At 37.6% G+C, this 60,948-nt stretch overlaps 2 protein-coding genes and 1 pseudogene across 2 annotated transcripts; all 3 read right to left on the bottom strand.

Annotated features, from left to right (window-relative positions):
* Nucleotides 1–9,606: 9,606 nt before the first annotated feature.
* Nucleotides 9,607–27,356, bottom strand: LOC111024272 (UDP-glycosyltransferase 73C6-like; annotated as a pseudogene).
* LOC148210034 (uncharacterized) lies at nt 16,123–18,819 on the bottom strand. The gene has a single exon (XM_088126567.1). The coding sequence runs from the start codon at nt 18,817–18,819 to the stop codon at nt 16,123–16,125; it is 2,697 nt and encodes an 898-aa protein (XP_087982693.1).
* Nucleotides 27,357–32,399: 5,043 nt separating the features above from the next.
* On the bottom strand, nt 32,400–32,795 carry LOC148210033 (uncharacterized). The gene has a single exon (XM_088126231.1). The coding sequence runs from the start codon at nt 32,793–32,795 to the stop codon at nt 32,400–32,402; it is 396 nt and encodes a 131-aa protein (XP_087982357.1).
* Between the last annotated feature and the right edge of the window lie 28,153 nt (nt 32,796–60,948).

Here is a 60,948-nt window from a genome sequence, read left to right as displayed (position 1 = left end):
AGAAATTATAGAAGTCGAATCCCAATCCTTTTAGGATTTACATAATTTGAATCCTAGTGTGCTCAGGAGATCTAAACTCCTGGGCCCATGTATTTCATCGTGGGCCTAATGTCGAATCGAGGGTCAAGACAAGATAGGTTCGGGTTGAGTGGCACAGAGGTCGATAGAGAACTGCTAGGGTTCTCGGAGTCAAGAAGGTCTCACCGCCGAGGTCAGTCGATGCCAAGTAGAGCTTGGTGCTGAGCCTAGGTCGGCCAAGTCGACTCGGACTACTGGGTTCGGACTTACTTGGTTCGTGCATCTGATCTTCCAGTTTGATCTCTACTTTTGTCGCTTCATCCGTTCTTCTTTTATCTTCCCATAACAATGGTCTCCACTCTCAAAATAGAAAGCAAAATGCATGTTAAGGTTTCTATATTGAGAGTACTTGTTGCTCGGTGTCGATGAGTATTTTTGTGGAATAGCCCTCTTACGTTTTTGTCGTTGTTGGTTGTCATCTTTATGGACTGGCTTTCCTAGCCTCCATTCTCTTTTGTTGTAGTTGGCTGCAATAGAGTCTCTTGGGCTCTACTATACAGTTAGTTTTAACTGTTAGATTTTGGCATGAGGATTTAACTTTTAGCAGGGCCAGTGGTACTAACTTTGGGTTTCTAACCTATTTGGATTTTTTTATATCCTAGGGATTACTCTTGGGTTTCTAACCTATTTGGCTTTTGCCAATGATTTTATACCTCGAGCTTAATTAGTCGGCATCCTTGAGTTTCTAACCTTATTGGTTTTGCCGATTTTTTACCCTAAGTTTAATCAACTCCCTTGGGTTTCTAACCTATTTTGGCTTTTGCCAAATAGTTTAATACCCTGGGTTTCATTGATTGGTTTGACTTGCCTACTTTTTGTTTTAACCTTGCTGGGTCTGTACGCTTTTTTCAGCACCTTTTGTGATTCTCTTCCGCGGTTTCACTGACTGGCTCTAGCTTATCAGCTTACTTCTAGGTCTGTTCCCAGTTCAAGTTCCTTGACCAGCTTATCGGCCTACTTACCTATGCCCCAACTTCAGGAGTTTTCATTTACAATAAAAGATAAATGCTCAAGTGATAAAGAACTAATTAAATCTCAGGTGCTAGAAGCTTAATCATGAACAAATAAGTATCTTCGGAAACATAATATTTGACTTAATCAACATGAAGTTATCAAAAAATCAGTCCTAAATTATGCGATCTACCAAATATGAACCTAAACTTTCGTAATCATAAATAACTAGAATTACACAGTAAACTTACCATCATCCGAAGTAGAAACTCTAGATTTAGTTGCTTTTCAAGGTAGTATAGTAGCATTCTCATGATACTCGTCATTCTTTTTCGATTCTCGCTTTTCTCTTTCTACTAGATTCCCATCATGCATGTCCTCTTAATATTATTCTTATCTTCCTCATGGGAGACTTTGTCATTGGAATCTTCAACAAATTCTTTGAGGTGACCCTTGTGGATGAGATCTTTCACCTTTTATTTGAGATCATGATATTCTTGTGTTAGGTGGCTTTGACCCCGATTGAAGAGGCAATATCTTTCTTTAGTTTTTTATGAGATGACACCTTCATATTTCTGAGCCACCTGGGCAGCTCCTTGTCTTTTATCAAGATCTGCTCGAGCGGGATTGTCGTTGGGGTATACGTCTCCAGAGGTTCTTGTTGAAGCGAGCCACATATTCTTTGAGGCTCTCCATTGATTTATGTTTTATGGTAAGCAAGTAGGCCACATGTTGACTTTTATTCCTTCCTCCAAATGCCCTAGCCCATTCTTTAAAGAAGAAAATTGACTTCCTCCTCAATTGTCGAAACCAGACGTGGGTCGTGCTGGTTAATGTTAATGAAAGTACCTTGCCCTTAATAACCTCTGTCACTCCGTAGATGTCCATCCATTCTCTGTATGCGTCCAGGTGGTCGATAGGATCTATTAAGTCGTCATACTGTATGATAGCAGAGAATTTTAAACTTCAGAGGGATTATCTCTTCCATGAGTGGTGAATCTGCCTGGTCCATTATCTTTTCAGGATCATATCGTCTACCTTTTCATTTTTCACTAAGCTTCTGTGCTTTCTCTGTCTACTCGTGTCGGCTAAGTGGCTTCCCCTCGTCGAGCATGATTTCTCGAGACCTGGTCAGCTTTCCAAGTAGCTCACACTACTGTGGCTGTCACGCAGTTATCAGGTCTAGTCGGCGGAAGAGACTTAGTTGGTAGAAGATGCCTAATCGACGGAAGAGGTCTAGTCGGCTGAAGAGACCTAGTCAGTAGAAGAGACCTGGTCGGTAGAAAATACCTGGTCAATAGAAGAGACTTGATCGGCGAAAGACACTTGGTTGGTATAAGAGATCTAGTTGGCAGAGACTTGCTCGAGCGAGATGTGGCCATGCCTTGGACCTAGTCACGCCTTGGATCCGGTCATGCCTTGGATCCGGTCATGCCCTGGATTGGGTCATGACCAGTTATGTAGTTCACTTGTCAGGTCTTTGCAGTAGCTTTGTCCTTCCGTGGACCTCAGACGAGCGTAGGTTGTCTTTTCTTTTTGTTGTTCGAGTTTTTTTTTAAAAAAAAGGGTTGTGATCTGATACATTTCTTTAACTTTTCACAGTAGCCAGTTTGTCTTATAGATGCCTTGGAAATTCATCGAGTTGCTTTCTCCATTATGGGATTTGTTGATAATTTCTCCCAGAGCTTGTTTTGGAATTCATCGATTTATCTCATCCAGGATCTGTTCTGGAACTTGTTGATTTATTTTTTCTAGGTCCTGCTTTAGAACCTGTAGACTTGCTTTGCCCCGGAACTCCTCGGGTCTGAGCAGTTCTTCGGCTCATCTTCTTCTTCGGACGGGCCGACTTATCTTACCTAAGATCTGTCCTGGAGTTTGTCGATTCATTTGTTCTGGGTTCTGGGCCCATGCGTTTCGTCATGAGCCTAATGTCGAATCGAGGGTTGAGACAAGGTAGGTTCGGGTCGGGTGGCACAGAGGTCGAGAAAGAACCGCTAGAGTTCTCCGTCGGTGGCCGAGAACTTCTCAACGCTAAGGTCTGGTCGGTCGTGGTCGACTTGGGCTGCTGGGTTTGGACTTACCTAGTTTGTGCGTCTGATCTTCCGGTTTGATCTCCACTTCTATCGCTTGGTCCGTTCTTCTTTTATCTTCCCATAACAGTTCCAAAGTCTACTATAATATTAGTGGATATTTTCTCAAAAAATACGTTTTAAAAAGTCTCGAAAATGTCAAAGGTAATATTAAAATTTTAGAAAGAATTGATGTATGTTAAAACGTATAGGAAAGACAATAAAACAACGATAAAATCCCTGAAAAAGAAGAAGCATCTACGACTAAACTATGGGTTATCATATTTTCTCCTCCTCTCATGTGAAGAAATTGATTAACAGAAACTTTAAAAAATGTTATATTTGTAATTATTTTTTAAAAAGGTTTTATATTTATATTTCTTAATATATTTATGGAAATACATTCTCATAAATATTTAAGAAAGCCAAGCTATCTTCCAAATTATCCTAACATTATTTTTTAGTAAGAATAAAAAAGTATTGATGTGTTTCCTAAAAGTAGAAACTCGAGTTAAACATTGACAATGGAAATAAATGATAATGATTTTTTGTTTTGCTTTTTAAGTTTACTTCCTCCCTATTATACTATGCTAATATATTACATCTTATCACTTCTTTCTTATTTATTTTCACTCTTGAGAAGAACTTGTAATCTAAATAAGTATTCAAAGAAAAATATAAAAGATAATAGATTGAAATTTTTTTAGTACAAGAAAGATGAAGATGTAGATTTGAAAACCTTAAACCTCAATGGAATGAGTTGATGTTTTAATCGTTGAGATAAAAATAGATTACAAATAACTACTTAATAATAGCTTTACATGTTGGCTTTGTAAGATGAATGCAAACAAAGTTCCACAGAGTGATCCATAGTATATAGATGAAGACAATTATCTCCATGACCTTTTGGGTATAACCAAAATCAAAGTCGTGAGGGTTATACCCAAAGCGGACATAACATACTAATTGTGGAGATACTTGGGGTACCATAGCTAGAGCTTCCATTCTAATTACAACCTCCTCCATGGTTGTAAACAATATCATCTTCAATTAGTCAATCTACAGCTCTATTCGCCATTTGAGCCAACTTTTTGCATTTCTATCTCCTCTATTTTGCTTCGTTATTATTCTTCACCATTCTCATGCCTTCCCTAACTCTCTCTCTCTCTTCACAACCACTCCCTCCCCCCCCTCCCACGGTATAATCGTCTCTTCTCCCACACTCAACTTAACTCTCAAAATCTCCCACCAGATTATCGTTAGACACTTGATTAGCAAAAAAAGAGTCATGTGACTAACAGCACACCTGCTGATATCCCCTCGATCGTCGAGTTCCCAACCACAGTGCGTAAGAAAGCATCTGATTGACGGTGGGTTAATATCACAACTTGTGCAGCCCAACCCCGAATCACAAGCCTTCTCCCTTTAGTCCTCTCCTCAAAGCTACAGTCCACCAACTACATTTCATTCAAGAACGAATAAAGTCGACCTTGACGGGGATGTCAAGAAGCTTAACTGGTAGAGGTTTGTTAGGATCTCAATCATGAGAATGTGACATGGCTCATCAAGCCTTACACGAGCCAATCTCAGAGTATTAACCAACGACACACTCAATGACGGAAACAAGGTAGTGTAGCAATAGGTGCAAGCTAGCACATATGCGCTATTGGGTGGCTGGTGTCACCATACATGTGGGTGGCAAGCTAGCATGTGATCAAGAAGACATGGCCAAGTGTAGGTGCGTGTAGCTGGGTGCGTACGATTGCATGACACGCAAGTGGGTACGTTAGTGTGTAGCACAATAGGCGACAGTAACGCGTAGGTGGGCGTCGTGTAGGCACATGCAATGGACCCAGCGTAGGCACATGCAATGGACCCAGTGCAAGAACATGCAAGAGGAACGTGGGTGATAAGGTGCACAGGCAGCGTGTGGTAGTTTGCAAGGGCAACACATACGTGGACATTTGAAGGCGTTCGGGCATGCTGGGTGCAGCATCCACGCTAGAACATTGGTGGAATTCTTATAAGGTTCACAAGGCGGGAGAATCGGTCCAAACATGAATGGGTCTTCCATTATAATAGTTCCAAATTCTTAAAATGGTGGATAGTGGACTTAATGGGAGAGTGCTCCCTAGAATGGAGGAGAACATGACTTAGTGGCTAAATTTAGTAACACCTTAATCTAGCCAGCACTATCTTTTAGGGAATTTAGTAGGGTAGTAGCTGCATATTTTCTCCACTCTCCAAGCCTTGGGGTGGACTCCAAGTAAGGCTAAATTTAGTATGTCTAAATTTTGGATCCCCTTTGCTTATTAAATTGGAGATATTGAAGAATGTTCAAGTATCCAATCTAATTGGATCAGTTCTATTCCAATTCATAAGGGGTCATTTGGTTCAAGGTTTCAAAAAAGATGCTACTTGGAAATAAAATCCCTCAGAAACAAAGATAACTATGTTTGGTTGTATATATGTCTGGAATTAAGATGCCTGTGATTAAGATGTCTAAAAATAAATTATATATATGTTTATTTTGTGTGATTATGCATTTCATCTCATTGTAAACATTGATTAATGACCAATCAAATTTAAATAAAAAAATAAATAATATAAAATAAATTATTTTATATTAGCATTCTAAATTTTAAATTAACAATTTAGCTTTATTGACCATTTAGCACAATAATCAATCGATTAATTAATATTAAATGTTATTTAACTAAAATCCAATATATACATATTTAGCAAAATGATATATTTGTATAAAGTTTTAAAATCAATAAAAATTAACTCCCAATAATTAATTTACATTAATTAATTTATCTTTATTAAGTTAAAATAATTATTATTTTTAAGTAATTATGTTTTAATTTAAGTTTCACTTTTAATAAATATATTATAAATAAGATATCTAAATTTATGTTGTTGATTTTATTTAGCAATAAATCTTAATAATTATCATTTTATGTGTTTAACAAAATTAATCATTTTCATCTCAATTAATTAAATTTTTTATAAAAAAAATTAAGTATACACTTTAATAAATTAATTTATTACGATAGAATAATTAATTTAGTACATTATTGGTAAAATTTTAATGTTGTTTTATTAATGATAAATTTAATATAAATATTTGAACTAATTTTAATTAATTAATTTGAATAAAATAAAGTAAATAAAATTATTTAAAAGAAAGAGATAAGAGTCTGGTACAAAACCCATGCACAAACCCATGAATGGGAAAAGAAAACCCTTTTCCATGGGAGGTGTCGCTACGGGTTTGCGACGTAGAGCGGTCGACTTTTTTTTCGAGATGAGAAAAATGGAGTCTTTATTTATAGGGTGTAACTGGGCATCCACATGCATGGATAAGTTGATATGTACAAAAGATTTAGGTTTAAGAGTCTTTTGTGTAGGGGAAGGTATTAGCACCTCACAACACTCGTTCAATGAACGATAATTTATGTTTTTTTGTATTATTTTCAAGAAAAATGGCCTTCAATGAAAAAATTATTTTATTTTTATTTTTAAATGCCTCGAAGGAAACCTCAAGCTCATATTGGGCATGGGTTGAGAACAGGAATTGAATTCTATGAGACCTAATTTCCCATTGTTCCTCAGTAGTTCAGTGGTAGAGCCATCGGCTGTTAATCGATTGGTCGAAACAAATAATTATGGGTGTTATGGGTGGCTTAAAGCCATTAAGAAAATTTTAATTATTTGAATTCACCACCTCAAAAATATTAGGAAATCGACCTTTCGAATTCGCCGAAGTTCCGTCATAGGAATTTTTAGGAAAAAATATTAGAGCAAAGATTTGATTTGTTAACTTTTATAAATATGACGAAGGAAATACCTTTATGAAAATGTTCATTTTTTAAAATTTAAATGTTTTTTTCACAACAAAATTTTCCTTATAAAGAAAAGTTTTACACGAAACAACGAAAGCATATTTTTTTTTCATTTTTTAAAGAAACATACATTTTATTTACTTAAAAATAATTAAGAAAAGAACGAGAACAATTTGCATTTAGTGAATTATTTTATTTAGAAAAAACACATAGATAAAAATAAAATTTATTTAAAAAAAAACGTTTCTATAGGGAAATATATTAAAAATCAAATCTTGACCTCCCGAGATATTGATCTTTAGCCTCAAGAATCCAAGAACATCGGTCTCCCGAACATTTCGAGCTTCTATCGTCGGGAAAATTTCCTTTAAAAAAAATAAATGTGTACTATTTTTTTTTAAAAAAAATCCTTTTCAAACAAATTTGTGCCCCAAATAATCTACACAATCTTCATGAAAACACAATTGAACAAATACAAAATGATCAAACATGCAAATATCATTGATACTAAACACTAACCAAATACCATGCTACCATTTAGAAGTATACTAACTATCAAACAAACCAAGAATAATAAATCAAAGAAATCAATGTAGAATAGGCACGGACCAAGGAATTGGAAAGGAAAAGACAAGAATAAAAAAAACAAAACTAATATACATGTTCATGATTTAAAACTAACAATGCACTTCATGACAAATAAAATTCAATGCTATAAATTCAAATCCACCATATTTAACCAAAAGGTCCAAAACTCTCAAACAAATATTGAAGGTCAGTACCCAGTAATACTCCCAACAATTGCTAACCCCATAAACAGTCATAGGAATTTAACAAACATGCTTGCCCACATGATTTAAACTAGATATTCATTTGGCATAATAATAAGATAGTACACGCATTTTTTAGAGAAACTAATTTTTTTTTCAATTTCAATATCCTTACCTTGTCAAGTTAGTGGTATTGTTGTGAATCCAAGTTTGCTGAAACAAGTTTTCTACTTCTACTCGACGAATGTGTAGTCCGCAAGAGAAGGTTACGAATCTATTGTGGAAGAAATTCTTAGCCACCAAAGGAAGAATACACCATTGTTGCTTCGAGGATGAATACACGTTTTTAAAAGAAAGAAAGAGTGTCTAGGATGCTATGAGACGTGAGATGGCTTCCCCCTCCTCGATTTTTCCCTCGAATTTATAGCCATTAGACCCAAATTGGTTGAGGAAAACAAAATCAAGCCAAATCAAATAAAGTTACCTTTTATTTTTAAAGCTTTCCTAATAAAAAATTTTCATTTAAAAAAATATCACTTATTAAAACTTGATTTTTTTTTTACTACTTTGGATAAATAAATAAAAAGGTTGTTTTCAAAAAAGGATTTTTATTTTATTTTCCCTAAAACATTTTTTTTTAAGAAAATGAGGGAATATTTTTTATTTATAAAAAATCAGAAAAAGAAAATATTTGTCCTAAGGAAAAATAAAAGTTATAGATAGAAAAATATTAAAATAAAATACAAACAAATATAAAAAAAAAACAAATAATGAAATTGAATGTCAGACAAATTTAGGGGTCTAGATGAGGGAATAAGGAGTGTCGGGGAATAAGCTATTCCAAGGAAAAGATTTGAAATCTTTGTAACAAAAAGGCTTTACTTGCCCATGCCCATTCTCACCCAGAAAACTCCCCAACCAGACGGCCCCTAAGTGTCCATTTGTAGTCTAAGTGGCATCAGAGAGTGTAGGCTCCCTTGGGGGAAGTGTTAGTCCACAGGGAGAGAGTTGAGTTCCTTATGTTAGGTGTCTATCCATATCCATATTGATGAAAGACTTCAACAAGGGTGTTGGAGTTGGAGTCGGATCTCTTGTGAGTATAGTGAAGCCTATAGCAAAGTCTTGTTATTCGAAGGTCGGTGCCTTAGGTTGGGTTCGTGAGAGAGTGACATGCATGCGTTATAACATTTATCCTTTGTACGAGATTGTATTTAAAGGTTGGTTAAGAGGTTCCTGTATGGTTGGCTTCGTGTGTATATGTGTTGTGTTGCGTTAATACTCGACCAATGAGAGTTCAGAGAGTCGAGGTGATGTGTGTTTACACACTAAATTTACGATAGAACTATAGGTGTGAGGTGAATGATGTAGTAAGGAGGTATCTTTAGGTCGCACGAAGTGTGGAAAATATTACTCCAAAGATTATGAAAAATATTACTCCAAAGATTAGTCATGTGACACAAAACACCACACCAATGCTGAGTTTGGTTTTGTAGGTTACACATAGGATGAAGAAGACGACAACATTAGCATTAGCCAGCCACATCAGCAAACTAGATTTCTACATCAACATTATTTTTCAAAACTACCAAAGTTTTATTAGTGATCACATTATGCAGGTGTTGAATGATATGAGTATTAATTCCTTTATCAATTATTATTGTTTTTTAGTGCATAAACATGTGTGGAGGTAGATTGGAACCCATTACGTTTTAGTTATATATATACATACATGCATTAACTAGTCGAATTATCTTAAGTTGAGATAGTATTATTAACCTTAACTAGCTAGAAGAAACATTTATGACCAAAATTCCACGTTTTTCCCAAACTAAAATCATGATTGTAGCAACTAACTAGAGCTTCCATCCTGTTCACAACCTTTTTTGTGGCCTAAACAATATTATCTGCAATTAGTAGATGAAGGTTTATGTGGGAGGAGCCTCCTTCTTCTACATTCGCTATTTGAGAGCCAACTTTTTGCATCTTTCTCTCCTTTCTTTCGGTTCATTTCCATTATTCATAACCATTTCTATGGCTTCCCTTACTCTCTCTCCCTTCACAACCACCTCCTTCTCCTCTTCCTCCCCCCACTATATAATCGTCCCCTCTCCCACACTCACCCCAACTCTTAGATTCTCTGCCGCCAGTTTATCGTTAAACACTTGATCAGCAAAAAGAGACCACATGACTAACGACACGCTTGCCTGTTGGGTTTGTAAGGTAATTGCAAAAAAAGTCCCACATTGGCTAGGGAAGGGAATGATCATGGGTATATAAGAGAGGACAATTCTTTCCATTGGTATGAGGCCTTTTAGGTGAAACCAAAAGCAAAGTCGTGAGGGCTATGCCCAAAGCGGACAATATCATACCATTGTGGAGATACGTGGGGTACTCGGGGTACCGTTGTCCTTAACAAGTGGTATCAGAGCCCAAGGTTAAAGAACGATGACTGGAGAAGATAAATTGGTTATTTTTGATGGAACTGATTTTTCGTACTGGAAGGATCAGATAGTAGATTATCTACATTCCAAGGAATTGGAATTGCCATTAGACAAGAAGCCGGATGACATGGAAGAAGCCAAATGGAAAAAGTTGGACAGGAAGGTGTTGGGTACGATTCGCCTAACATTAACAAAAAATGTGCAGAGCAGCGTAGCTAAGGAGACTACCACAATGGGGCTGATGAGTGCATTGTCCAACATATATGAGAAGCCCTCGGTAAATAATAAGGTGTATCTCGCAACTAAATTTTTTAATTTGAAGATGGATGAAGGTACATCTGTAGCTGCCCATATAAATGAATTTGATACGTTGATTAACAAACTGGTTGCTGTGGATTTAACATTTACGGATGAATTAAATGCTATCTTGTTGTTGAGATCCTTACCTGACAGTTGGGAGCCTATGAAGGCAGCTATTTCAAATTCTTGTGGAAAAGAGAAATTGAAATTCACAGATGTCAGAGATGCAGTTCTTGGAGAGGAGATTCGCAGAAAGGATTATGGTACTGCGTCTACTTCTGGTACAACATTGAATGTGGACAGAGGAAGAAATAATAACAGAGACCACGTAAAACGTGGAAAGTCAAGAAACAACAGAAGCAAGTCCAGAAACAGCATACTAGAATGTTGGAATTGTGGTAAGACAGGACATCTGAGGAGGAACTGCAAAGCTCCAAAGAAAGCTGAGGGGAAAGAAGCTGGTGAAAATGTTGTTGCTGATGAAATACATGATGCTCTAGTTCTTGCAGTTGAGGGCGCTCCTAACACATGGGTGGTGGATTCAGGTGTGTCTTTTCATACAACAGGACAACGTGACATTCTTGAGAATTATGTTGCAGGAAATCATGGAAAGGTGTATCTTGCTGATGGAGAGCCTTTGGACATCATTGGGATTGGTGACGTTAATTTAAAAATGGCGAACGGTTCAGTCTGGATGATTTGCAAGGTACGTCACGTTCATAATATGATGAAGAACCTGATTTCTGTGGGGCAGTTGGATAATGAAGGATGTGAAATATCCTTCGGTCAAGGAAACTGGAAAGTTACAAAGGGTTCGATGGTGATCGCTCGAGGAAGAAAGTTAGGAACTTTGTATGTCAATGACAACGACAAAGATATGATAGCTGTTGTAGATCATTCAAGTCAGACCCAATTATGGCACAGTAGGCTGGGACATATGAGTGAAAAAGGTATGAAGATTCTCCACTCTACAGGGAAGCTAGAAGGACTTAAGGCAGTGGAACACAAGTTATGCGAAGGATGCATATTTGGGAAACAGAGTCGTGTCAGTTTCTCAAAGACAGGTTCAACGCCAAAGTCTACAAAATTGGAGTTGGTTCACACCGATGTGTGAGGGCCATCTGAAGTTTCTTCCATTGGAGGTTCCAGATACTATGTAACTTTCATAGACGACTCAAGTAAGAAGGTATGGACTTATTTTATTAAACATAAGTCTGATGTGTTTTCTGTTTTCAAAACATGGAAGGCTATGGTAGAGAATGAGACAATCCTGAAAATCAAAAGCTTGAGGTCAGATAATGGTGGTGAGTATGTTAGTAGGGAATTCAAGAAATATTGTGAAGACAGTGGAATTGTGATGGTAAAGACTCTTCCAGGGACACCGCAGCAGAACGATGTGGCAGAGAGAATGAACAAGACGCTGAATGAGTGTGCTAGGAGAATGAGAATACATGCAGAATTGCCTAAGATGTTTTGGGCAGAGGCAATTAATTGTGCGACCTATCTGATCAATAGGAGCCCGACCACATCACTAGACTTCAAATTGCCTGAAGAAGTCTGGACTGGTAAACAGGTAAACCTTTCCCATCTAAAGGTTTTTGGCTGTGTATCTTACCTTCACATTGATGCTGCAGACAGGAGTAAATTGGATGACAAATCCAAGAAATGTTTCTTTATTGGGTATGGTGGAGCTGAGATAGGTTACAGATTTTGGGATGACCAAAACAAGAAGATTATCAAAAGCAAGAACGTGATCTTCAATGAGAAAGTCTTATACAAAGACAGAAATAAAGTTGATTCAGGAAAGACAGAGTTAGATGGAAGCACCGAGAATACTCAGTATATAAGTCCTCCTGAGGTTGAGATTAAAACAACAGATATTGAAGATCAGAATACAATTACTCCTGAAGAAACAGTTGTGGGATCTGATGAACAAGTTGATGAACCTGATAAACCAGTTGTGAAAACTGATCAGGTTCAGAGAACACCACCACCAACAGTTAGAAGATCTAGCAGAACAATCAGACCACCACAGAGGTATTCCCCTACATTGAATTACATTTTACTGACTGACAGAGGTGAACCTGAATGTTATGAAGAGGCGGTTCAGCTGGAAGACTCTGTTAAGTGGGAGTTAGCCATGAAAGATGAAATGAATTCTCTAATGATCAATCATACATGGCAACTTGCTGAGTTACCAAGAGGTAAGAAAGCTTTGCAGAATAAATGGGTATATAGAATCAAACAGGAACCCGACGACAGCAAAAGGTACAAAGCAGATATCCCTTCAATCGTCGAGTTCCAACCGCAGTGCTTAAGAAAGCATCCGATCGACGGGTGGGATAATATCACAACTTGTGGGGCCCACGCTCGAATCAAAAGCCCTCTCCCTTTAGTCCTCTCCTCAAAACCATAATCCACCAACCATTTCTCCAAGTCGTGGGTCAACTTTCCTTCTCTTATAACCCAAATGAAGGGCCTATTTGAGTCCTCCAAACCAAACCCCAGCTCTATGATTTGCGCCGTCCCCATGTTACATAGGCTTCCCATTGACACATAGACCACAGAAGATGCACCTTAGGTGTCGAGCCACGTGACACACATGTGCTTGCCAATGGAGGGAGTGTTCCCTCTCTCCGCCTTGTCCACTTCGTTGTAGCTACTGTACAGAGATACCGGGCCCACGCACCACACTTTGTACTCGTGTAGCTCTTCTAGCTTTCTACTGTACGCGGGCTCCATCTCGTCAAACGTGTTGAAAACGAAGCCGTCCGATTGTGCATCCGCCACCACCATTTCGTAACCGAACTTGGAAATTTCCTCGTGGGTTTTAGGTAGGTGCGTCTTTCGAAACCGAACCGGACCGTCGAGAAAGTCTGAGAGCGTCATGAACCGGTCCGAATCAGGAACATTCAAACTTACGTTCATCAAACCACGTATGCAAAGAAGAAAGAAACAGCTGTATGTGTGGAAGACGAGCCTAGGGAAGTGATGTTTTTTAGAGAGGCGTAAGGTCCACGGGAGGTTCATGTCAGAGACGACACAGGTGGGAATGGGCCTGAGTCGGTCCAGAAGTTGATCTGACAAGTCGTAAAGGAGGGTTGTGGCTCGGAAGAAGGTGGATGCAGAGTGTCACAATCGCACTTTAACGGGACTGGGAAGCGATTGTGCGGCACTTGCTTTCACCCTCTAGCAAGTCAGCCAATGCGGAAATGAATAGCCGGTGGCACAAAGGCTATATGTCGCAGCCTCCACCCCCGTTTTCGGGAAAACGGTTTTGGAAAACGGGGTTAGAGAAAAAGGTTTTGGAAAACGTTTGTAAGCATTTTGGAAGTTGTTGTAAGCTTGAATGCAAGAGAATAGATTAGTGTCAAGACAAGAATATAACGCAATGTAGGGAGGAGACTAGGTGTACCCCCCTAAGGTAGATTATAAAGCATTTTGCCCTTGGCAGGCGTGAACATGCAAAGTGGCGAGGAGTCACTCGCCACCAAAAGTACAAGGAAAACTAAATACATGGCATGAAAGCATGTGGAAAGAGGTTATTATGGGCATGCGGCCACGGGCAACAGGCCCTGGACAAGCATGACCATGACATTCTCCACCACTTAAATGGTTGACGTCCCCGTCAACTGTCGCTGCTCGAACTCTTCAATTGCTGCTGCAGCTGTCTTCAGATCTTCAGTACGCTCCCAACTTATCTCTTCATCTGGGAGCCCTTTCCACTTTACTAGGAATTCCTGGACGTCCCTTCGTGGTCTTCCTACTCGGCGTGTTCTTTCGGCGAGGATTGACTCAACTTCTTTGTCAACCTTGTTTGTCAACGTGACTGCTGGACGAGTTACCTCATTTCGTGTAGGGTCGACAGTGTCGGGATGGTAAGACTTCAAGTTGCTCACGTGGATTACTGGATGGACTTTCATCCACAGGGGTAGTTGAACCCTATAGGATGTCTTGCCCACCTTCTGAAGGACGTTGACGGGTCCTTTATATTTTCGCACAAGGCGTTGGTCTTTGTTACCTCGAAACCGAAGCTGTTCAGGTCTCAGCTTCACAAGGACTTGATCTTCTGCCTGGAATTCTAATGGTCTTCGCTTTTTGTCTGCCCACTTTTTCATGTGTTTAGACGCCTTCTCTAGGTATGCTCGGGCGACTTCGGTGGATTGACGCCATTCCTTCGTGAAATTGTAGGCTTGAGGGCTCTTGCCCACATAAGGATGGTCGACAACATGCGGTAACACCGGTTGTTGCCCGCACACGATTTCGAAAGCGGTTCTTCCCGTGGTGGTGCTCTTTTGGCAATTGAAACAGAATTGGGCTACATCGAGCATCTGGATCCAGTTCTTTTGTCGAGCATCAATAAAGTGGCGGAGGTACTCTTCTAGCATACTGTTGAAGCGTTTCGTCTGTCCGTCGGTCTGTGGGTGATAACTCGAAGAGATGTTCAAATTGGATCCCAGTAGGCGGAAAAGTTCTGTCCAGAATGTCCCTGTGAAGCGTCCGTCTCTGTCGCTCACGATGCTCTCAGGAACACCCCATAATTTAACCACATTCCTGAAAAATAACTATGCAGTCATTTCGGCCGAACACATCTTCGAAGTTGGAATAAAGGTAGCATACTTATAGAACCGATCAACTATCACGAGGATCTCTCCGACTTTAGGTAGGTGGCTGATGAAGTCGAGAGACACACTCTCCCACGGTCGTGATGGGATTGGCAAGGGTTCCAGTAAACCTGCAATTTTGTTTCGCTCGACCTTGTCTTGTTGGCAGATGAGACACGTTTTGGTATACTACATCACGTCGTCTCTCAAACTCAGCCAGTAGTAGCCTTTCTTTAACAGGGCATAAGTTCTCTGCCATCCAGCATGGCCTGCCCACATCGTGTCGTGACATTCTCCAAGTAGGAGCTTTCTTAAGTTCCCAGAACAGGGAATATACAAACGGTTACCTTTGGTGAAGAGGAGGTCATTCTCCACCCAAAACTGTCTAGTCTTCCCTTCGTTGGCTAACTGAATTATCGCTTGGGCAGCTGGGTCATTCTGTAAGTTCTCTCTGATGGCTTCACGAATGGATCCAGTGAGCTTGCTCGCTTTTAGGTGAGCTAACATGCACAGTGCCGCATGTTCGCTCTTTCTGCTAAGGGCATCTGCCGCCTGATTTGCTCGACCGGGCTTATGTTCAAACTGAAAATCGAACTCGGTGAGGTACTCTTGCCACCTAGCTTGCTAGGACGACAACTTCGATTGGTTGAAGAAGTGACAGACTGAGCTGTTGTGGGTCTTGACAACGAACTTGGCCCCTAGGAGATATTGCCTCCAGGCCCTCAAGCAGTGGACTACTGCTAACATCTCTTTCTCGGAGGCGGCATACCTCCTTTCAGCATCATTCAACTTCCGACCCTCGTATGCAATGGGGTGACTGTCTTGGAGAAGCACTCCTCCTAGTGCGAAGTCTGACGCATCGGTTTCGACTTCGAACGGTTGTGTGACGTCTGCAATTCCCAACACGGCCCCTCCATCATTGCCTTTTTCAAACTCTCAAATGCGGCGTGACATTCTGGGGTCCAGTTCCACCTCTGGTTCTTCTTTAGTAAATCCGTTAAGGGCCCGATCCGTTTCGAGAATCCTTCCACGAATCGCCTATAGTAATTGGCTAATCCGAATTATGAACGTAGTTCTGTGATGCACGTCGGAAATTTCCACTCTTGAATGGCTTTGACCTTTCCATCCTTCATGCCTATTCGACCACATTCTATCACATGACCCAAGAAACTGATGCGTTCTTGGGCAAACGAGCACTTTTCCCGTTTAACATACAACTGGTTCTGTTTGAGCTTCTCGAAAACAAGCTGTAAATGTACCTGGTGTTCTTCCATGGTTGGACTGTAGACGACTATATCATCTAGATAAACCACCACAAATTTGTCGAGGTATTCGTGAAACACCTGGTTCATTAAGGTACAGAAGGTGGCGGGAGCATTTGTAAGGCCGAAGGGCATGACAAGAAATTCAAAGGCTCCATACCGAGTGACGCAGGTCGTCTTCGGTTCATCTCCTTCTGCGATGCGCACCTGATAGTATCCAGATCGCAGGTCCAGCTTAGAGAAGTACTTTTCCCCATGAAGCTGATCGAACAGGTCTGTGATGATGGGCAAAGGGTACTTGTTGCGGACTGTGAGTTTGTTTAATGCTCGATAGTCGATGCATAGATGGAGACTTCCGTCTTTCTTCTTCTGAAAAAGGACTGGGGCTCCATAGGGAGCCTTAGCTGGGCGGATGAATCCAGCATTTAGTAGTTCATCAAGTTGTTTCCTCGGTTCGGCTAGCTCGAGAGGAGCCATCCGATAAGCGTTCTTGGCGGGCGGTTTTGCCCCCGGTAACAATTCAATCTCATGGTCTATCCCCCGTCTTGGAGGTAGATTTTTGGGCAGGTTGTCTGGCATTACATCGGCATACGCCTCCAAGACTCGCTGGATTTCTCTGGGAACTGGCTCTTCAGAATTTCTGCCTTCCGCAACAGGAATGGCCATGAACGTCGGCTCGTCACGGGCGAGACCTTTCTTTAGCTGTAGTGCTGATATCATCTTCACTCCGCTTGGTTGTTTGATGCTTGTCTGAACAACTGTGGGATCGAAACCCGTTACAACTAGGCACTTAGCAAAGGGCATGGGGATGACTTTGTGTTCCAGCAGAAATTCCATCCCCAATACTATGTCGAAGTCGTCCATCCGCACTATCATAAAGTCGACCAGTCCACTCCATGTCCCTAGCTTTACTGAGACTCTTTTTGCAACTCCCATGATGGGGAGAGCAGCCGAGTTGACCGCTTTCATCTTTCCTGGGTCTTTATCCCATCGCAAGTTCAGCCGACGTGCCTCGGTTTCTGTCATGAAATTGTGGGTGGCACCAGAATCTACCATAGTGATTTTTGCGGCTTTCTGATTGACCCATGCTTCCACATAGATCAGACCACGTTTCAGGGGTTCCTTCACTTCCTCGGCTTTCTTCTGAAGCGCCGATAAGAATTTGAGTGCTCCCATACGAGGGTGGTCATCGGCGTCTTCGGGAGGAGTATCTGTTTCGGGGCCTTCCGGTTCGATCGCTCGGTCGTTCGTCAGTGTGGCTTGGAAGGCCCGGAGAGCAGCTCGATTCGGACACTCGTATACTCTGTGCGGTCCCTTACAAATGAAGCAGGATGGTCCTGTTCGATTGTTATTGTTTGGTGGGTTCGGCCCTCTCCACGTATTTCCCCCTCTCTGCTGGAAGGGTCTGCGGTCTCCTCCTCCATTTCTGTCAGCTCCCCCATTTTTAGGGGACCCCGATCTTGCGGGTCTGTTTCCACTACTGGAAGAAGCTTGGGTCTTCCTCTGCTTTTGTGACGTGTCGTTGCTAAGATCGAACAGCCGTTCGGCTGTTGCGTAAGCAGTAGGGATATCTTGTACATTCTGTTCATATAGTTTGGCTCGGGCACATGGTTTCAAGCCCTCCACGAAGGCGAAAACCTCGTCTTTCTCGGACATATCGCAGATATCCAACATCAACCCTGAAAACTGCTTTACGTAGTCTCGAATATTTCCTGTGTGTCGTAATTCACGCAGTTTAAGACGAGCAAGAATCTCTACATTCTCCGGGAAAAATTGGGATCTGAGTTCCTGCTTTAGTTTTTCCCACGTGTCGATGGTACATTTGCCCTCTTGTACATCTACGTATCTCGCTCTCCACCACAACTTCGCATCGTCAGCAAGATGCATTGTGGCTAGTGTGACTTTCGATTCCTCTGTCACCGTGCTTGTCGCCTTGAAGTACTGCTCAAGGTCGAAGATGAAGTTCTCAAGAGCTTTAGCATCTCGCGCCCCACAGAAGGGCTTGGGTTCGGGAACTTTCACCTTGTTGAACTGAATCGATCCCCCAACTGGGGCTTGGTTTCCCACCGCTCTCATGGTGAGATTTACTTTGGTGCCTAATTCGGCAATCTCCGCCCTCATTTCGTCGATGGTGGCTTTAAAGTCGTCGATCAGCTCACTGACCATCTGCACAATAGTCTTTTGGGAGATGTCTATTTCTTCGACACGCTCCTCCATGTGGGCGATTGAGCTCGATGAGCTTTCGCCACGCTCAAGGTTATCAGTACGCTTAACCTTGTCTTCAAGGGTCTCAACCCGAAGCATTAACTCACGTATAGCAAGCCCGTCTATGCGGGCATTCACGACGTCAATTCCGTCAGCTTTGGTGGAGATCTCATCCAGCCGAGATTCCACATATCTAAGGTTGTCAGGGATTTCCCTCAAGAACAACAGCTGTTCTTCGATCTCGACGAGTCTGTCGACTTGGGACTTGCCCAACTGCTTTGTCGCGAACATGGTTACTGTTTTCCAACTCGAGGAGCCAACTAGGCTCTGATACCAACTATCACAATCGCACTTTAACGGGACTAGGGAAGCGATTGTGCGGCACTTGCTTTCACCCTCTAGCAAGTCAGCCAATGCGGAAATGAATAGCCGGTGGCACAAAGGCTATATGTCGCAACCTCCACCCCTGTTTTCGGGAAAACGGTTTTGGAAAACAGGGTTAGAGAAAAAGGTTTTGGAAAACGTTTGTAAGCATTTTGGAAGTTGTTGTAAGCTTGAATGCGACAGAATAGATTAGCGGCAAGACAAGAATACAACGCAATGTAGGGAGGAGACTAGGTGTACCCCCTAAGGTAGATTATAAAGCATTTTGCCTTTGGCAGACGTGAACATGCAAAGTGGCGAGGAGTCACTCGCCACCAAAAGTACAAGGAAAACTAAATAACAAGCAAAACTAAATACATGGCATGAAAGCATGTGGAAAGAGGTTGTTATGGGCATGCGGCCACGGGCAACAGGCCTTGGACAAACATGACCATGACACAGAGCGGAGAGAAGGCAGTAAGTCCAGATTCTCGCATCCCTCTGGGAGTCCGGCTTGGCGCCATGGGAACGGGAGTTGAGCCACGTGGACGGGCAGCCCGGAGGCGGTGGCGCGGGACAGAATGGAGGCATTTCGAGCGACGTTGCAGGTCGTGGTGACGATGGTGATAATGCGCCTCGCTCGGCGAGAAGCTTGGCCAGCTCTATCATTGGGATTACGTGGCCTTGAGCCATGAAAGGGAAGAGAACCAAGTGAGGTTTGGCGCGGGAGGAAGCGATGGGAACAAAGAACAAGAAGAATCTGTGTTGTATTTAATGAACTCGTTTAATAACACATGTCAAATTGTAATGCATGCTTTCTTTATTATTTTTATTTTTACCAAATATAATGATTTATACCATTACATATATTAGTATTACTGTTAAGAAAAATATCAGCAAAATCACCCGAAACTATAATTCAGAGTCGATGGTATGTGCATTGTTCTCATACTCCTACATACACAACAGAATCACTTTTTGGTAGAGTTGCATTCAATATGGTTTGAATCTAAAATCTCAACGATATTTCTTGAAGTCTAAACCACCCAAACTATCTATTGAACAATTAAGATGAGTTAACGGTTGAGAAACTATACATCAAAATAGTTGAGGACAGCGGTATTGTCGTACCTTCGAGTATTTTCACATCTTGTAATCATCCGTTTGTCCACTTTTGGACTAGAAGGAGAGCATTTTGTTTTTGCATGTCGGCAAAATTCAAAATACCTGTAGCCCACAGAACTGCTTCAAACTGACAAATAATCTCTCTGAGCCAAAATTGTTGTCTCTTGAGTACGTGTGTGAATGCATGAAGAGATCTGGAAAGGGACAAAATGACAAAGGGGGGCTGAGGCAAAAGGGGATTGATTTATTTTGCCTCTCAGATTTCATTTGGAAAATTAATTCAATAAGTTTTTAATCTTTTCCACTTAATATTTAATAATAATAATGATGATGGAAAATGATTACCATCATATTCGTAAACTTTCAATTTGATCCATCATGTCTTAAGCTTAAAATTTTTTTATTACTAATGTTGTAAAACACACACAAACCACCATCCAACTACAAAGATGGTTTACAACCCTCAAATTGTTTTCTTATTCCATAAAATTTGAAAACTATAATACTAATTATCCAAGGAAAGTTCTAGCTTGTAGAACAAAATGTTGATGAGAAAATTTTGGATTTGATTGTAACGATCAGGGGGTGTGATTGTTACAAGTCTAAGTATTTATGGATTTAAGGTCCATTTGGTAACGTTCATGTTTCATGTTTCCCGTTTCCAATTTTATTAAAAAACTAAACATTTGACAACTATTTATGTTACTTATTTCTCTCATTATTTTAGAAACATTACGAAGATTCTACATGAAATTTTGGAAACGAAAAAAAAACAAGTTCTTTTTTTCTTATGCTCGTTTACAATTTGTTCCAAAACATAATAAGAATATTGTTTTACCATTCTTGAATCCATGAGGTTAGGACCATGCAACTCTATTTTTCTCTATTGAAACATGGACATTATTATCAAACAGGCCCACAACTGTTTGGTAACTATTTTTGTTTCCCCTCTCTTATTTTTAAGAAACATTTTTAAAATTGTGTAAAAATTTTGAAAACAACCAAAATCAAGTTTTTTGTTTTTTCTTATTTTTAATTGTTTTTAAAATGTAAATAAAAGGGTTATTTTTCACTAACTTACAAAATGCATAACGAAAATAAAAAAATAAACATATAACAAGACATTACAATATTTAAATTGACTATTAATTTTTATATAATTAAATTTTTTTTTCAATTTTAAGATTTTGAAAAACGAGAAACCATAAATGATGATTACCAAATATGTTTATAGAAAATGTTTTCAGGTGAAAAAAACAATTACCTAAGGTAATTCTATTTCTATTTATTAAAAAGTAGGAAATGAAACGGAAACATCACCAAAACATACTTTTAATTTTCTTGTTTTTAAAAAAGAATTTTTGATATATGTATTACAGTCAACTCACTATAATTCTTATTGGCTTTTCCGACGCATAAAATCTCGTCGAGACATGAGCTTTTTCCCAACCACCAGCTAAGCTATATTTTTGCATACTGCGCAATGTCGAGAGATAAGACTACGAACCAGAAAAAGGGAAGGGTAGTTAAGGAACCTCGGTTGATTGGGTCAAACCCGATCAAACCGACTATTATAAGAACCGAACCGAACTTTTACACCCGTATCTATTTTGGTACGTGGTACCTACTAAGGGCACATATCGATAATGCTACTAAATAACAATTTTATTAAAAATTGTTTAATACGTTCTTATAACTATTGGATGGATGAGAGATAATAACGATTGAAATATTTAATAATTAATTTAAGTAACTATCTTGTTAAATTACCGAGTTATTGTCTAAATTTGGTTAAATTCGTAATTTTGAGAATAAAAAATGTAAATAATATTAAATTAGCTATATATATTTTGTATAAACTATTCTTAACCCAATCGTTCAACACGATAACTTAGGATCGAATCAACTTTTTGAATAGATAAGATAAGTGCTAGTACATACACTCAAATAATTTCCAACAAAATTTAAAAGGTAAAAAAATTTAATACCAACAAAAATTTAATGCAATTAGTATGGATATATATATTATTAGGAAAAGATATGAATAACATATGAAACTTACAATAGAAAATTAAACAAATATGCTTTCTATGATCTAAATTTAATTATAAACGTCATGCAAGCCTAGTTCAACAATAAATACCATATTTAGATAATAAATTTCGAAAATCTAGGGGTGAACAAAATCCTATGGTAGTGTAACAAAATTTCTTTTTAACTATTAATTATATGTTAAAAATTCTATGCAAGTTGTTAGCTTGGCTCCACTTGTATCTCAGGCGACCGAGGCAGAAGGTATAGGTCGATTCATCTTTTAAATGGCTCATGACCGGCTTGTTTGGATTGGTTCGACCTCTCTGAGGCATAATTACTTCACCATATACACTTCTATGTTGACTCATCATGATCGTCTTATTAGGAGTTGACATGTGGCTGATGAGAAATCACCTTCAAAAAACACAGTGAAGTAACTCCAGTAGTTACAAAAGCCTTCTTGGCCTTGCAAAAAGGTAATCTATTTGTGGCTAGCCCTGAATCAGTTGTAGATCCCAACTGGTATGCGATAGCGGAGCATCAAATCATGTCACTGCATATTACAACAATGTGATTAATCCGTCTGAGTATGGTGGTAAGGACATGCTAGGTTTGTAAAGATGATAAACAAAGTCCCACATTTGCTATGGAAGAAAGATATCATCGGTATATAAGTGAGGGACAACATCTTCATTATTAAATCATTGGGAAGATATCCTTCCCCATCTTCGTTATTGGAGTTTTGGAAATAAATATTAATTAGAAAAAAGGTTCATGTTAAAAATTGATAAAACTGTGCTTTCTTTTAAAAATAAAGAACTTTCCTTTTCTAAAAAAAACTTCATTTTTAGATTCTATTTAAAACAAAATTTTCTTATTTAAAACTCAACTTTTAAACTTTGAAATTTAAATAAATTCATTTTAGGTTGAATTTACTCTTTTTTTTTCAAAAAGAAACTTAATTTTAAAAAAAATTTAGTTAAAATAACTTTTATTTTAAAAAATAAAACCTTTATTTATTTTGCCAAAAAAATATTAAAAATTAGAATAAAATATTTTCTTTTAAAGCTCACATTGATTTACGAAAAAGAACCTTCCTTTCTATTTTAAAACAAATTTGTTTGTCAAAATCTTTTAACAAATTTTAAAAGAAACTTATAAGAAAAAACTTTATTCTAAACAAATTCTTTTACAAACATTTTCTTTCAAAAAAAGATAAAACAATTTTTTTTCCTAAATTTTTTTCCGAAAAATAATGTTTCCTTATTTAAAAAAGGTTTATTTCCAAAAACCTTTTTTTTTTCAAGAAAACATTTGTCTTCTTTCCTTCTTAAAACCCACCTTTTCTCACATATATGGTTTTCGTGAAGGTTGCCAGAATTCGCAGGGTTGTAGGAGTCTTCTACTATTGGAGGAGGAAATCGTCGGAGGTCGCCAGAGTGGTGCCAGTTCGTGGATGCATCTCCGCCAATATGCTGCTCGTCGAAGTCGTGGTCGTTAGAACTTAGTGTCGTTGGATCTATTGTGGGCCTTATAAACCACTTCTACCGTTCGCCGCAATCGTTGGTCGTTGTTGAAAATTGTGGTTATGCTGCGGGAGCTGGCCGAGATGTTAGTGTCGTGGAGGTGAGTCACCAGAATCTAAAGTCGTGGTCGAATTTGCTGTTTGAGGTCTGCTGCTGCCGCCTCTTGTTGGTGGTTTCCATCTTAACCAGGACTAGTACTCCCCCAAAAAGGCTTTTTCACAATGTATGGTACTTCATAATTCGGGGTCCATCTGTCTCGATTGTCTTTTTGGAACAGGAGGATTCTTTATAGAACCAAATCTCTCTCTCTAAACCTTCTTGGGTGCATTTCTTGTCATACACTTTCATCATTCTCCTTTGATAAAATTGTCCTTTGCACAATGCCGTCAATCTTTGCTCTTCCAGTAAAATTAGTTGATTCTAGTGCCCTTGGATCCATTTGTCTCGTGTACCTTAGGTTTCATGAGAACTCTTAATGATGGAATTTCGACTTTAACAGGGAGAACAGATTCTATACTAAAGACTAGTGAAAACGGAGTTGCCCCAGTTGAAGTACAGACTGGGGTGCGATAACCGTATAGGGCAAACGGGAGCATTTCATGCCAATCCCTATAAGTTAGAGTCATATTTTTAATGATTTTTTTGTGTTTTTATTGTCGGCTTCCATGATAGCACACTTTGTGAGCTACATTGCGTTTTGTGAATAGTATAGTGCCATGGCGCTGTCGCGACGATTTTTTTTTATTAAAATAGGGTTGTGTAGCCGTCGAGAGAGAGGAGTTTGGAAGAGGTTTTTTGGCAGTTTGGATTTTTTGCCAATTTGGAGGGCACGACACCATTGGAGAGCTTAGCAAATTGATTTTCAAGGCTCGGGATAGTGGAGCTCACTTCGGGAACGGACGATTGACACGCGAAACATAGTTCCTTCTCCTTTCCCTTAATTTTTGTAGTTTTTTTATGGAATTCTCATTGTGAATTTATTGTTTTACATTGAATATGAGAAGTTAAACCTCTTATATATTGATTGTTTAGTTTTTTTAATTGAATGATTATAAATGTTCTATTTATGTTTTTCTATGCTTAATGCCTTTAATCTACTGGCCATAGATTTTAGACTTGAAATCTTACGCTTGGGAGAGGTGGTTGAGAGTTAGAACTGGGATGCATAACTAAAGAGGTTTTAAGATCAGGAGATTTAAAAGTTCTTTAGAGGTCATTAAAAGACTTATTCAATAAAGTCTTTACTCGTTAGAAACTAGATAAAGATATTGGTTTCTTAATTGGTAAGGAGAATTGGCTTGCATTCGAGAGAGGCAGTTGAGATTTGTGAGTTCTTGGCCTATAGAATTAATAATTTGTTCAATCTTGAGTAATTAATTACCTAAGACATTTCTCCAGATTGTTTTTATCTTTGTTATTGCATGTTTATTTGTTTTGATTATATTCTCCCATTTGGTTTTGATTCTCTAAATAAAATTGAGCGATTGTATATATGGTACTTCAGTGATCTAGAAACCCAATCCAGAGGACAATATCGGTATTGACTTACCACTTTATTAAAACTTGACTCGTATACTTGCAGTAAGCAATTTCTGCTACATTCCACTACACCATTCATCTTGGGTCGATAAGGGGTTGAGTTGACATGCTTGATCTTAAACTGCTCGCAGAGCTTTCTCATCTTCGTTCAAATTACTTGCATTATCAGAAACTATGGTTTCAGAAAGACCATAACGACAAAAATTTCTCTCTTCATGAATTTGACTACAACTTCTTTTGTCACATCTCAGTAAGAAGCTGCTTCTACCCACTTGGTAAAATAATCTATGGCCACAAAAATAAATCAGTGTCCATTTGATACTTTAAGTTCGACAAGACCTATTACGTCAATTCCCCACATAGAGAAGGGCCAAGGGGCTGTCAAAGTATGCAAATGAGAAGCAGAAGCACGGGCCTTGTCCGAATAAATTTGACATTTGTAACATTTTCTTGTATATTTGATGCAACCTGTCTCTATAGTCATCTAGTAAGAGCCAGCTCATAAAATTTGTCTTGCCATCATATGCCCATTTGCATGAGTGCCAGAAACTTCTTCATGGATTTCCTCCATAATCTTATTAGCATATCTTCCTTTGATGCATCTTATGAGAACTATGTCATGGGTTCTCTTGTATAGTATTTCTCAATTTAAGAAAAAACTTCATTACCAGCTTGCAGAGGGTACGCTTGTCATTTTCTGAAGCATTGAGTGGATATTCTTTGTTCATTATATACTGCTTGATATTATGAAACCACGACCTACAACTGAACTCTACTCATCGTAGAATATTTTGCGTCCACAGATTTTGACCATTTACAGTAAGTCAATCCTTCACGAGTGTTCGTAACTTCAGTTAGGTCAAATTATCGTTTTACCCTTGAGTTACCTCTTTCCACTTTAAGTACTACTGATCCTCTAATGAACAACTTGTGTATGGTTTGACCATTAAATAGAAGTCCCTCTCGGGCCAGTGAGAGTATGGGACCCCTTGTTCAAGTCCCAGAGTCAGCACTTAAGAGAACACTCATCTACTAACCCTAAATTTGGTAAGAGTGAATTCTATCTTATGTAGTTATGTAACTAGCTCCCCACTCGGTCTCGTCCCCAAAATGGTAGGAAAATTGAGTTGACGACGCGGACCACTCTCACCCATACAAATCAAAGGACGATCCTTTATAGGCAGGAGTCCATAACTCAGTCAAGATTGAGATTAAGTTACATGGTCTTCCTATGAAATAATAATCTATTAGTTATCAATGTTACAGCTAAAGATTAATTATTTCGTGGTCCGGTCTTATACAAACTCATTGTATAGGATATCCTATTCGCATGTATCCACATGAATGATTTGGATTAAGTTGTTTGTAACTATTACAAAGTACGCCGTATTCATAGTGTTACCAGAATAAGGTACCCAACCTTACCCATACACTATAAACCCTTTAGATTTTTACTGGGATATTATCCACCTGTATATTAAATGTGTTTTTGTATATTAAAAAAATATACTATATGTCAATATGTACCCTGTATATCAATATATACCTTGTATATCAATATATACATTGTATATTAAATATATACCATCGATCAATATATACCTTGTATATTAAATATATACTGTTCCCGGAACATGACATAACCTTAGATGTTAGTTTATTAGATTTGGGTTAATGCAATCTTAAAAGAAAATTTCAATAACAACTTTATTGAATAAACATTTGTTTTCTATCTACAAACCATTAGTTTAGGGCATAAAAGCAAATATTATCCCACTTGAACTAAATTCTAGTGAGGTGTACAGAATCTTAAAGTAGTGGGTGCTGTAAAATACTATAAAGTACAAATACAATAAACTAGGGCATACATTATACCTTTTACAAATCTCCCACTTGCCATAGACTATATTGTATATATCTCGTATGCCTAGACTATCTAGATGGCCATCAGACACTTTAGCCGTGAGAGCCTTTGTAAACGGATAAGCAATGATGAAGCGATCTTTGTGACAATCATGTCCCCTAGTTGCACTATATCTCGTATCAACTGGTACTTCCTCTCGATGTGCCTTCCTCTTTTATGACTGTGAGGTTCTTTAGAATTTGCCACAGTACCATTATTATCACAATAAAGGGTGTGGGTAAATTCATGTTTTGAACAACTTCCAAATCAGTTAAGTACTTCCTAAGCCATACCGCCTCTTTTGCTGCTTCAAAAACGACAATGTACTCGTCCTCCATGGTAGAGTCTGCAATGCATCCTTGTTTGATGCTCTGCCGTAATACAGCTTATCCACTAAGAGTGAATACTAATCCCGAAGTGGATTTCCTTGAATCCTTATCACTTTGGAAATCAGAGTCTGTGTATCCTATAAAGATCAAATCCTTAGCGACATACACAAGCATATAGTTCCTCGTTCTCCTAAGATACTTGAAGATTCCTTTAATGGAAGTCCAGTGATCATATCCTGGATTGGATTGATATCTACTGACAATCACTACTGCGTAGCAAATGTTAGGCGTAGTTTACAACATGACATACATCAAGCTGCACACTATTGAAGCATAGAGGATGCGTCTCATATCCTGAACTTCTTGAAGTGTCTTAGGACATTTTTCCTCAGGCAGAGAAATTTTGTGCTTGAAAGATAGTAAATCCTTCTTGGAATTCTGCATTAAATATCTGACAAGCATTTTGTTTATATAAGTTGCTTTAGATAGGGCTAGCATTTTGTTCTTTCGATACCTTATGATTTGAATCCCTAGGACAAACTGACTCCTAAATCTTTCATTTGGAATTCAGTTGCTAGCCACTTCTTAATATCAGTGAGGAAACCTATATTATTCCCAATGAGTAATATATCATCTACATACAGCACTAAGAAAGCTATAGTGCTATTGGTGATCTTTTTCTATACACAAGGCTCATCAACATTCTTGTCAAAACCATAAGATTTGCTCATAGTATCAAATCTTATGTTCCAAGATCGAGACGCTTGTTTCAATCCATAGATGGATCGTTTAAGCTTGCAAATCTTTTGCTCTTGACCTTGCTCAATGAACCCTTCCGGTTGAGACATATAAATAATTTCTTCAAGATTGTCATTCAGAAAAGCAGTCTTGACATTCATTTGCCAAATTTCATAGTCACAAAACATGATAATGGAAAAAAGTATTCTTATAAACTTTAGCATGGGAACCGGGGATAAGGTTTCCTCATAGTCCACCCCTTTCTTTTGGGTGTAATCCTTTACCACAAGTCAACCCTTAAAGGTGTGTATCTTGCCTTCGACGTCTCATTTTCTCTTGTAGATCCATTTACATCCTATAGCTTTTGTGCCATCGGGTTGACCTACAAGGTCCTAAATGGAATTGAAGTACATAGACTCCATTTTCAGGTCTAAAACTTTGACCCATATGTCCTTATCAACATATTCCATTGCCTCTTCGTAGGTCAATGGATCCTTAATGCCATCATCAGGTATGACAACCTAGGTTTCTGTTAAACCTACGTGATGGTCAGGTTGTGACATAATCCTCCCATGACATCGAGGCACTCTCAACTCTTGAGGTGGATGTGCTAGCACAATCAACAACTCCTGTTGAAGTACCATCTTCATCAGTAATTCTTGTTGATGCATTTATAGCTTTATTAAAAATCTCATTTAACACTATTTTACTTCGTGGTTTATGATCTCTTATGTGGTCTTCTTCAAATAAGGTAGCATTTGTAGATACAAACACTCTTTTATTTTGTGGATCGAATAAGAGACCACCTTTTGTTTCCTAGGGTAACCAAATAATAGACACACTTTTGAACGAGATTCTAGTTTCTTCAGGTTTGTCACTAACACATGCGCTGGACATCACAAATTCTAAAGTGACGTAAACTATTTATACGTCATCTCCATAGTTCAAAAGGAATTTCATAAACACTTTGTTTTTATGGAAATGTGTTCAAAATGAATACTACTGTATCTATTGCATAACCCCAAAATGAGGCAGGCAATTGAGCATAGCTCATCATAGATCCAACCATGTCTAACAGGGTTCTATTTCTCCTTCATGATACACCGTTATGTTGAGGTGTACAAGGTGCTGAGAGTTGGGATGTAATTTCATGTTCTATCATATAGTCTTAGGAATCTTAAGTCCATATACTCTCTACCCCAATCAGATCGAAGTGTCTTTATTGTCCTACCTAATTGATTCTCAACTTCAGTCTTGTACTCCTTAAACTTTTCAAAGACTTCAGACTCATGTTGCATTAGGTAGACATATCCATACCTTCAATAATCATCAATGGAAGAGATGAAATATTCATACCTTCCTCTTGTTTTAACATTCATTGGACCACATAGATTCAAATGCATAAGTTCTAAGGATTCTTTGGCTCTATAACATTTTCTAGTAAAAGGCCTTTTGGTCATTCTGCCTTCAAGACAATATTCACATGGAGGTAAGAAGACATCGTCTAACTCACTTAAAAGTCCACTCTTAACCAATCTCCCAATCCTATTGAGACTTATGTGACCTAATCTTAAGTGCCAAAGATAGTCATTTTCTTTAAGAGAAGTTCTTTGCCTTTTATTTTGAGTTTTAGCATTTTTAAACAACACAGTAATCAAAATTGCTTTAGCAACGGTTGGTCTTATCAAATATAAATTGTTTTCTAACTTTGCATAACAAAAATCAACACTTCTTTTAGAAATGAATATTTCATTTATGTAAAAGAAACATCATAGGATTGTTCTAACATACGAGAAATTGAAATTAAGTTCCTCCTTAACGTGGGAACTTGTTAGAGTTGACTTTTTGCTGCAAAAATGTGTGTCAGTAGGCCTGTTTGACCACGATTTTGAACCATTTTCCATCATTATTTGTCAAAAAGGAGTACATATTCTTAAAGTAGAACATGCACAGAACATTTATGGATATATTACAATATATGATATTTTAGGAAAAAAATGAGAAAAACATGATCAAATTTCGAGGAAAATAACAGTTTCCGAATTCTGCAGGAAATTGCACCTGGCACAATTTGGGAGCATTTTTTCCAACTTTGCCAAAACGTGCATTTTGATTAATGAAGGGCAAGGGGGACATTTCCAACATGTTTGAATCAAGCGACAACCGTGAGTCCAAGTCAAAAATGGAATGTTAGGTGAAACTCAACCCATTTCCACTTAAAAAGATGGGGCGTTCAACCAACTCGAGGATCTATAAAAGGAAGCCTCTCCCTCAGCTTCAAATCATCCCTTCCATGCTCGTTTTCAGCTTCATTTCATTCCTTCTTCATAACAGAACTTGTTCTTATACTTTAGATTTAAATTTTAGTTGTTATTTCCTTGTATTTTCATATTTTTGCTTACCGTATTGCTTTTAATTCAAGTTCTACATTTTATTTTTCATTTATTCTATTCTTCTTAAGTTCTTTAGTGATTTTACACTCCCCTCACACTTGAAATAGAAGAGAGTCAAGAGAGAACTTCTTGTACGGCTTCTTTATTCGTTTTAATTCAATGAAAATTACTTCCCTTATGTTTTTGTGTGTTTTCTTTCCTTTAATTATGCGCTAGATTAGTTTTCAACCTTTTTGTGGAATGCCTTAGCCAAAATGATTTGATTTTCAACACGCTCGTGATTTTGTCCAGATTTTGCCTGGCACTTTTTTGGGTTGGTTTCTAAAAACTTATTTTTACATCTTTTTTTCCATTTGGCCAGTGGGATTTTGATTTATACACTAAAGTCTAACTCTGAGAAGGGTGGATTAGGTAAAATAATGGGAAATGAATATGAGATGTGACTTAGACATAAGCGCATAAAACACGGTCCTAGGCATAGGCCCTCTGACCCATAATGCAAATGAGTTGATAAATATTCTCTAGTATTGTAATCACACATAGACATATGACTGCAGGTTACCTTAGCCTCTGCAGCAACAAAAGCGGTAGTTAAAAAGTAGAACTCAATTTCTCAAGAATTGCTAGAGAATTGCGCCTGGCCCAATTTCCCAACAAAGTGTGTTTTCCATGTTGTGCAAGTGTGATGCAAGTGATTTTGCTGTAGGTGCGATGTTCGGTCAGCGAAAAGGTAAAGTCCTTCATCCTATGTATTATGCAAGTAAGACATTGAACAATAGCCAATTAAACTATACTGTGACTGAGAAAGAGCTTTTAGCTGTTGTTTTCGCATTTGATAAATTTCGTTCATATTTGATTGGGACTAAGGTGATAGTTTTTATGGATCACTCTACATTGAAATACTTGTTTGCTAAAAAGGAAGCTAAGCCTAGATTAATTAGATGGATATTATTGCTACAAGAGTAGCATATCACTTGTCCTTATTATGCAAGAGTTATGCAAGAGTTTGATTTAGAGATAAGAGATAGAAAAGGAACAGAAAACCAAGTAGGTTGATTATGATAACTCGAAAATTAAAGAACATTTTGTTGATGAGCATCTGTTAGCTATTTCTAAAGTCCCTTGGTATGTTGAGTATGCAAACTATCTGGTTAGCAACATGATTCCTACTGGTTTAAGTAAGCATCAAATTAAAAAGTTCTTTCATGATGTTAGGTTTTATAGATGGGATTAACCTTTCTTGTTTAAATTGAGACCTAACAAAATTCTTCGCAGGTGTGTTGTTGAGCATGAACAGAAGGATATTCTGGAGGCGTGCCAGAAATCATCATATGGTGGACATTTCGCTGGACGTAAAACTACAGCGAAGATCCTCCAAAGTGGTTTCTTTTGGCTGTCCCTATTTCGAGATGCTCATATATTAGCTCAAAGTTATGACTGGTGTCAAAGATCAGGTAACTTGACACCGAAATATGAGATGCCCTTAAACCCAATATTGGAAGTTGAACATTTCGATGTTTGGGGCATCGACTTCATGGGTCCGTTCCCGCCTTCATTCGGTAAGAATTACATTCTCTTGGTTGTTCACTATGTTTCGAAATGGGTTGAGGCTTTAACCACTCTTACTAACAATGCCAAGGTAGTTTCTCTCTTCTTGAAAAAGTTGGAACATGGAGACTTAGTTTTGTTATTCAATTCTAGATTAAGGTTGTTTCCAGGTAAACTTAACTCTTGATGGTCGGTCCTGTTTGTAGTTGAACGTGTTTATCCACATGGAGCTGTGGATTTGAGGGATTCGAAAGGTAATATTTTTAAGGTAAAAGGGCATCGAGTAAATAAATACTTTGGTGAGCATATTGACAGAGGCAAAACCTCTGTAATACTGAAAGATCCATGAAAAATAGTGATAACAGTCCCTCTGTCAGTATTGAGGACGTTTTTGTGTAAAATATTTTTTGTCGACAACTTCCAGATGCTCTAGCATGGCTTCTGCTTCCAACTCTTCAATCAATTCCTCATCTAGGATCTTCAGCAAGAAGCATTCTTCTGATTCAGCTGGGAATTTCATTGAGTCGTATACGGAGAATTCCACTTCTTGATCTTGAACTCGCATCGTCAACTCTTCTTTGTAAACGTCTACCAGCGTTCTCCCTGTTGCAAGAAATGGCCTCCCAAGGATGATAGGGACCTTTTTATCTGCATCATAATCCAAATTAATAAAGTCAGCAGGAAAAATAAATTTATCAACTTGTACTAGGACGTCTTCAATGTTCCCTTCTGGATGCGTGATGGACCGGTCCACAAGTTGCAATGTCATCGTTGTAGGCCTTGCTTCTCCTATACCTAGCTTGTTATAGATGGATAAGGGCATGAGGTTGATGTTGGCTCACAGATCACATAATGCAAGCCCTATTTCTTGTCCTCCAATGGAAATGGGTATCGTAAAACTTCTAGGGTTCTTCATCTTCGCTGGAATTTTGCTCGTGACGATATTGCTGCAAGCCTTGGTCATCGCCACAGTCTCATACTCTCTCAGCTTTCTCTTCTTGGTGAGTATCTTTGTTAAGAATCTTACGTAATTCAACATCTGTTATAGAGCTTCCACCAAAGGTATGTTTACATGCAGTTGCTTTAACACATCAAGGAACTTCTTGAACTGAATGTTTTGCTATTTCTTCTGCAACCGCTTAGGATATGGTGATGCTGGTTTGTATTCTGTTGGAGCATCTACATGCTCTATCTGCTTTCTTTTCTCGGGCATTCTAATCTGTGTTGATTCTGCCTTGGATGCATTGATCTCTACTGGGGTGACCTCCTCACTAGTGCTGTTGTGAATTTCCCTAGGTTGCTCCATGTTTTGCACTAGTGGAGTGGTTAAAACTTTCTCTGCTGGCTCACAATTCTTAGTTGTATGAGATTCTCCTGATTTTTTCTGAGTAGGCTCGCTTACTACCCCTGGAACAGTCGGGTGTGCCGGAGGTAATGCTTTGCCACTTCGCAGTGTGAGAGATTTACATTGCTCCTTACCATCCCTCTTCGGTACTTCCATATCGTTCGGCAATGCTCCATAAGGTCTGCTCTTCAAATCAGTTGCTAGCTGTTCTACTTGCAGCTCTAGATTTCTTACTTATGAGGTTTAGCTATGCACGGTAGTATCATTATTGGCCATATCTTACTTCATCAAGTTTTTCAATGACGCAATCGTTCTTTCTGCGGGCTTCTGTGCCACCACTTGACCTTGATTAGCAAATCCTGGAGGAAAATTCCCTTTCTGCTGATATGCTGGACCATCGAAGGTGCCAAAATTATTTCCTCCCTGATTTCCACTCCAGCTGAAATTGAGGTGATTTCTCCATCCTGGGCTATATATGTTGGAATAGGGGTTGTTTCTGCTGTTATGCAGATTCCCAAGATAGTAAACCGACTCTGGGTTGCCAGGGCAATTGTTATAATGATGATCTCTCTCGCAGAAAGAGCAAGAAATCCCCTGAATGTGGCTAACATTTGCCTTGCCGGCAGATGCTCCCACTGTGCTCTGCTGCGTCATGCTTTTCATCACTAAATCTGTCAAGTTTTCAATTTTCGAGCTCAAAGCAGAATATGATTCAGATTCATTAAGCCCATTACCTCCTCTACCTTGAATAACTCTAGGGTCTGACCATGAATGGTTGTTTGATTATATTCTCCCTAAGATGTTGAATGCATCAGCATAAGGTTTTGCTAGCAATGCGCCATTTGCTAAGGCATCAACGACCAGACGCGTAGCGTCGTCCAATCCATTATAATACATTTCAATCTGGATGCACCTTGGGATTCCATGGTGAGAGCATTTCTGAAGCAGTCGCTAGTGAATAGGGGAACAACTTAAGCCGCAACACTTCTTTGCTGTATCCTTCATCCTTAAACGAATTACATACCCCCATGAAAAACTTCAGATGTGAATGCGGGTCTTCAGTAGGATGTCCGTGAAACTGACCCACTGTCTGGAGCATCTGAAACATTACGGGTTTTAGTTCAAACTTTGGGGCAGCAATTTCAAGCTCCGTGATTACTGGGTTGAAATTATAAATGCTGGAGCCGCGTACGTCCTGATTTCTCTATCGATGTCATCTGCTAGTAATACAGCATTGAGAGGGGGCACTGCTACCTAAGGGTCAGCAGCAATAGGAACCTCATCTACTATTTCTTCGATCCTCACATTTGGCATAATAGGTTGACGCATATTCGGGTTGGGTGATTTATATTTGCTTCAGCTTGGGTTCTTCTTTTCTCTCGTTGATTTCTATGGAACGTTCATTCTATCTCGTGATCGATAATGTATTCCAAGCTCTCAAAATCATTCATGAACCTACAACCACACAAAAATGTGAGAAAAAGAAAACTCTATTAAGCACCGAATCTACAAACACTATTGTTTAGAATAAAATCACTAAAGTCCCCAGCAACGACACCAAAAACTTGTTGCGTCCACACAACCGTGCTGACAACACGTGCAAGTATACACGAAATGTCGGTTGTAGTACGAAACGAGGTTGAATCTGCAGGGACCTTAGATGATATTTTAAACAGTGTTGACAGATACCAAAAGCGTAAAGAAGTATAGACGTTGTTTCCTGACTTGAACAAGTAAACATAAAATAAACGAGGTAGTAAACAATCCACAGCAGCAGACACACTTCGTAAAGCTGACGACAGGCAGAAGAAACAGCACAGAATATGAAAACGGGGAGAATACAGATATGGAAAAGTGGGGGGACTCACATGCATTCACAAACCTATTAACCTACCCTCTAACTAACAACATCCACTAATGCCCAGCTCGACTTGGTTCGCTTCCGAGAAACTCGAACATGAAAACCCACAACTCTCGTTGCTAAGTTCCAAGCAGTAAAAACAAGCTCTAGGCAAGATTAGAGGACCCCATTCTTGAGAATCCACAAAGCTATACAAAAGCGCTGATCCCAAATGAAGCAAGTCAGCAACCATAAGTCCTCCTGGGTCAACGTAGAAGCAAGCAAATAGAGCAGAGTGACCAACAATCCTCAATAAGATATCAGAAATTAATACAGCTTCATTTAAAAAACAGATATAGTAGTTAGAGGTTCAGTTTACAACAGTTGTGCCCTATATCTCACGAAAGTAAAAAAATTTCATCAAGAGGAAGAAACAATTCAAGAAGCATTTCTCCAACCAAAAAGAGTCAAAAGGTGAAAAGAGTAAAAATGATGAGGTAATTTGTTATGAATGCAAGAAACTGGGCCACATTAGAACCGATTGTCCTCTTCTCAAGTAATCCAAGAAATCCAATAAGAAAGAGATGAAGGCTACTTGGAATGATAGTGATGAAAGTGGAAGTGAAACTGAGAATGAAGAAGTGGCCAACTTTTGCTTCATGGCTCATGGTGACAAGGAGGATGAACAAGATGATGAGCTAACTCTTGACCCTCCTTCTTATGATAAGTTGTTTGAAGCTTTTGAGAATATGCAAAAATATTTAGAAAGGCTTGGTTCTAAATATGTTATGCTTAAAAAGAAATATAATTTCTTAGCTAGTGAAAATCAGTATTTACTTGATGATATTACTTGCTTAAAGAAAAATGAGCATGATGTTGTAAATATCTCTTGTGATAAGCATGTTCTTGATTGTGATGAGAAAAATGCATTACTTGATAAAATTAGATTTCTTGAGCATGATTGTCGCGAAAAAGATAATTTGATTAAATTGCTTAAGAAAAAATGAATGAAATGCTTTAGTGTAACTTGATAAGGCTAAAGATTCTATTAAAAAGTTAACAATATGTGCTCAAAAAGGTTGGACAAGATAATTAAAGTAGGTAAGCCTTATAGAGATAAAAGATGTTTAGGCTATATTAATGAATGTTCTACTCCCTCAAGTTCTAAAACTATTTTTGTTAAAGCATCTCCTGATATGCCTAAGCTTGTTGCTCCTAAGGTTGTATCTAAACATGCTAAAATTAGCTTTGTGCCTATACTTTATTATTGTGGTGGTGAAGATCATATAAGACCTGAGTGCTTTAAATTAAAATATGCTCAAACTACTTCTCCTAGAAGAAATTTATGTCAAAGGGCAAAGTTTCACAATGCTCCAAAAAATAATTTCTCCAAGAAAAGTAGGGTGCATAATTTTGATGTAAAAGATAATTCATTGCATAATATTGTTTGTTTTTCATTTGGCAAGTATGGACATAGATCTTATTCTTGTTACTTGTCTAAATCTTATACCTTCAATGAAAATGCAAAAAATGAAATTGATCCCTAAGTATGTTAATGCTAACCTTCTAGGACCCAAACAAGTATGGGTATCAGAGGATCAAATTTAAATTTTTGTGTTTGTAGGTTTGTTTGAAAGCTTTTAAGAAAAGCAAGTGGTACTTTGATAGTGGTTGCTTGAGACACATGAAGAGAGACCAATTCAAGTTTGTCACTCTCTCAGAAAATGATGGAAGTTTTTTAACATTTTGTTACAACAAGAAAGGTAAAATAATAGGTAAGGGTAGTATAAGTAACAAATCATCTATTTTTATTGAAAATGTACTTTTGGTTGATGGTTTAAAGCATGGTTTACTTAGTATTAGTCACTTGTGTGATAAAGAATTTAGAGTTGTGTTAGATAAAAAAAAATGCATCATTGAAAATGCTAGAGATGGAAAAGTTTTATTTTTTGAAAATAGAGATAAAAATGTGTATACTGTTGATTTAAATGATTTCCCTATTAGTGATAAATATTTATTGGTCATGCATTATGATTCTTGGTTATGGCATAGAAGATTAGGACATGCTGGCATGCTTTTAATTTCAAACATTTCCAAGAATTCTTTGGTCAGAGGTCTTTCCCAAGTTTAAATTTGAAAAGGATAAAGTTTGTGATGCTTGTCAAATGGGTAAGCAAACTAAGTCTTCATTTAAAGCTAAAAATGTGATTTCTACTATAAGGCCCCTACATCTATTACACATCGAATTATTCGACCCTTCTAGAATTGCTAGTTTTGGAGGGAACTATTATGACTTTGTGATAATTGATGATTTTTCAAGATTTACTTAGGTTTTGATGCTAAAACATAAGGATGATGCTTTCAAAAGTTTTTCTAGTTTTGCTAAAAGAGTTCAAAATGAAAAAGGTTGTTGATTTCTAAAATTAGGAGTGATCATAGAGGAGAATTTGATAGTAATGCTTTTGAAACCTTTTGTGAAGAAAATGGATTTTCTCATAATTTCTTCGCTTCAAGAACTCCTCAACAAAACTGTGTGGTTGAAAGGAAAAATCGAACTTTGTAAGCATTTGCTAGGTCAATGTTGCATGAGTATGGTTTACCTTCATACTTTTGGGCGGAAGTCGTTAACACTGCTTGTTATATTTTAAATAGAGTTTTAATTATATCTTCTCTAGATAAAACTCCTTACGAACTTTGACATAACAAAATTCCAAATATTGGGTATTTCAGGATTTTTGGATGCAAATGTTTTATTTTGAACGAATAAAAGCTTGGAAATTTTGATTCTAAGACGAATTTTGTTATTTTCCTTGGCTATTCATCTACTAGTAAAGCTTATAGAGTTTTCAATAAGAGAACTTTGGTATCTGAGGAATCTATGCATGTGGTATTTGATGAATCTTGCAACATTGTTTCTAATGATTCTTTTTGTAGTGGTGCTTTAGAAAGAAATTTTTGAGACTTACTTGTTAGTGACAAAGCAAAAAGATTGCTTCAAGTAAGTAAGAAGTGAGCATCAACGAAAATAAGGTGGACGGTTCTTTATCCATGCATAAAGAGTGGAAGTATGCTTCATCCCATCCTAAGGATTTAATCCTTGTTCGACATCATCCAAAATTCCCTATTATGCATAAACTTTTGTTTCGCAAATTGAACTGAAAAGTTTTAATGATACCGAAAATGATGAATTTTGGATTTTAGCTATGCAAGAAGAATTTAATCAATTTCAAATGAACAAAGTTTGGGGATTAGTCCCTAGGCCTTCTAATGCTTCTACAATTGGGACTAAATGAGTCTTTAGAAATAAAATGGATGAGAATGGAAATATGATTAGAAATAAAGCTAGACTTATAGCTCAAGGTTATTGTCAAGAGGAAGGAATAGATTACAAAGGTTGTTAGATTATAAGCCATTAGAATGTTACTTGCTTTTGCATCTTATAAGAATTTTATTTTGTATCAAATGGATGTAACAAGTGTCTTTTTAAATGGTTATATTATGAAGGAAGTTTATGTGGAACAACCTCCGGGCTTTGAAAGTGTTGATTTCCAAATCATATTTTTAAGTTGAAAAAGGTTCTTTATGGTTTAAAACAAGCTCCAAGAGTCTCGTATGATAGACTTACTAATTTTCTTCTTGATAATGGTTTTAAAAAGGGTAAAATTGATACTACACTCTTTATTAAATCTAAAGAAAATGATATGTTATTAGTCAAATATATGTGAATGATATTATTTTTTGTTATAATAATCTTTCTATGTGTGAAGAATTTTATGCATAATAAGTTTGAGATGAGTATGATGCGAGAACTTAAGCTTCTTTCTTGGACTCCAAATCAAACAACTCAACGATGGTATCTTCATAAATAAAGAGAAATACATAAGGGATTTGCATAAAAGTTTCAAAAGGTAAAATTACCAAAACTCCTATGAGCACATCTGTTAGAGTTAACTTTTTATTGTAGAAACATGTGTCGATAGTCATGTTTGACCACGTTTTTGACCCATTTCCCATTATTATTTTCCAAAAGGACCACATATTCTTAAAGTATAACATACATAGATTATTTTTGCATAAACGTCAAACTATGGTACTTTAGGAAAAATATGAGATAAATGTGGTCAAAGTTGGAAGAAAATAACAGAATTCTGTCTTTTGCAAAATTGCGCCCGGTGCATTTTTGGAGGGCAATTTGTCAAAACGCACGTTTTGATTAATGAAGGGCAAGGAGGACATTTCCCACATATTCAAAACCGTGAGTCAAAGTCCAAGTGAGGTGGTTATGTGAATCTCAACCCTTTCCCACTTAAAATGGAGGGGAGTTTCAACCAACCAATGGTGCTATAAAAGGAAGTCATTCATCCCTCAGCAAATCATCCTTTCTAAGCTTAATTTCATCTTCTTTTAGATGCTCTCTAGTTGTAGAACACGTTTTTAGGGTTTATGTTCATGTTCTAGTTGTTCATTTCTTCGTTTTTCACGGTTTTACCTTTCGTAGTGCTTTTAATTCGAGTTCTTACTTTCGTTCTTTGTTCATTCTGTTATCTTGAAGTTCTTTAGCGAGTTTCAACTCCCCTCACGCTCAAGAGAGAAGAGGATCAAGCTAGAACTCCTTGTACGGCTTATTTATTCATTTAAATTCAATGAAAAATACGTTCTTTATGTTTTCGTGCATTTACTTTCATTTAGTATGTTCTAAATTAATTATCAACCTCTTTGTGGAATGCCTTAGTCAAATGATTTGATTTTTAACACGCTCGGGATTTTGGCCAGATTGCACCTGACACTTTTTTGGGTTGGTTTCTAAAAACTTCTCTTTACTTTTTTTTTCCATTTGGCTAGTGGGAACTTGATTTATAAACCAAAGTCCAACCTTGGGCAATGTGAGTTAGGTAAAATAATAGAAAACCAATATGGGATGTGACTTAGGACTAAGCACATAAAACATGGTCCTAGGCATAGGCCCTCTGACCATAATGCAAATGAGTTGGTAGATATTCTCTAGGATTGTAATCACACATAGGAATATGATTGTAGGTTACCCTAGCCTCTGCAGCAACCAAAAGCGGTAGTGAAAGAGTAGAACTCAAATCCCAAGAAAAGTTAGGAATTGCGCCTGGTGCATTTTCCCAACATAGTGTGTTTTCCATGTTTTGCATCAAAACTAAGGTAGGAGACAAGGAGGTTGAGTTTCATTAAATTGCTTGTTAGTTAAAACCCCAAACGACAACATTTCATCACATTTTTCTTCCTAAATCACAACTGCATATTTGAACCATTTCACTGCATTACTTGATTTTGAAAAGCAACAAGTCCCTGAGGATTCGACCTTGGATTACTTCCGAGTATTACTTGTGACCGTGTGAGCTTGCACGAGTCTCTAATCTTTTTAAAGGTAGAGAAAATCACAACAACATCCACTCAGCTTGACAAGGACAAGAAAAGTAAATGTGTGGATGTAAAGACTTCTCGATATATGATTAGTTCTTTACTTTATTTAAATGCAAGTAGGCCTGATATCATGTTTAGTGTATGTGTTTGTGCTAGATTTCAATCTTGTCCTAAGGAATCTCATGTGCATGTCGTTAAAAGAATTTTCAATTATTTGCTTGGAACTATTGATTTAGATTTGTGGTATTCTAAAAATGTTGAGTTTAATTTCGTAGGATATTCTGATGCGAAATTTGTGGGTAGTTTACTTGACCTAAAGAGTGTTGGGAAATTAACGGTCCTGTATAATTTCCCCTTCTACATAAAATATTCACACACAACCCCAATAATCAAATAAAGAACAAAACTGTGAAGAACAAAAAAACTACAAATCAAATTATACTGGTTCACCACTAAGGGCTACGTTTAGTCTTCCACTCAGATGTAGATAATTCACTAACAATGTTAAGGATTAGATACAAAACTCTCCTCAAAATATCATTTAGAGGCCCAACAAAAGTCCCCTAGCTTCTAAGTATTTTACACAATTAATACTTGGTACAAGAATGGAAAACCTCATCGATAAACACAAACACGAGTTTCCGACGACGCACTACAACCCAAATTTTCCTCCTCTTGTCTCTCTGCCTCACTACTACCCGCCGCCACAAAATTTTATCAAGATGTGCCACCACCTTTTTTGTTTCTTTTCTTCATGGCACACACCAAAACGTTAAAGTATCAACATATATATTTTGTTAAAACAAAGGCTCTAATAATTTGGACCCTGACCCAATAATCTTCACAATTAATTTTCATTCTTTTATTTTCCATTATTTTTGTCTCTAATCCCAAAAATCTCTCACTTGGAGACAAAATAATAATTTCAACTCCCACTACAAAAATAGTGCCCCATCATCTTCGCAACCTCGCCAAGGCTCAGTTCTAACTGCACCAACAGTAACTGACTCTACAACTACTCGGCCTCATCCAAGCTCCGTCTATGATTGCCCCGAGATTGAGCAATCCTACGTGGTATTGTCTCCCAAATGTTAGAGACACAGCCATGTGCTCCCACTCGATCTAAGTGGTCCCTGTCGCTTCCTTTTTCGATCGAACCCAACGACCTCCGAAGGAAGATTCCCTTTATGAATTGGCACTCCCACCCAAGTTCGTTGCCTTTCAATAGACATTACCCTTAACTTCCAAACCAACTGTAGTTTTCTCCCTCAAAGCAATATCTCGTCTATGCAACTTCATCAACTCACTCATCGGTGTGACAACTGAGGTATTATACCGACAACCTGTTGAACACCTCACTGAGTTGTTCCCCTTACCCTTTCCTCTACTTCCCAACTGTTGTACTTGAGTTGATGTCAAATTCTTCTAATCTATCTTGGTTGTCAATGCTGCCGATTCTTTCAACTCTCGCCCTGAACCATCTGCAGCTACTATATGCATCCTTTTTTCTCTCAGATCCCCTGGCAACCTTAAACTCAGACACATAAACAGAAGAACCACCCTCGATTCCCTTTTGAGCTTCCTGCGACCTCCAACAAACTCATTGCTGTAGCCATTTTCATCTAGCTTCCCCATGGAAAACAAATTAAATCTGAAGCTAGGAATATACCTGACGTCTCATAGCACCAACTCGACCCCTTCGCTTGTCTTCAAACAAACATCTCCAATTCGTCTCACCTTGGAGATACTCTCATTCCCCATTCTCACTGAGCCATAATCACATGCAGTAAGAGATGAGAACCAAAGTCTATCTGAAACAACATGCGCTGATGCTGTAGTGTCCACTATCCATTAGTCTACAGATATGTTCCTCTGAACACAAGCTAGAAACTCTTAAATCTGATCTGCTTCTGTTACGACGTTTATAGAATTGTCCTCCTTCTCAAAATCTTCTTTGAACTTTCTACAAAAATGTTGCACGTGTCCTTTCTTGTGGCAATAATAACACTCAACTTCCCCACTGAAACTCCCACTACCCCTGTTATATCTCTGCTGCTGCTTCCTGTTGTAATTCATATTTGCTTTCCTTTTGTTATAAGCTACCAAAGCTGATTCAACCATGTTTTTTGCCCCTGAAGTAGATTCAAACTTTTCCCTAATTTTCTTCAGGGTTCCTCAGATAAGGCGGCATTACAAATAGCTGAAAATTTCAAGTTATTTTTCCCTAGCGAATTCTACATCGCGGTCTTCATCGTCTCCCAACTGTCGGCAAAGATGTCAATAGTCTTGTAATCTTCACCTCTTCCTCAATGTTGACACTCATCCCTTCTAATTTTTCAAGATATAGGTGAGCTCATTAATGTGGAAATTCATCGAGGTTTCCTCCTCCATGTGGATATTAAAATACTTCGTAAATAGAAGTATTTTTGTATTCGCAGAAGGTTTTTCATTCTTGTCTTCCAAGGCCTTCAACAATTCCTTCGCAGTAGTCTCTTTCGTCACCAAACTACAAACATTCATCGACAACGACATTCTGATGTTCGCAACGACCTGTTCATCCATCTCAATTCAATCCTTGTCTGTCGTCCCTGCTAGTCTCTCCCCCAAAGTTTTGTGTATCTTCTTGCACATAAGAAGATCCTTTATATGCATCTTCCAAAAACTGAAATTATCCCCGGTGAACTTCAGAACCCCTTCATAGTAATGGTGTGCGTGGTATTTGCCTCCCATGATACTGTAACCCTACAGCTATGATACTGTATTCCCTTTCCACATAAAATATTCACACACAACCACAATATGCAAATAAGGAAGAAAACTGTAAAGAACAAGAAAACGACACAACAAATTACACTTGTTCGTCACTAAGGGCTAAATTCAGTCTTCCACTCAGATGTGGGTAATTCACTAATAATGTTAAAGATTGGATACAAAGCTCTCCCAAAAAATATATCCTAGAGGTCCCAACAAAAGTTCCCTAGCTTCTAAGTATTTTACACAATTAATACTTAGGTACAAGAATGAAAAACCTCACTGATAGACACGAACACGAGTTGTAGACGATGCATTACAACCCAAATGTTCCTCCTCTTGTCTCTCTGCCACACTACTACCTGCGCCACAAAGTTTTATCAAGATGTGCCTCCACCATTTTTGTTTCTTTTCTTCACTGCACGCACCAAAACCTAAAAGTATCAACATATATATTGTATTAAAACAAAGGCTCCAATAATTTGGGTCTTGGCCCAATAACCTTCACAATTATTTTTCATTATTTTTATTTTCTATTATTTTAGTCTCCAATCCCAACAAAGAGTACTAGTAGGACTTGCCAATTTATTGGTAGTTCAATAGTTTCTTGGTTTAGTAAAAATTAAAATTTGTTTGCTAGTTGTTATGCTCAAATTCTTTAGATGAAACAAAATCTTTGTGATTTTGGATTAAAGTTTGAATTTTGAAAATGTGAAAATATTTTGTGATAATACAAGTGCTATAAATTTGACTAAAAATTCTATATATCATTCTACGACTAAGCATATTGATATTAGGCATCACTTTATAAGAGAGCATGTGCAAAATGGTCATATTATTCTTGAATTTGTAAGCTCTAATAATCAATTAGCGGATATTTTTACGAAGCCTTTAAATGAATAATGTTTTTGCAAAATTAGGCTTGAGCTTGGTATTATTCGTTGTGATATATCTTAATTTTTTTGTTGTTACTAGTTTTTTTTAGAATGAATATTGATAAGGGGAATCTTTTATGCTAGCTTATGTTCACATTTTTAGGGGGAACTTTTTATGTTATTAATTCATTTTTTCTTGTTATTTTTTGTGATTACAAAGGGGGAGAAGTTTTGGAAAAAATGTGCGCTAAAATTATTTCATGATTTATTGGTTTATTAATTCATTGATGTATTAATTCGGGGGGAAATTAATATTTGAATAATTTTTAAGCATGATATTTATAGTGATTTGTTGGATTTAATGTGATGATTATTAAATGTCTATGTATTTTTCTTTGGAGGTTTGTCATCATCAAAAAGGGGGAGATTGTTGGGTTTTTGGTCCTTAATCTCAAATTAATTCATTTTAATTAATTAATGTTTTGATGATAACAACTCTAATTTTATTTATTGACATTTTTAGCATTTTTAAATTGTCCACAATGTGGAGCTCGTTACAACGATTCCAACGACTATAGGATCATCAAAATCGGAGCTCAAATGAAGGAGTTAAGATTGAAAAAATAAAGGAAAAATACTCGAAAAGATGACGTGGACAATTCGTAGATTGACAAGCGGCAATCTTATTTAAAAAAATAAGAAAACAAATCAAATCAAAACAAAACAAAAGGAATTAAAAGGAAAAAAAAAGTTCAAGTTAACAAACCGTAACTTCTTAAAATAAAAAAATATATATAAAAAAATTATTACATCATGTCAGTGGGTTTTAAAAAATAAAAAATAAAAATTTTCAATATAACCGTTTACGTGCAAAATAAAAAAATAAAAATTTTGAATGTAACCGTTTACGCCCGTGTGTGTATATATATATATATATTTTATTATTATTATATATAATTCTTAATTCCTTTTTCAAAATTATCCCAACCCTTCATTTTTAATAAATAAGATCCAATGGTTCAAAATTAAACTTGATTTTTCTTTTACCATTTTCCGTCCTCTATTTAAAACTAATCTTCTCCTCCAATAATTACACAATTATCTTATTCTCAATCCTCCATAACTTCAAAATTTTCAATTGTGCTATTCTCTCCAAGTTCTCAAATTTTCTTTTCATCGTATTTGTGAGAGAAATTTTATTGTTGTGAGTATTGAATTGTTTGTGAGCTGAAATTTGTACATTCACTCTATTTGAGAAGTTTGTAAGTATATGTTTCGAATTTCCAACTCGTTGTAACGATGTGATCCTCACCATGGAGAGAATCATCTTTATGCTCTTAAAAAGAGTAGTGTACCGATTTGACTCCTACCGTGGAAAGAGTCAGAATTTCATTTTACAACCAAATAGGGGCTTGGGAAGTGGGGTAGGACAGTTGTGCCGAACCACTATAAAAATTCATGGTGTCAAATTTCTCTAACCCTCTCTCTTATTAATTTTTGCAATTAATTTTTGAATTTTGTTATTTGCTTTAAATTTCTCTTATTTGCCGTAGAATTTATTTTATCTTACTTTGTCAAAATAGTATATCTCAAAAAAGTGTATTATTTTTGTTTAGATTGGACACATTTGTTAAAAGTAAACATTTTGTTAATTAAATCGTATTTACTCCCCTCTAGGGTTGCCATATCGATCAAACAACAGTAGCACACGACAATTACCACCAATACAAATTGATCAACAGTACTTCCTATATAGATGAGTCGACCAAAAAAAAAAAGAGTATAGCCACCAAATACAAACAACATAATCACACTCACATTCATAACGTCGTTTTCAGCCACCACACGATCGAGATGCACTTGACCAACCGTAGCCTCGAGCTTGGCCCTCTGTTGATCAAGCTGGTGTGAGGGCTCTCATGACTCCTCTAGAGTTGTCTCCGTTGCAACCTTTTGTTGTTACAGGTAAGAAAGCTCGGCTCTCATGCGATGGACCACCGAGTTAGCCAGCACACCGGCCTGAAAACAAGCAATTGTTAATGAAATAAAAAATAGGAAGAAAAATGAGAGCGAACTCACTTTGCACATCTCTTACAGTGCCTGACAGAAATCTCATTCAAGGTCACCAACAGAAAATACGCCAGGGAGGTCATCCTCTAGATCCCCTCCTGACTGCATCGTCCGACCCTGTCAATATCCTATGGCAGCATGGAGGCTTGGTAAGGCCCTGAAAAACTAAAGGCAGGACTTTGTAAGGAAGACGGCGAACCCTCAAAACGAGGAGACTCAGGAATCGGAGGGAGTGGCTATCCAGGCATCACGAATGCAGAACTTGGGAGCAAAGGTCGAGCAGAAAGAGGATGGGGTGAATGGTGGCAGTGGGAGCAACCCTAGTAGGTCGGGGCAGATCAGACATCTCTGCTCCCAACGTCGTTGGGTTTGGTGGGATCGAACTCGAACCCCCCTCTCCTGATGCAGGCCCTTTGTTAGAACGAAGGCGCTAATAAAGATTCATCTCGTCCTTATCTTCAAAGGACTTGGAAGAATCTAACAACAGGAAAAATGGATTGTAAGAGTTTGAGCCGTAAAACAAGAAGCAAGCGAAAGTCACAACAATAACTTACGTGAAGTGGGATTACCGGAATAGCTGAGAAACAAAAGTTCACTAATAAGTTCCCTCTGCAGCCCTGAAAGTGGACGAGTTAAATTTGATATACGGTATCGACATAAGCTTCCCTCTATAAGTTAGTTTTCCTTTTTTCCCATGTCAGTTAAACCTCTCTCTAAACGTGTCGCTGCATAGGAACGTTCGTCATATATACCAACTGAAAACCAGACAACCACAAAAAATAGAGAAGCAAGTTAACAATAATATTAAGACGTCGCCGAGCTAAAGAAAACAGAACAGTAAATAATTAAATACCTACTCGGAGCCCCAAACTTGGGCGGAATATTAAAAATGCCTCCCCTAGTGGAAAACTAATCCTCGCTAATAAAAAATCATTCATGTTTCTATTTTTAATTAGAACTAGAAATGGTGACTTTCTGCCTGCCACGGCGACGGGAAGCCTTACCGGGAGCCTTCCGCTTCCAAGAAGCGGTACAACTACTATCCGTATCCTCCGGTACTTCTAGAGGCTTCTTCTCCTTCTTCTTTGCCAGATAAAAATACACATTTCTCTTTGGAGGAACAACCTTTAAAGAAAATGCATGTAAAAGTGCAGAAGTCTCGACTGTCAAACCTCCACCGCTACTATATTACCAGGCTATGAAACATGCAAACAGCACATCCCACCCATTAGGGGCCAGTTGGGCGGGAACCAGACCGTCACTAAAAACTTTTTGCGCACAAGGATGGAAAGGAAGACGCAAGCCATGGGAAAATATAGTAGTGTATAAAGTCATTTCTCCCGGTGGCGGGTTAGTCATCTGCTCGTCATGTCCTGGTACTCGCATAACAATACTCTTCGGGACCTCGTAAGTGAATTGATAAAAATCCAAGATTCTTTGAGTGACCGTAGAATGAATACCAGCACAGAGGGATTCGATGTCTTAGAAACAACAATAGTGGCGTCATAACTTCCTGAACTATTCATGTCAACCCCATCTAATCTCACCTCAGCAATGTCCACCCACCCCAATACTGCGGTGATACCAGCACAACTAAAAAACACACTATTAGGCTCTTCAAGTGTCCTCCTTGAAAAATCACCACCCGCTAACCCAGTAGCTACTCTTTCAGCCACATCATCAGCAAATGAACATTCCCCTGCATCACCCCCACCTCGAGGTCCCTACGTCTAAACAAGGTATAGGAGAAGAAACCCTATCTTGGTCAAAAGATTCTAAACACTCAAATGTGAATTTTGCATAACGGAGTTCTAAATGGCGAATGACTACAAAGTATCCTAAGCAACAATCACTCATATTCCAAAAGAAAATAGTTCGGAGATAAAAAAAAATTACCTTAAAGTACTTCACCAAATTTGCTTCCCAATAAGCTTCTCAAACAAAAATGGATCATTGAAGAGGGAGAACACACAATGTACTTCAAAGCAAGGGAAAAAAACCCTAACTTTGAAGTGGAGGCTCATTGTTAGGGATCATTTAAGATTAGGCCATTGATGCCCAAAGTTGGAAGAAAGTTGGGCCCAAAATTGCCTAACCAATTACTCAAGACCGGCGCAAAAGCTATGTGCATCGGCCAGCACATTGTGCAGCCTCTAGCGGCGCATTGTGCGGAAATAACCCCCTCCCCCCACAGTCGCACAATAAGTGTCTGTGGGGGGGGGGGGTCGTGCGTGGCCCACTGCCACGAGGGTGGTTGTGGTGGTGGGCCCTGATTTTAGTGTGGCTCATTGGGTCGCACACCCATCTTTAGACACCTTTTTGAGCCAGTTCCTATATGGTGCCACTCTAGTCTTGTCAAGGTGCATATTTTAGGCACATGGGACCCACTTGTCATTTTTTTGCACATCCAATGGTTCCATTATAGGATGAGATATAGCATGGAGTTTTACTTCAATAGTCGTCCTTGACTTTCCAAAAACTCATTCACATTGCCACCAAAAGCTATAAATTGAAAGGATCCTCAATATTTCGAGGTAAGCAATTCAAACTAAGACTTCCTCTTTCGTCTCTTATCCTCTTAAGTTCATCAATTGACTTAAGCATCGGAGTGTGGTTGGCCGACACCATACCTGTATTTATTCTCTTATTTATCGTTGCAAACCTAAACTCTTCTGACCTACGAATTAATCCTCATTCAATCACTTGACGGTCGATTCACTCGGTAGCTTGATTTGGTCGACCCTGACCTTCGACTCAGCTCGGGTTCCCCAAAAATTTCATCACAGTTTGCTTGTGTATATAGTTTCATTAGAATTTTCGGCTATTGTATTGACCATAGAAGTTGAAGGGGTAGAATTTATTGTTAAATTTTGTAATTGTGAGTTAATCTTGTATAAGATTTTATTTGAATCTATACTTGAAAAGTGTACTGCCTTTAGGTCTGGATCTGTGATTTCAAAGTGTTTAAACAAAGGTTTGTTTTATCTATTGGTTGAAGATGTTCTTTTGGATTTCGAGTTTTGATATTGCTTTTGGTATTGCTTGACATATCTAATTCATTTTCTATTATTTCAACTTGATTAGATATTGTATGCAGAATTTTATTAGAATAATTATTTTGTATTTGTATGTTTTTTATGTCTTTTAAGGTTGGAGCATTGATTTCATTTTCAGGTGAAACGCTCATTTTGAAAGGAGAGACTACTACTTCTTGATTTTGAGCATTAGTAAATTTACTCTCTTCTAAAGGAGGGTGTGTTGAGACCATGGTGGTCGCCTTAGTGGTTTGCCAAATAAGAGAGATTGTATTTGTATTGATACTTTGATATGTAGGGAAACTTAAAGTTTCGTAATATTTCTTGTTTTTTATCCATTGAAAGAAACGAATACTTAATTCAAGTCTTTCCATTGTCTTGTAGTATTCATTCCGGATTTCATTTCTTTCTTTTGTATTGAAATATTTAAAAAATAAATCTCTCAATGGTTTGTTTTTATTGGACAAGAATTCTTGATCAAGACTTTGTTTGTCTATGCTAACTGATTTAGATATAACATTTAATTGGCTTATACGTTGCATATCCGAACGTGTAGGAGATAAGAGTCGCTCCTTCATCCTTGGAGTAAAATGGTTCGGGAATGGCTTTTCCAAATTTTACTCCTTGAAAAGAGGTGCTTGTTTGATCTGGATTATTAGCAGTTACGAGAATTGAGATCCTAGAAGGTTCATATCTAGTGGATGATTATGGTATTGTATGTTCAGTGCGTACAGTTATAGTAAATTCTTCTGTTTGCATGTTCAATGACTTGAATCGTTTTGTGTTGCTCTTCGATTTCATGTTGTTGGGATAAACACTTAATTTTATGTACCAATTATCTCCTCTTGTGTGAACCTAATGGTAAAAATTATAATTCAAAAAAGCACAAGACATAAGCAATTTTAACATGGAAAAACTCCCTCAATGCAAGGAGTAAAAAACCACGGATCAAAGTCAAAATCTCCACTATAACCAATAATAGGCTACACCAAGTTCTCCCTAGCAACAACTAGAGGCATATAATAATAATATCTCGAGACAATAAATCTCCACAAATACGGGAATAAACCGGAGAAGAAAATTATAAAGATCTCACCTAAAAGTGGCACCAACTACCCACTGTATCTGACTGTAAGTAGCTCCAAAAGAAAATTTCACCATCCAAATTGAAGACCCTCGTGCTGTGAGCATGCTGTCAATATTTCACATCGATTGGTCCACGGATCAACCCCCGATTGTGCAAAAAATGCTTATGTACCAAACTATTTTCTTTTCTCAAATTTTTTTTATGATTTCTCTCTCCTCTCTGTCTCTGTATGTGTGCTGCTCCTTTTTCCCTCTCTCACCATATGTCAAGTAGCAGCACTCGTACTAATATATATAAGAAAAACCCTAAAAAAACTAATGCATCAAAGGTTCATGTGGGCCTAAATGATGGGCTTTGACATTGTGAAAAGACCTAACAAATATCCCCATTTTCACCGTGTGAAGGAAATTGTCAATCCAACAACGGAATGACAAAACTCAAGTTTTTCTCTCGGTAGATACTTTACCTATATATCGGATCCATTACGATCAGTATGTGTCTTCTCAAGTTCAAACAGTACATCATTGACAGCATCTCTTATCCAGTGATACCTCACATCAATATTTCGTTCTCGAATGAAATGTTGAATTCTTACCAAGATGAGTAGCACTATGATTATCGTATAATATCACATACTGTTGTTTCTTGAAGCCGAGCTCCTGTATAAATTGCTTCATCCACAACATCTCCTTGCACGCCGCTGCTGCTACAATATATTCTACCTCAGTCGTAGAAAGTGCAACACACTTCTATAATATTGACTTCCATGACACTGCACCACCTACAAATGTCATCAACTAGCTAGAAGTAGACTTTCCGTTATCTAAATCTCCGACCATATCTAAATCGCTGTAACCGACAAGCACTGGTTTCCCACTTCCTGTTTAAAGCTTACCTTTAGAAGTGGGAAACCAGGGAGTACCCCACAAATATCTCATGGTCCACTTGACTGCCTTCTAATGATATGTTCCCGGATTGGACATAAAATGATTAACAACACCAACAACATAAGCAATATTCAGTCTAGTGCATACCATGGCGTACATAAAATTCTCAATTGCTGAAGCATATCGAACTTTACTCATCTCTTCCTTCTCTTTATCTATAGAAGGACTCTACTTGCTACTAAGTTTAAAGTGATTGGATAAAGAAGAACTTACTGCTTTAGCTTTGCTCATGTTGAAACTTTCAAGTAGCTTCTCTATATAATGCTCCCGAGACATATACATTTTCTTGGATGCTTCGTCTCGTGCTATACGAATTCCAAGAATCTTCTTCACTGGCCCCAAATCCTTCATGGCAAAGGATTTGCTCAACTGTTTCTTCAACGTGTCAATTCTTGAAATATTCGAGCCAAAATCAAGATATCATCAACTTAAAGCAACAATATAATAAAGTCATTATTAGAAAACTTCTACGCAAATACGCAACGATGAAAAGTAGTCTTTTTTAAGCCTTGATCTCTCATAACTGACTAAAACCTCTTGTACCACTCCCCCGACACCTATTTCAACCTATAAAGAAATTTATTCAATCTACACACAAGATTCTCGTTGTCTTTCTCCTCAAATCCCTCTGGTTGGTCCACATAAATTTCTTGATCTAAATCACCATGCAAAAATGCAGTCTTGACATCCATCTACTCAATCTCCAAGTCATTTTCATCAAAGTCAACACTTTTCTTCTGACTAATCTCGCTTTGTAACGTGGTCGTGAGGTTTATTCTTCTTGTTTCACCCGATAAACCCACTTATTTTTAAGTGCGGTTTTTCCTTTAGGCAACTTAACAAAGTCAAAAGTGTGGTTTTTGTGCAATGATTTCGTTTTATCTTAATGCATCAATCCACTCTCTTTTGTGCTCATCTTCCATGGACTCCTCATAACTCTCAGGCTCTGCCTTATTACTCATCAATTGGATACCGTGTAGAAGAACGTTGATTTTTGGTAAATCTTTTAAGTGAAACCTCTATAGGAACTTCTATTTCTGATGATTGTTCATGAACATCATTTTCTACCTCAACCTTTTCTGGACCCTCTATCTAATATGTACTATCAAACTGATTATTCTAAACCCCATTCTCAGTCTGTGTAGAAGATTGTGTCAAAAGAACCGAATCCAAGTCAATCAAATCATCATTATGCTGAAACTTTATTTTATTTGTCTTCTCAATATCTTCTTTGGTTTGGTCTTCAACAAATACAACATCCCAACTTCTTATGAGCTTTTTCTGTACTGGATCATACAATTTATAAACAAACTCATCTTGGCCATAGCCAAGGAACGCACATGGTCTTGTCTTTACATCAAGCTTCGATCTCTCATATTTAGGAAAATGTACGAAAGCTTTACACCCAAGGACACACAGGTGATTATAGGATATCTCTTTATATGACCAAATTCTGTCTGGGACTTCAAAATTGAAAGGAACACTTGGCATCTTGCCTGCTCAACTAGTGTTCTGTTCATTCTCTCAACTAGCTCATTCAACTAACGAGTCTTTGGAGGTGTCTTTTGATGTCGAATATCATGACTTTTGCCATATTCATCAAAAGGTCCACAATACTCACCTCCATTGTCGGTCGTGATACACTTGAACTTCTTACCAGTTTCTCTTTCAACAAGGGCATGAAACTGTTTAAAGACTTGCAACACTTGAAGTTTAGTCTTCAATGTATAGACCCAAGTTTTTCTCTAATTATCGTCTATAAATGTCACAGAATATGAGGAACCTCCAAGTGTTTTTGTCTTCATAGGACCACATGCATCGTAATGTACTAAGTCAAGTATATTTGGATTCCTTGAGTGTTGAGGTGCCTTGAAAGAAACTCTAGTTTGCTTCCCTGCTAAGCAATAAGCACATCTTTTTAGAGGTGCATTATTTATATTAGAAAGATTATTCTTATTGGCCAAAATCATCGATCCCTTATCACTATTATGATTGAATCTTTTATGCCATAGTTCAACACTATTTTCATCATCCACTGTATTTATTGTAGAATCAATAATCTTTGCTTTCATCAAATACAATGAGGCACAATCCTCTCCCTTAGCTACAATCATTGAACCTCTAGTAAGCTTCCATTTGTCATCGTAGAAGGTATTGCAGAAACCTTCATCATCAAGCTTACCTGTAGAGATTAAATTCATGCGAATATCAGGGATATGTTTCACATTCTTCTAAACCAGTGTAGTACCATTCTTGGTTTCCAAATGCACATCACTAATACCAACAACTTTAGTCGATCCATCATTACCCATCCTAACACGGCCGAAATCACCAAATGTGTAGGATACAAAGAAATCCCTCCTAGATGTAGCATGAATTGACGTGCCACTATCAATCACCCAATTACTCTACTATGTAGCTAGATTGATAACAAACCATCAAATAAGATTAGGAAATCCTCGGTAGCTGCAGCAACTTTATCTGCATCATTACCATCATCATTCTTCTTCTCCTTACCTTTCTCATTTTTATTTTCTCTCTTCAATTGTAAAAAATATTTATTTATATGCCCTTTCATACCACAATAAAAACACTCAACATTGGCAAACTGGCTTGATACGATCATAATTAGCCTCAAGTCTTTTGAACCGAGTCAAGCTAAGAGGAGAGCATCACCGCACGCTTAATGCCATCAAGTGCATGCAAACCTCGCAAGGAGACGACCTCCGCGCGCGCATCTATGCTCCACCACGCGCATTCGTGCCCATGAACTCTCAACTAGACGCATGAGGCGCACGTTCTACTGCGGCGCGCCCCTACTGTGCTTCTGCACCCTGTATGTGGTAACCTCACAGCGCCTTGCCTGACGCACGCCTGTGCACCCTTACCTCAACAACCTCGCACCGCCCCCAGCGCGCACGCTTGCCAATGCCCTGCACATGCCCCACTAAATGCCAGCACTCACCACTGCATGGCAACTTGCCCATGGGCCAGCCAGCCGCCTACCATGCGAACACTCGCACGTCCATGCCATGCTAACCTCGTAAGAGGCCAAAACCTGCCCCAGAGCGTGCACTTGCCTGACCGTCGCCAGCGCCCCCGCTGATGCTAGCGCGGACTGCCACCCACGTCGATTGCCCCTGTCGCGAGCCCACGCTACCTACTGCCCACGCCACCAGGACTCCCGCATGCGCCCACGCATACGCCTTGCTAACCTCACAAGCACACCCTGCTGCACGCCCCTGTCACGCTCCCCTCAGCTGCACGTTACCTATCCTGCGCGCGCCCTGGCCAGCGCCAGCGCCTATGCGCATGCCCCTACCGCCCACGCTTGTGAGCCACACCCCCCGGCCGCCTATGCGCGCGCCCACCCCAACGCCAACCCCTACGCATGCACCACTACCAGCCCCATAGGCACCCCTAACTTGCCTTGCCGCCCACTCCAAAACAATTTAGGAATTGTTTTCCTTTTTTGTTTTGAGATATTTTGAAGGATTTGACTTTGGCTATTTCTTTTTATTTTCTATTAAGTTTAAATTACTTTTAGACAAGTTTCTTACATTTTAGGAATGTATCATTTTTTTATTTTTCGACTTTGAGCATAGAGAGTAATCTGTCTGCTCAAGGTAACAACTGCAGATGTAATCTCTCTAATTTTTAGTCTTTCGGGTTGAAACTATATATACGATTGGATTTAAGTGGCCTGTGGCTCAAGTAGTCCAATATGCTTGAGTTGTTGCGTATGACAACTGCTCTTACTTTTGCTTCTGTCTCTACCCTTCGGACCTCTGCTCTTACTCCTCCCCTACTTTTAGTAACAAGAACCTCAAAGTGTGATGAAGAGCCCTGTGACTTTCTTCTCATCTCTTCATTGAAAACATTATTTTTCACCACGAGTCTAACAATGTACCAAGAAGCCAAAACTCTTGTATTTCATCCCAAATTTGATCTTCATTCCAGGAAGCTGATTAATGATACCTTGGAATGTATTCAAGTGATATGACATAGGTGTTCCATATTAATATTTCAAAGCCATCATTTGCTTGATTAGAAACGTTTTATTATTATCAGTTTTTGGGGCATTTAATGACTAAAGCTTGTTCCACATAGTCTGTGCATGTGTTTCTTCTTCAATATGATTTAGAATATTTTCTTATGCCCAATGTCTAATAAAGCCACATACTTTTCCATGTCATATTTCCCATTCTAAATCAGTTTTATCTTCAATCTTCTTAAGTGAAAAAACAGGAAGATAAAATCCTTCATATATAAAACATCTTCCATCTTTCTTTTCCAAACTTGATAATTTGAGTCATTCAAAATCACCATTCTACTTGTACTAGTTTTCATTGTTCAACACAAAGCCAACAATTTTTAACCTCACTCTGATATCACTTTATTCGGATAAACACTTAATTTTATGGACCAATTATCCCTTATTGTGTGAACCTAATAGGAAATATCAAGTAAAAATAATAATTCAAACAAGCACAGGACACAAGCAATTTTAATGTGGAAAAGCCCCCTCAATGCGAAGAGTAAAAAACCACAGATTGAAGTCAAAATCTCTACTATAATCAATAATGGGCTACACCATATTCTCCCTAGCAATAACAAAAGGCATAAAATAGTAATATATCGAGATAATAAATCTCGGCAAATACGGGAATAAACCGGAGAAGAAAAATAGAAAGATCTCACTCAAAAGTGGCACCAACTACCCACTACATCTGACTGTAGGCAGCTCCAAAAAAAATCTCCACCATCCATATTGAAGACCTCATTTGTCAAAATTTCACTTCAATCGGACCATGGATCAACTCCAAGCAAGCAAAAAATGCTTTTGTATTGAATAATTTTCTTTTCTCAAACTTCTTTTATGATTTCTCTCTCCTCTGTCTCGGTATGCATGTTGCTCATTTTTCCCTCTCTCACCATATGCCAGGTGGCTACACTCATACAAATATATATTAAAAAAGAACCCTAAAAAAATGAATGCATAAAAGGCCCATGTGGGCCTAAATGATGGGCCTTTATATTGTGAAGAGACCCAACACAGGTTTGAATGCATCTTGAAGATTCCATTTGGAGTCTTGTGCAATTTGATCCTAGTTAAGGATTCTTGGTATAAACGTAGTAGAGGATTTGTCATTAATTTCCCTAAGGAGGATTTGATCTTTTCGCAACATCATCGCGACGTGGAGCAGCCGACGTCATCCCCTAAAGGGTCTCTTTCGAGATTAGGGTTTGGAGTCGCCATCAATCATCTACGAGGTGTGATCAGTCACCTATTTAAATAAAAAACGGTCTGCGGAAAAGAGATTTTCAGTTTGGAAGTCAGTTAAGCGTAGGGAAGGTGTTAGCATCCTACCACAGCCATTCGAAAATGGTTACCAAATTTTATTACAAACTAACTTATTATATTTATTGGTCCAAAAAAAATATATTTTTATATTTTATTTTTTAATGTCTCATATTTTTAATTCACAATTCAATACTAAAACATGAATTAAAGGTATGAGTAGCAAGAAAGCCATTATTAAAACTTTACCAGCTCAACAATATTGTAAGGTTCCAATTTTCGTCATTGGAATTTTCAAAATAATATTTAGTTTAAAAAATAATGATAAATAAAATAAATGATTTTTTTAGGCGGAGAATGGCTCAAACCTAGATCACAGATGTTAACACTCAATCCTCTTGCCACTGTGCCACCACCGAAAGTTGCAAAATTTAGTTTTCTTAAAAAAAAATCTTTTATTTTCAAACTTTATTTTAAAGACTCTATTTAACAAAATCTTTTACTTTGAAAATCAAACATTTTTTACTACTTTACCATATGAAATTCATTTTATCTTGAAACAAAATTTGTTAAAACTTTTTTTTAAAACTTTTAAAACACAAAGTCTTATTTTCTTTTAAAACCTTATATTTACTTTTCTAAAAACTTTGCTTTTAAGACTTCCTTAAAAAAAGATTTTTTTCCTTAAAAAAGATTTTTTCCCTTTTTAAAAATTTAACGTTACTAATTTAAAGATATTTATTTTAATATCAAAACAAAATCATTTACGCTTTTCCAAAAAGAAACTTATAAAAAAAATAAACTAAAAAAAAGCTTTCATTTTAAAATTAACTTTTTACCACCTTGCAATTTAAAACAAAATTTATTTTTTAAAATCTTCTACTCTTTTTTTTTTTAACGAAATTTATTTTTTAAAATTTTACTTTTGAAACAAATTTCTTTATTAAAAAAATTTAAAACTTAAAATAAAATCTTTCATTTTAAAACATGTTTTATTTACCTTTATTTTAAAAAAATTTACTTATTTATAGAAATAAAATAAAGTTAAATCTTTTCCTTTTTTAAAAAACAATTTCTTCTCTTTATAACCCACCAGAACGATAAAGGTAGTCGGAAAGGGTCGTCGGAAACAGCCACTGTCAGGTCCTGCTACATCACCTGAAAATGCGTCGAACTGAGAATGCAGATCTTCTGTCTCACGCTCGCTGGAAGTTGCTGCTGCTCAGGTTCAGTTGCCATTTGTGAAGGTCGTCAAAAGTTCATCTACTGCTGTCGTCATTCATGGAGGTCGTCGGAGATGTGAGTATGGTGGGTGAGTTTGGGAGAGAGGATTGAGAGTAAGAAAGAGGGAAGAAGAAAAGATGAAGGAAGAAAATGAGTTGGAGAGAGAAAAAGAAAAGAAACATAAGATAAAATAAAATAATAGAGAAAGTGGGTGTTTGAACAGAGAGAAAGAGTTAGTGGTGGTGGTGAGAGGTAGAAGATGATGAAGGTGGCTTTTTTTAGAGAGAGAAAGAAACGGAGTTTTATAATCTAGAGTAATGAATGTCTCTTGATTTATAATACAATATTTTATAGAGATGGATAAGCTTATAATTTTTTTGAAGGCAAATCATCATTACCAAGAACAGAAGGAAAAACTCCTCAACAAAGTATTACAACACCTACATCAAATATATTTAAAATTTTGAGATCTTCTACCCCGATAGATCTTCTATCCCGCCAAGGCATTCGGCTTACAAATTGGGTCATCGACCCTTTCTACTCCTTCAAAACCCGTAATCACAAGAGAGTTATTGACCTCTTGTCTGAAACCTACACCATCAACATATATCCAGGCAATTGTTCGATCCAATCCTCAAAGTCCAGAAGTCATTCCATCAAGAACTCTGTTACATAACAATTACCTTTTAAAATCCCAAACCACATTCATTGTCACTCTTGTACCATAATACTTAGAAACTTCCATCTCCGAAATAATTCAAAAAACATTTCCTGCCAACTTTCATTTCATTCCAGAACAAGTTCAAAAATCCCGATTATTTTATGAACGTATACTTGTAGAAACGGATTCTATTGAATTAACTCACACCATGGACAAGATCCATCCAAATAAAATTGCATTTTCAAAAATCAAAATTCTCTAAGTATTAACTCCCACAAAATGGAACCAAAATATTTACCTTGAAAAGGAATTTTCCCATACTTTTCTTCCTCAAACATATTCATACCTTGATTATCAAAATGCTTGATATAATATGTTTTGGCTAAATAATTTCAATCACTCCTGATTTATTGTTTTCGACAAAACATGCATTCAAAATTTTCTATTATGGTTTAATGACTAGTAGAATATTTTCAATCTTACCAAAGCCGTTCTTCCATTCTCAATTTCCCAAAGTTTCAAATACTTTTCAAACAATGTTTTTACCATCTTTCTCAATCCTCTTTTACGATTTTCAAATTATTCTGCAAGGACTGTTCAATTACATAAGCCGATGGAATATCCCGTCTAGTCATACAAAATCAAATGGTGGGACAAATCCAACACAACAATTGCCTAAAACATGTAGTGGAAAATTGGTTCCCCAAGCACGGATTTTGTGATAGTACGAACTAACGAACACGAATGCACAAAGCCAAAGCTTAGACACTACCACCACGTTACCTTGCTATTCTCTTTAGGATCAAGAACAGGATTGTGGGATCCGTCTTGACAAGAAAATAAAATGGAGTAAAATTGAGATTGTGAGAGATAGTGTATTTTTTTTCTAATGGGATCAACAAACAACAACCACAAGAACCCAAATATCTGTGTTTTGAAGGCATGAGGGAAGAGACCTCCCACTCTCAACCTCACCATTTCCCAGCAATTTTGTTGGGAAATAATGGCTATATAAATATATATTTAGTTATATTTAATTTAATAAATAAATTAAATAATGAATTAAATTAAAACCTATTATAATCTAATTAACAATTAATTAAATCTTATTTAATTCATTAATTAAATAAACATAATTTAATTAAAATAATATTTGAATCATATTCAAATATACCTATCTCTCATAACCTTTGGTATTTAATATGAATCTAATTTACATTAAACTTTAACCTATAGTATTTAATATGAACCTCATTTACATTAAACTTTAACCTATAGTTTTAATATGAATTCAATTCATATTATTCTCTCATAATATATAGTTTTATAATGTATCATCATACATTATATAGTTTTATAATGTATCATCATACATTATATTAAATTGTGTCATACACAATTAATTCAGATTCCCTTTAATTAAATTTGAACAATTCAAATGCCTTCCAAGAATTAATGTTCTTAATTAACCATTACAAGCTAGCAAGGGGACCTAATGGACCTATAGATCAGAAGCTCCAACGTTACGAGATTAATTGGTTAAACTCATCAACCACCTTAATCAACATACATTAACTATTGGTTACTCCACCAAAAACTCGTAGCTAAACTCTTCTCACTATAGAATATTTTTATGTCCACGGATATCGACCATTGATGGCAAGTCAATCTTTCACGAGTGTTCGTAACCACGGAAGGGTCAAATTACTGTTTTACCTCTGTGTTACCACTGATCCTCTAATGAACAACCTAGTTATGGTCCGACCAATAATCGAAAGTCCCTCTCAGGCCAATGAAAGGGTAGGGCCCCTTGTTCAAATCCCCGAGTCAGTACTAAAGGGAACACTCATCTACTCCCCTAAAGTTTTGGAGGAGTGAATTTCATCTTGTGTAGTTACGTTTCCAGCTCCCCACTCAGTCTCGTACCCAAAATGTAGGAATGTTGAGTCGGCAACTCAGGCCGCTCTCACCCATACAGATCAAAGAACGAGCCCTCACGGGCAGGAGTCCATAACTCACTCAGGATTGAGAATGAGTTGCATGGTCATCCTATGAAATAGCAATCTGTTCCAACAAAATCAGAAGCAAAGCATTCAGTGGAATCAGCTAGAAGCCGCGGAAGCACGCGCTATAAATTGATTTAGCGGATCTCGATGACAACTTTTAATTAAAAAAAATATTTTCGAAAAACAAAGAGGATCGAATCTCTTACCTTTGTAGTGTAGATGATGGACTGCACGAGATCTGCTCAACTATCTTTGATCTACAAAGAACCGCTGTGTGGGCACCTCTTGATAGAGAGAGGAAGAAGACATTCTTCCTTGGTGGCTACTAGGCGAGGGAGATATCTTACTTTTTCATCCCTAGGGTTTTGCTACAAGTCTCTTTATATAG

Source organism: Momordica charantia (assembly GCF_013281855.1).
Source record: "Momordica charantia cultivar OHB3-1 chromosome 7 unlocalized genomic scaffold, Mcharantia_2.0 BLBB01000007.1, whole genome shotgun sequence".
Lineage (NCBI taxonomy): Eukaryota > Viridiplantae > Streptophyta > Magnoliopsida > Cucurbitales > Cucurbitaceae > Momordica > Momordica charantia.
Note: the sequence above shows the minus strand (reverse complement) of the source record. Positions and strands in the feature narration are given on the sequence as shown.

What these genes read in the sequence shown, in the direction of transcription:
- LOC148210034 (XM_088126567.1), bottom strand. Translation starts at nt 18,819, where the DNA reads ATGTTCGCGACAAAGCAGTTGGGCAAGTCCCAAGTCGACAGACTCGTC.
- LOC148210033 (XM_088126231.1), bottom strand. Translation starts at nt 32,795, where the DNA reads ATGACATTGCAACTTGTGGACCGGTCCATCACGCATCCAGAAGGGAAC.